Source organism: Agrilus planipennis, unplaced genomic scaffold (assembly GCF_000699045.2).
Source record: "Agrilus planipennis isolate EAB-ADULT unplaced genomic scaffold, Apla_2.0 scaffold5, whole genome shotgun sequence".
NCBI lineage: Eukaryota > Metazoa > Arthropoda > Insecta > Coleoptera > Buprestidae > Agrilus > Agrilus planipennis.
This window is the reverse complement of record NW_020442468.1, coordinates 3,075,806-3,128,857: the sequence shown is the minus strand read 5'-3', so window position 1 is coordinate 3,128,857 and position 53,052 is coordinate 3,075,806. Positions and strand designations below refer to the sequence as shown.

The following is a 53,052-nucleotide window of genomic DNA, read 5'->3' as shown; positions in this document are numbered from 1 at the left end:
AAGTATACATAGGGGGACTCCCACTATTTTCTTAAATATTCGAATTTTTAAATCCTGAATCCCAATGTGAAGACATCTATTGGTTATTGCTTCTACTACAATCCTTGTTTTAATATCATAAAGTACACATAGGGGACTCCCGCAGTCTTCGAAGTACAATAATTTCATTTAAAAATGAGAAATACATGTTTTAATTACACGAAAATAAAATACAATGATAATACAGTAAAAGTTCCTTATTCACGGTTTCCTTATTTGTGTTTTGATTATTTGTGGGTGAAAAAATTCCAACTCAGTTCCTGTATTCGCGGTTAAAAATTTCATTATTCTCGGTAGCAATCAGTTAACAGAAAAGGATTCGGTGTCATTTATTTAGGGGATTGACCGCAATAGACCGCTCGTGCCTAGTGTGAATTTTTCCGAAAACATGGGTTCCTACTCTAAACATTGCAATTTAACGCTGCGAGATAAATATCTAATTTTTTGTATGGTAATAGACAAAGGTTCACACTAACTCGGTATGTTTTTGGTTTTCAATAATATGGTCATTAAAAGCTTTTACAAGTGCTTAAAGTTGATGCTTTCTGTAGGATACGTATTTTTAATAGAAATTAAAAAATTAAAAAATGCCCTTCGACAAGCTTTAGAACAAAGCTTTATCTATCTTACTACAAAATTTCAAACCTCTTTTCCAAATACTAAACTCATGATATCTACAACCGATAGGCATGTTTTACTCTACGGCGTGTGTACTACTGAATCCCCTTGATGTATCGCCATCTTTTGAATATTTACAGTTGATGCGTGCCGAGTAGAAGAGGATTCGGTGTTATTTTTCAACGTATCAGCATCTTTTGATTAAACTCTTGCCTAAAGCTGATTATAACGATTAATTTTAATTGCGAATTTATCAATACATTGATTTTGTTTTGATACATATTGGTTTTATTTTAGAACCTTAGAACGTATCCCCTACCATTCCATACTAATTACCATTTTATATCCACGGTTTCTGTATTCGCGGCATATTTATGGAACGTATACCCCGCGAATAAAGAGCTTTTACTGTAATAAACGCATAGAAAGCCTTCTAGAAATTTTTGAGCAACAATTATGTGAAAATAATATAGTTAGTAATTAATAAAAGTTTTTCGGAAATGCACAATATTTATACGGAAAAACGTAATGTTTGCTTAAGTTGTACCATGTACCATATATTACCGACATTCTAGGTTCATTAAAAATGTGTGTGGTACAAATGGTCATACGGCTGACGTAAGCATGATTAAAACGTATTTTCGTAAATAACTCCTTATTTTGAAACGGGTAATTCATAATCCATTTCCTAAGAATTACCTTTAGGAATTGCACAAGTGTCTTAACATTAAGGTATTGGGAAACTTTTGGTGGCTTGAAGTTTGAAGTCCATCTCGGGTCGAAAAAATTTCAAACTGTTAGAAAAATTGCAGGTCATTTATTAATTAGGTGGGACCACGTATAAACACGTCGTAAATAACTTTCGTGAAGACGAACGGGACGAAGAAACCGAAGAAGAGGAAGGTGCCACGGACGGCCGAGTCCTTAAAAGATTTCGGGTTTGCCATTGACCACCTCTCTGACATCTGTATAATAAGTGTAATAAATGGCTAACATACATCACAGCGCCAAACGTTTATTTATACTTTTATGCCTTTACTTCGCTGATGAGCAGGCATCAGAAGCGATTCTGAAGGAAAAAAAAACAACTAAAAAACGATTATATTTAAGAACACGGTGTACTTTTTTATTTCAACCCCCCCTCCACCAAATTTCGTTTTGTTAATATTTTAATAAAATTGTGAGGAATCGAAAATTTAGGAATAACGAATTTCAAATCTTTAGAACCAGGTATTGAAGTAGTTACTAGTAATGGTGTAAATAGTTTTTTACTTTAATTACTGACAGCAGTCCTCTTGACCGATGAATATGTTTGAAAATAAAGCAATAATAGATTTTAGGGAATGATTCTCTGGAACGTATGAATATTGGAAACTTGGACAGTGCAGCAGAAGACTGCACTTATATTTTTCTTGTGCTTTTGTTTTGTTTATTATGAAGATTATATAATTTAGCATATTAGAAACAAAAACAGGATAGGAAAGGGGGGGTAGTGCGTGTCCAGTCAGCACTAACGACCCCTATGACTATGATGATGAGGAGATAAATACAGTTAAGTGGATGTTTGGAGCATGGCTCCAACTAGAAATGAAATGTGGGCAGTGGACGCAGCGGAAAAGAAAATGTTAGAAGTGTTTGAGATGAGGTGTTATAGAAAGATGTTCAAAATACTGTAGATAGAATAGACTTTCTAGACTTTAATTATAAAGACAAATCGTTGCTAAGGTCTGCATCCTGAAAACTGGTTGGACATGCAACTCCACTTCTTCATGTCTTGAGCTAATCTTCACATTTCTCAAAACGAAGAAAGTAATCTGATCTAAGTCTTCCTTCGCCCCTAACTGCTATTTCTGCTTCTAATATATTTCCTCTAAGTAACCCTTCATGTAGAAGAAGGTGTCCTACAAAATTTTCTCGCCTGTTTCGTATTGATTTTCGTATAGACCTCTGATCTCCTATTCTTCCTCATATTTCCTCATTTTTAACCTATTCTATCCACTGTATTTTCAGACACGTCTAAAATTTTCTTTTTCGCAGCGCCCACTATCAATATTTCACTTCTATTCGGGGCCATACTCTAAACATACATTTAATCGTACTTATCTTCTCGTCATTATCATCATCATAGGGGTCGTCAGTACCGATTGGACACGCACCTCCCTTCTTTCCTACCTTGGCATATCCCTAACTATTTGTGCAAAGTAATGTAAGTCTAAAATGCCTCTAACTAGCTCTTCATGCCTGACAAAATATCCAACAACCCTATCTTTTATTGATTTCCATAGTGATCTCTGTTCTCCTACTCTAATACATTAATATTTCACATAAATATTTGACCTCTACAACGTTGATAAGAAGATATATACAGTTAAGTGTATGTTTGGAGAACGGCTCCAAATTATGTGAGCGTTGTGGAAAAGAATGTTCAAAAGTGTTTGAGATGTTACAGAAAGATGTTCAAAATACTGTGGATAGAATAGGTTAGATATGAGACGATATTAGAGTAGGAGAACAGAGGTCCCTATGGAAATCAATAAAAGATAGGTTTGTTGAATACTTTGTCACGCATGAAGAGCTAGTTAAAGGCATTTTAGACCTACATTTACTTTGCACAAATAGTTAGGGATATGCCAAGGTAGGAAAGAAGGGAGGTGCGTGTTCAATCAGTACTAACGACCCCTATGATTATGATGATGGTGACGATGAGAAAATAAGTACGATTAGTGGGCGCTGCGAAAAAGAAAATTTTATAGATGTCTGAAAATACAGTGGAAAGAATAGGTTAAAAATGAGGAAATATGAGGAAGAATAAGAGAACAGAGGTCTATACGAAAATAAATACGAAACAGGCGAGACAATTTTGTAGGACACCTTCTTCTACAAAAGGGTCAGTTAGAGGCAATATATTAGAAGCAGAAACAGCAGTTAGGGACAAAGGTCAGATTACTTTTCTAGTTTTGAGAAATGTGAAGATTAACTTAAGACGGAAAGAAGTGGAGTTGCATGTCCAACCAGTTTTCAGGATGCAGACCTTAGAAACCATTTGTCTGTATAATTGGAAGTCTACAATTTAAACATAAATTGTCTCAAAAGTGTGATCTACAAACGTTTCTGTGAATTTGGGAAATTTGGTTGAATATATGTTATATAAAAGCGCGGTAATAACATTTTAGTTCTATTCAACGGAATAACTTGTTAAAATACACAGTGAACACCCCGTTGTGAAACCACTTTAGGTTAATTTCATTCACAAAAGCGTTGCTTTCGTTGCTCTTCTGTTTACCATGTGTCATTTTCAACACGTGACAAGACTAATTTAACAAACTTTCCTTAATCCGGGTCTGGTGGTTGTGACACAGAGGATCTATTTATTTTAGTACAACGTTTTAATCTCCTCCAGTGAGTATTTCCCTTCAAAACTCAGGTAAATTACTGGTAAAGTTTGCTTATTTCTTGACAACTTCATCATAGTTGAAGAGTCAAGAATAGTTTTGTGTATTGGCAAAGAAAACATGTTCTCAATGACTGTCAAGTACACTTTTGTTGACAGAGCTGCTGGTGTTATGTTCAAATAACATTTGAAAAGCAACAATCGCGTTGGGGCCTAGATATGGTACCGTTTTCATAAAACTTAATTGAAGTGGTAAATTATAACCAAACAGGGAGAAATTGATGAAAATTGGGCTATATCGTCATGGATTAAAACCGAAATTTGGCAAACAATCGGAAGAAACGGTACTTTTCGTAATTCTTTTTAATAAGATTCAAAAACGAGGACCATCAAAGTTAAAGAAGGAAAAGAGAGATCTAGGAACCATGGATACCTACCTATGAATTGGGTTAGACAATTTTAATGATATTTTAACAAATAATCGAATAAGAATGAGAAATATTTTAGAGCTCTTACTTCCGGTTTAAATCATTTAATTTAAAACTAGAAACAATTGACTTTAGGCAACATGTTACTTGATTAGTCATTTATCGCGGGGTAACAATGAGCCACATTAATGAACAAAGTTTCTGTTAACAATTAATACGTGGAAATTTGCATATTTGTGTATCTATAACGGGTCCGGTGGTGCAACAAAACAAAAACGTACGCAAGTCTTGTACTTAATAATAATGGAGAAAAATGAAGAGTGCAGGAACAACGTCGGCAGCGCGGCGTCCCGGTCGGCCGTGCAATCATTTTAGGAATCGCTGCGTGAGCTCGCACTCTTCACGCCCATCAACTCTGGCTTTGCATTGCCGACGAAACAAAATATAAATCGTTTCCATTGTTTTGTAAATTTTTATTGTTATGGGAATGCGAGCCATTCGCAAATTGCAACTGAAAGTAGCACGAACGAATTTATATTATATTAGATGAACCCTAGAGTCCAGACTACAAATACAGAGTTTCAGCATATTTTACTCAAGCAGGTCTTTGCCTTTGAGGTTTGCTGGGTGAATAGAGATTGCAATATTATGATCAAGAAGAACATTATTGGGTGTAAATTAATGTGGACGTCGGGTTTTGACCAATTATTTATTGATTCTTTCAAACAATTATTAAGTCCTAATCATACCGTAAAGACAATTTTCATTTACATGAAAAAAAGCTACCTTCCATGAGGACTACTGAATCGGAACTGCGGGAGCGACAGTGCACTTTTCCTCACAGCTTCGCCCCGCAGTTTCCTATCTGCACATGCGCATATCAGGCACTCACCACGCTTCTAGAGCTGCGGAGCGCACAGTTCCACTCAAAGAATTTATTTTTGCATCTTTGTCATAAACCGGGAGATGGGTGCTGACGTTAAACTTCTTAGGATTTTTGAGCGAGTCGAAGTCAACGACCTACCTAGATGAATTACATAAATACTCATCTGTGTGTGAAGTGAGGGGGTACAATGAATAAGGCCAGGCTGAACCCTTAAACCCTTAATGATATATACAATCATAATCTAGCATCTATGAGTGAACTCCAGTCCACGACGTGAAATAGTTAGAAGCATTTTAGAAGCAGAAAAAGGAGTTTAGATGGGTAGAGGTAGCCTCGATTACTTCGTACAGGGATTGAGGATGTTCTAACTTTAGGGGAATGCCAAGATTGGCTCAGGATAGGAAAGGGGCGAAGTGCGTGTCCAACCAGTCTTAGGACTAAAGACCCCTATGACGATGATGAAAAGATAAATACAGTTAAGTGTATGTTTGGAGAATGGCTCCAACTTGGGCAGTGGACGCAGCGGAAAAGAAAATGTCAGAAGTGTTTGAGATGTGGTGGGATGTTCAGAATATTGTGGATAGAATAGGTTAGAAATGAGGATGTATTAGAGTAGGATAACAGAGGGCATTATGGAAATCTATAAAAGATTGGTTTGTCGGACACTTTGTCAGGCATGAAGAGCTTGTTAAAGGCGTATTAAGATGGGCATAGGTAGACCTACATTACTTTGCATAAATAGTTAGGGAAATGCCAAGACAGGAAAGAGGGGAGATGTGTGTCCAGTCAGTACTAACGATCCCTATGATGATGATAATCATGATAAGATAAATATGATTAAGTGTAAGTTTGCATGGTTTCGAATAGAAATGAAATATGGACAGTGGACGCTGAGGAAAATAAAATCTTTGGCGTATCTAAAAATACCGTGGATAGAATAGGTTAGAAATGAGAAGGTATTAGAAAGAGTAGGAGGACAGAGGGGTCTATGAAAATCAATATGAAACAAGCCAGAAAATTTTGTAGGACTTTCTTAGACATGAAGGGTTGGTTAGAGACAATATATTATAAGCACAAACAGCAGTTAGAGGCAGAGGTAGACCTAGATCAGCTTAGTTCCCTAGATTTGAGAAGTGTGAAGATTAGCTCAAAACAGGAAGAAGTGGAGTTGCATGTCCAACTAATCTTCAGGATGAAGACCTTTATAATTGGAAGTCTACGATCCAGATATAACTTAAAAGATTGTCTCAAAAGCGTGATCTACGAATGTTTCTGTGAAATTGAAAAATTTAGTTGAATATATGTTACAAAGGCATGGTAATAACATTTTACTTCTACTTAGGGTAGAGGTAGACCTAGATCAGATTACTTCCCTGCTTTTGAGACAGGAAGATGTAGAGTTGCATGCCCAACCGGTCTTCATAATCATATATAGAATCATAATCTAGCGTCTATGAGTGAACTCAAGTCCACGAGATCAATTAGTTATCTCGGAATGTACTTACTTCCAAATCATCCCTGCTAAATTGAACGTGGCAATTTTTTTTCGGATAGGCTGTGACATACAGATAAACCGTTCAATATGACCAGCCGACTTTGGCCTTTTTGCACATTTGGTTGCAATTGCTTTATTTATTAAATAAGAAAGAGAAAAAAAAAAAGGAAAACGAAATCAGTTCTTTGTCTATGGGTAGATAATGTCGTCATCAACAGTAAGTTGGCGCCAACTAAATGTATTATATATTTCTTTCGGGCTGTGTCCTTTGTTCGTTCCGCGAAAGAAGTTTTTAGTGAGCACTTTTGCGTCGGCCAATAATTTATTCTGCTTCACAATGCCTGTTGCTTAATGAGCCCTATTCGTTTATCATTTCGAGTTTTACTATAACTCTTTACACGTTGCGCTTTTATGCATACGTACATACGTACATAATAAATTCTTATATCTCGGCAAGTAAAACGCGTCGAGAAGTTCTAGAAAGCGGGTCGTAAAGTGGAACTTTTCATTGGACGGCGGGTATGTCAGACAATAATGTCCATCTGTTTCAATTTGAACCGAAATTTACGGCATATTCACCGCTATGGAAGAAAATCATTTTTGTCCGCGAACTCTCTTTCGCTAATTTGATAATAGAAAATGACCATACGCATAACTAATTCTACCCGATGGTCCTTTAAGTTTGAATAGAAAATTCAATTGCAAACGCTTTTCTTCGGTCATGCTCATCGCAGAAGATAATACGTTTAAAAAAGTTCTAATTAAAGTAACGGTACGGTTTGCAATCATACCTCTATGTCGTGTATGGGAAGAGAAACGTTGAACTGCGTCAATGCTGAGATATATTACGAATAAAAATGTAATTTAAATACATTAACACCTCTAGCGGTTGCAAGCCCAACTAAAGGCGTTGGTTGTTACGACAGATCGGAAGAAAACTGTAATGTGTAGCAATTATTGATTCTTGCGTTCGGTTATAAAGAATTCAACTAACTGTTTCACTCATCATCATCAGAAGCCACGTCATGTATGACAAGAATAACGTTAAACTGAGCAAATGTTATATGCATATTATGAATAAAACTGTAGTTTAAATACTTGAGTACATCTAGCGGCTGGAAACTGACTTAAAGGCTTTGGTTGTTACGGCAGACCTGAAGAAAACTGCATCTGTAGGAATAATTTTTTCCTGCGTTCGGTTACAAAGAAATCAACTAATTCATTCACTCATCATCATCAGAAGCTACGTTATACATGGCACGAATAACTTTAAATTGAGTAAATGTTTAGATATATTACGAACAAAACTGTAGTTTAAGTACTTGAGTACATCTAGCTGTTGGAAGCTGAACTAAAGGCATTGGTTGTTACGGCAGATCCAAAGAACACTGTAATCTGTAGCAATCATTCATTTCTGCGTTCGGTTAGAAGGAATTCAAGTAATTGTTTCAATCATCATCAGAAACTACGTCATGTATGGCAAGAATAACGTTGAACTGAGACAATGTTTAGATATATTACGAATAAAACTCTGTAGTTTAAATACTTGAGTACATCTAGTGGTTGAAAACTGACCTACCTAAAGCTATTCGTTGTTACGGCATACCTGAATAAAACTGTATCTGTAGCAATAATTTTAAATTCAGTTCAATTACTTAATTGTGTCACTCATCGCCATCAGAAGATACGTCATGTATGGCAAGAATAACGTTAAACTGAGCCAATGTTTAGATATATTACGAATAAAACTAATCTAATTCGTGAGTACATCTAGCGGTTGAAAGCTGACCTAAAGGCGCTGGTTGTTACGACAGACCCGAAGAAAACTATCTGTAGCAATCATCAATCAATTATCAATTGTGAACGTTGGCTTAAACCAGGTCTTCCTCTGTCACTGCTTCTGAAATGTCTCTAACTGTTACCCCTTCATGTCTCAGAAGGTGCCTTATATCTCTCCTTTTTTTCATTGATTTCCATAGCGCCCTCTGTCTTCCCACTTTTCCTAATACCTCCTTTTTATTCACGGTATTTTCATCATTCTCCTATAATATAACATCTCGAACTCTTATGTCTTTTCCGTTGTCTGACCTAAATCCTAGATATCCAAAATCTAGACCTGGTTTTCGCCTAAATCATTTCACTGAAGATTTTGAGAAAATTTAATTTACTGTAATGCCCCATATTGTTCTTATTCTTAAAAATACCCAAGGATCATTCCATTCAAACGGTACTAGTTATAACAATTAACCATTTAATAAGCGATTTTCTAATACATCGACACTTGGGGCAGGTATCAGGTATTCGCGTAGTTTGCAGAGAAATGATAATGCATTAAATGCGATTATTTGACGTACTAAAAAGGTATGTCTGACGCAATTACCACACTTAAGACAACTGTGGCTAAACCTCCCTCGAGGCGAGCCACGACTCGAAATACGTCCGACCAATTCTCTGTTAACAGTTAACGGGGACGTTCTCACACGTCGACGTGACACTCTAGTCGTATTTTAAAACGTGTATCGCAAACTTGGTCGTTACAAAAAGCTCACCCATATCGTATGAAAATTTTCATCCGTATTTTGCACGCAGTGTCAACGGAAAGTAACAACCATTAGTCCCCATTTAAGCGTTTCACGCGGTCCTGTATCATGGGGACACATAACCCTCCACAGAACCGGACTCGGCAAGTATTTCCATCCATTCCAAATTCAGCCTATAATAATATTTTAGGTGGAAGCTGTAGATCTAAGTTAAGCCTTACCTACTCTTTCATTTTAAACTTGGGGAACTTTTGGGTTTCTGGATTTCGAATAAGAAACACAAACTGAGATACTTCGTTAGACATAATAAACTGTTGCTTTTTTTTGTAAAATTTTAGTCAGAATAGTAGTAATTTTTGTGAAATAAGCATCAAAAGAAAACGATATTTGATAAAAGGCCTCAATCCAATTGTACTCTTGTAGCATTCAAAATTTAAGAATGAAACTGCAAGAACAATCAGAATATCAACCACATTTCCTTAACCTAACCTCACTCAATCATTTTAAATGTAGAAAATACCACAAATAGCGCGGTAAACGCCATCTGTAGTACGATGCTACATTTTAGGATTACGTATGCTCCAACAAGGTCCATTTAAATGTATGGATATCTACTTGCTGAAACGAATCCCGGCGTAGCTCACGTCAACGTGATAGGCACGTTACCATAATCGAATAATCGACGCGCTGATGAGATCCAGAAAGATCGAAATCGCGATCCGCGTCTGGCAGTTTCGACAGAATACAGACCACTTCGAATTATTTTATTCGATTAAGCTAACGTGCCTATCACGTTGAGGTTGGCTACGCCGGGATTCGTTTTCAGCAAGTAGATATCCACACAAGTGGACCTTGTTGGAGCATACGTAATCCTAAAATGTAGCATCGTGCTACAGATGGCGTTTACTGCGCCATTTGTAGTATTTTCTAAAACGCACTGTTAAGACAGCAGATAAAAGTTGGTCTGTGTTCTGTCGGAGCTGCCTGCGACGCGCTGATGAGATCCAAAAAGATCGAAATCGCGATCCGCGTCTGACAGACCACTTAGAATTATTTTATTCCATTTTAAACGTGTTTAGTGCCTTTACTGAATTATGTCACAAGGAAACAGGCAAAATACATTGACAGACCTTTTAGGAAACCTCGATGATGTGAATTTGGCTCATGCCGGATCTGCTATCGTAACAAAATACAGGAAAAAAAAGAACAATTGCGGCAGTTTTTCTGGTGGAAAAGAGAGAGATGTTAGAGACAATGTAATACAGAAACGGATGGCAGTAGTCAGCTGCCCCTTTTTTCCACGCTTCACGGCCAATTTTGATTCGAAATTTCGTATTCGTATTTTCTTTTCAATGTTGATTAGCACGGGTGTCAAGGGCCACCCTGATCCGTTTTGTGCGCATGAAAAATAGGCAGCCACCCCATAAGCCTGAGCTGTGTGGCAATTGGGCACACGTAGTTTGCTGCTTACGATAATCGTCTGAGGGGTGTTGCAGGGAAGAGGGCGAATAAATAAATATTCCTCTGACACAGTCAACTATTGTCGTAATGGATCTTTTCCGGGTTTAATTATTGTTATTGTTCTTTTTTAATTTTTAGCTGATTAAGGACGCACTTCACTTTTACACAAGCTGGCAATGTAATCGTATAGGTTTTAAAATAAAAAATCGGGGGCTAATTTTCTATGTGCAAAAGCCGCATAGATATAAAAACCAAATGAAACAGCCCTGATCGATATTCAATTAAAAGTGTAGATCAGTTGAATTGGAAACATGTCCCTATTCCATAAATTTAATTTCGAACATCGGCTAAGTAATGACCATGTAGCTCAATGATGTGTAAAGTGATTGCTCCATTTGGGAGATGCAGTCAGTGTTTACTGGAATATCCTAAATTTTCTTTCAGTTCCATTTAATAAACAAATACAGACCTTTTTATAAACTATACCTACTATCACGCACAGTTTTCCGAAAGGAATATTGGAAGAAACAAACGTATATAATTAAATTAAGAATGGAACATGTCCAGGAAAGTTTTTATGTAGAACAGTAATCGCTTAGGTGTTAAATCTACTAATCTCCAATCGAATTATGATAGAATTCTTTGTTGCGTCCAGCAATGGCTACCTACCATCACCAGTATATTATAATTAGACACTGTGAGTGACAAAAATTCACTTAGAACGAGAAAGAGGAAGAGGGAGGGAATGATGCGGGACGGCAAAGAAGGCGTTTAAACGCGTTAAAAGCGTAACGTTCCAAATCAAAAGTTGCGACTTCTATTGAGATATACGATGACCGAAGCGGAGTTGCAATGGGCGTCTGTGGGACGTGATTGCGCTTTGTGCGGCCGGCCGCACTAGAAACAGACAATATTTTGACACTAAGTTATCTTTAGTAAATTGAACCCGGCGAGGAGTGTGAATGTTAACATTTAAGATGCGCGAAAATTAGATAATTCTTGCACAAAAATTAGTCTGTAAGATTTTTAACAAAAAGGTGAAGAAACACTTTGACTTCACAAGGTCACCAGACCGAAGACTTGGACACCCTACCTGTCCTTAGAGATTTTTTGTAGGATGCTTTCTTCTGCCTGTGTAAACGTTATATCTGAGACTGTTTGCTTTTCCCTTTTGTGCTCTAGATCACCTGGTCACTTGATAACGATTGTAAATTTGGGGAGCAATCGAAACGTCAGGTGTAGTAATTAGTCAATAAAGGTGGAAAACCTACCTACCCCATTCAAAGAAAAGTTGGAGAACTGGTACCGACCCAGAATCGACAAACTAATCGAAAAGATGACCAAGGAAGAAACACACCTGAGATTTCTTGAGAAGGCCAGGAACAGTCAAATCATTCCAGTGGGATTCAAAATCAAATGCGCCATCCCAGGAAATATTAGAGCTGAGAGAATCATGGAAAACACCAACAAGACCCTCATCAGATCGGACATCAGCTACCAGAATCGACAAACTAATCGAAAAGACGAAAAGATCACCAAGGAAGAAGAAGACCTAAGATTTCTTGAGAAGGTTAGGAACAGTCAAATCATTCCAGTGGGATTCAAAATCAAATGCGTCATCCCAGGAAATATTAGAGCTGAGAGAATCATGGAAAACACCAACAAGACCCTCATTCGATCGCACTTGAGCTACCACCGATGGATGAAATTCGTATGCCTCATTCACTCAGGGCTATGGGGAGATCAAGGAACACCTTTTCAACGAGGACCAATCGGTCGATAGAATGTCTTCAATGCTTAAAGTACTAGAAGAGAACTAAATTCTAATGAGTACCATTTGGTGATTTTGTGATGTGGGTATGCTGGTACTAGGGAGCAGTAATATGATCCAGATCTTCTTCTACCTCTTTCTTTATTCCTGTTTCTGCTTCCAGTATCCTGGTTTCCATAACGTCTTCTGCATCTGTTCTTTTAATATTTTCTCCAAGACCTCTACATGTTTAGCCTTTCCTGTCAATGGTATTTTTACCATCCGTCTGCGAAAGTACCTCTCAGAGCTCGTACTTTTCGCCACGTCCACCGTTCAAGATTCGTACGCGAAATAAGTCCTCCTCCAAACATAAGTACAAGTCCCTCTAGAATTTACAAATTAAACGTTCGTGAGTATAGGACTGAAGGTTCCTTTTTGTCGAGAGCTGCTGAACCCACAATATTCTTTGATTTTTGTCTGTACCTACAGTTTCTTCCATCTTGAATTATCTGACTCCCTAAGTGATCTAAAATCTGCAAAGTCTTCTGGTTATTCGTGTTCACGTTTTACGTTATTTCTAACCTTACTTTCATCTCTCTGACGTACCAATGTCTTTCATTTGTTTTCATTTCAATGAAGGTTGTTTCTGACTAGATCCTAATAATGCTACATTATCCACTATTTAAGTATACGGTTTTTTTGAAGCATGCTTCAGTTGAAATTATGAAACTGATGAAGCATCTATCCAAGTCTGAGAATAAGATGCATATTGTCTACTTTATTTAAAGCCCAAAAAAAAAGGAACCCCAAAACCAAAACTTTTCCTTAACTATACATCTTTTCAGATTATTCCATCTACCATCAAGAGATGGTCCACATTCAGAGTTCTTTCTGGCCATGGTGATTGTTGTTTTGCAATTGTTTTATTATAACATTGTTCATTCACTCACGCGACCTGAACATGAAGAAGAACTTCAGTTAATTTCAACTTTTGTAACCTTCGACATTTCCCTTGATAATAGTCGATCGCCGCCGCGTCAAAACCAATCAAGAACGAGTGAGAAGTGCTCTTTGTCCGAAACGTTCAAGAATACAACAAACAAAGTACGCACTATCTTCGAAAGCGCGGACCTCTCATCATCAATCGTGTCAAATGATGGTCGTCTAATAACATACATATATGTTACACGTATCATTCATTAGTCGAGAGAGTTTGTAGTTGAATATGTCGGAAGTATTGCATTCGAATAATGAATGCAAGAATGGGAGATATTATGCAAAATGAATTATTGGGAATCTTCTCTGCTGTTATATAAGAATGAAGATCAGTCACTATAGATAAGGTTGAGGAGAACTGTAAGTTGAAATTGGTTAGGAAAAGTTCTTTAGAGAAAAAGGATTCAGCATCATCTCCATCCTGAGTCAATTAGAACATTTCTAACTATGTATTTGAAAACAGTAGTCTAAACGACGCCTTCTACCTCTCTTTACTCGTTCATCTGCTTTAACTAGCCCCCCATGTTCCATCAGAAGGAGTCCTACCTTCTCGTCTCTCCATTGCCTTATCTTTTCTCCTAATATTTTTACCAACACAACCTCATTTCTAACCTTTTCCATGATATTTCAAAATAATATTTTCAGTAGGTAAACATTTATTAACAACGATGTGACTACTTTTAACTCCATCCTGAGTCAACCAGAACATCTCACACTTCTAACTATGTATTTGAAAGCAGTAGTTTAAACGACGCCTTCTACCTCTCTTTACTCGTTCATCTGCTTTAACTAGCCCCCCCGTGTTCCATAAGAAGGAGTCCTACCTTCTTGTCTTTTTTTTGGTTTCTATCTATTGCTATCTATTCGATGTGACTACTTTTAAAGTATCAATGGAGATCACATACGAAATTTAACTTCACCCTTATTTGCCCATTCGTCATTGGCAAAACTCATACATGGACGATTACGTATTATGTTAGAATAAGCCATGTTGAATGAACAAATATATTGCTTTTAGGTGCGTACCGTGTAGCTATACAAAATTTCAACATCGATAAATAATTTCAATTAACGTTATATACTACCTAGTATTCGCGACAGTCAAATAAAATTTGTACATCCTGTTTCTGCACATAATGCTTTGCATCAGCACCTAAACCCATAACGCCAATGACAAATGGCTATCGTCAACAACTATCATGGACTGCGTAAAGCCATCTTGGATTAATGCGAAAATATATGATACCTACACGTAAATACAATACACGCTGGGAACAATTGATGACGACTAAGCAATAGGGCGACTTTGATTCTTGTATCCGATTGGTAAATAGTTGTCGCAGGGTTTCGCCATTGTTACCAATTTCTCATACGAAGCCAGCTGCGATTTTTATTTAACTAACTAAGTAAGCATTTCGGTCGCCTTTTGTGGGGGGGCCCCCGACTAGCAAATGGGGCAAAGAGCCATGCAAATTCACCGTAACATGGTTGAACCAAACTTAATAGCGGCGGAGCAGATAATTTTTGAACGAAGGAGACAGACGATACAATAATGACGAAATTTATCATTTCTATATCATTTTATCCTTTTTCCTTTGTCTGTTCGTAAAGTGTATATATCAGATGATGATTACAATATTGAAATAAATCGTAATGGTCTTTAACAATTGAACTGTTGGAGTCTTTGAACGTTTATATGATACGCCACTGGTGATCTTTCTACGATCAGAAGGAAGAAAAGATCAAACTCGGAGCGTATGTGTTAGAAAAAAAAAGAAAAGAAATGCGTTCCAGGTGCTAAGGTCTAAAGGAATTTTCATGGGTGATTATGGCGGGGTCGGCTGTGCGAAAATTTAGCACGAAACCAGGCGTTTCGTTAGGAAATGTAATCGATCTTTCTGGTTTGTTTTCCATGACCGTTCTCGCCAATCGATCGATTCCGATGGTCAATTTACAAACTTCTGCACACTTAGTAAGATGTGGACAAATAAATTTAATCCTATTAAACATTAAGTGTATATAGAGAGAGAAAAGTCATTAATTATAAACACTTGTACATATATATGTTATATATATAAATACAACACGTTTCTATAATCGCATTAATTTTGTTTAAATCTACAATTTGTTGATCTCTTAAATGCATCTATGCGTGAAGAGATCTAACAAGTAGCTTTAAAAAAGACATTAATTAATAATAATTAGGTACTCCAATATCTTTAATCGAGTAAAGTAAGTAATAAAATAGTGGGAAAATGTGGTATTTTATCAATAATTTTAGTTTTTGAGCCAATACTTTCTCACAAATTTTATAACGGTAGCGTTACCTAACTACCTTGGTAGCTAGCAGTTAATTTTTTCTTTTTTTAATCAAAGAACCCTTATAATATCGTTTTATTGTCAGTATTTAAGCGAAAAGTTCAAAAATGATCAAAACTAGTAATTCTTGGCAATATTTATGCCAAAACATTTTGGAACTGCCATTGCCAAATACGAATCTTTTCACTGTTTCGATTTCTGCATTCAATTTTTTTTAACAATTGATAAATGCGCAAAAACGATAAAAATTGTCAAAACATATGATATAATCACTCACCGATTGATGTCGGCAGTATCTCTAGGTATTTGAAGTTTCGTCCACCATGAGACGTCCAGGATTTTGTTCGTCGTCATCCACTTTTGTTTCGATCACTAAAGCATTATAGTAAATGCAATTCACGAAATTTTGCGACCTGATTAAAGAAAAACACTTGAATTTTGAGTTGTGCTACACAAATTTATTGTACAAACAACATTTCCCAATAAAAAACACATTTTCACTTGACTAAAACAATCACCAAGCTCACAACAACAGTACTCACGGCCTGCTCACTGCTCAAGTAAAGGAAATTCATGAAACATTTGACAGAACTAGCAGGTTAGATTCCATAAACCAAATTAGTTGTTAATATACATAAAACAATTAATACATAAAGTTTAATGAACAAAAGGGCTGTTATTTCTTTAATTTAACCCAATATTGATGTAGCTATCAGTAATAACCCATACTAGACAAGCAGTAAATGGCTAGGAAATAAAACTAATCAATCTTATATTCCAATAATTTAGGACTTGAGGGTTTTTAGTACATAAATTTATTTATCCTCATTTTATAGAAGGCTATTATTATGCGTAAAACAAAATAATACGTATAATTCTACTCATATAGCTAAAAGTTTTTCGTCACAATTTTTAACCATTACATGTTGTTAGAGTTATTTGCTTGACCATCAAGTCAACCTTTATAAATGTATTTTGATACTTTTAATTACACAAAAACCTCTTAAAGTCATTAAAACAAAAGAAAATTACTCACCGATTCTGATGTTTTATGCCAAGTCATCCTGGCGATGATTTTGTTACGTCCAAGGCGGCCAGAATTATGCTCGCTGACACTCGCTTTTGTTTATCACCCGAAATTGTGCGATATAATTTTGCAAAACACTAAAATGTTGATGTACACTACACAAATTCACTTCAGAAACAAATTTTCCCGATAGAAAACGAATTTTGACCCGATTAATAAAACGTAAGCGAGTGCAGCTTTCCGAGAATAATGACCACGGCTTGCCGGATTGAACATGTTCACGAAAAAGCTTGACAGAACCTTCTCGAATTCCATACTACAAAATAAGTTGTTAATATCCATAAAACAATTATTACATAAATAATAATTAATAAAATGCTTCTATTTCTTTAATTTTAAGTAGATACTGCTGAATTATGATGAATACGCGTTACTCTCACTCTCTATACCTATTTAAAAGCTTTTGATGAAATAAATATATTAATTAAAATTTAAAAACAAATAAAAAAAAGGAAATCAATCTAATAAACGTTTAATAATAAACTAATTTTTTGAGTTACTTAATTAAAAAGTCAAAGAAAAGAAAGGTAATTAATAGGTAATTTACCTGATAATTATATATCTTCATTAGGGAAAATTGTATTTTTTGACATTCATAACTTATACGATAAACAATAGATTGTGAATAATATTGATCCACAGATGAACATTTTAACCTAAGCTGATGTTCTGGAAAATTCTTTAACTTATTGTAACAGTTTTCCATCTATGGATTTAGATTCGCGTTCTTGATCGGTGAAAGCGGTCGATTAAAAGCGTCGGGTACAGTATCGATCGTCGCGTTCGCGATTTTTCCGTACAAAAAGACACTGTGAACATAGTGTTTTGTGTTAATTAGTGTTGAACATTAAACATTTCCTCAGTTTTGAGTATTTTTTGTCAGCAGATGACCAGGATGGGTTCCGATTCCATCAGTTCCTTTACATCCTCTCCAATAAGGTAAAGCTCTTTCGATTTTCAAATTTTTTATTGCTTTATCTCATCTGTAGAAGTTGACCAATTTTTTGATACACTTTATTTGATATTACAAGTATTAAAAAATGGTATAGCGTCAGTACCATTATCCTTATCATAATTAGGCCATGTTTGCATCGTGGGTCCCTCTATATCTAAACAACCATTTTAATGATGTCAAAAAAGTGATTTATTTCACGGATTGTTTAGGAGAATAATGTGCAGATGGCGGATAGAAGTCAAAATTTAAGAATATGAATTAATGAATAAGAATCAGAGTGATAAAATTATATTTTATTGGATAGTCTACATATCAGAAACAGTTGTAATTATACAAATGCATAGTTAATACTTAATTATGATTAGTATTTGATAACAACAGTTGTATAGATTGAGTTGAAGAAAATCTTAAATCAGGATGAGCAACTCCACATGATACTTGATATTTATACATCCAATTTGACTGCAGTATATGTTCATGGGTTCATCTTCTTTTAACATAAAGTAAAAATTAGTTTTTTGATGCTTGAAGCCACATGTAAATAAGTAGTTGTTTCGTCAATATATTTTGGCATCCTTGTCAATTTGTAATTAGATTCTTCAGATCATCTGTTTCTGACCTAAAGAATCTAAAGATAAGTTATTGATGAGGAAGTTAAAATTTACTAACAAAACGTTCAACATTTACGAAAAGGTGATGGATCTTCAATTTCAACGGTGTCGTTGTCCAATTACCTACGATCAACTTCCAAATTGTAAAATTTAATATGATTAAATTACCTATCAAAAGTTTCTTACAGTTCTGGGTTAGGTATGTTATAGATGCATGTATTTCGAATTTTGTTTTGTAAATACCACCAAATTGCCTTTATGTTTAATGGTTTCTTCTTGCATCATCATCGTCAGTTCTAAAACTGGTTGGACAAACTAGAACATCCCACATCCTTAACTATTTGTGAACAGAAGTCTAATCTAGGACTACATCTACTCTTCTTAACTCCTATTTCTGCCTCTAACGTGTTTCTGACTACCCCTTTGTGCCTGAGAAGGTGCCCTACCAATCTATCTAGCCTATTTATTATTTAGTGACTTCCATAGTGATATCTGATCTCCTATTCTTTCTAATACTTCCTCATTTATAACCTTCTTTATCTTGTTACATCACATTTCGAATGCTTCTAATCTTTTCTTTTTCACCGCGTCCATCCTCCATCTTTCGCACCCATACAGCGTCGCACTTCTTTAACAATTTCCTTCGAATTTCTAAAGAACCGTCCATGGGTACAGAAGTGACTTCTTCTTGTTGAAGACGACTCTGCTCTGTACTATCCGCTGTTACTCCTACTGGTTTCTTCTTACGTACTTAATTAATTATTGTGACATTACTTCTAAGATTTCAACAAAATTGTTGAACCGACAATCTTTGTTGGTTCCCAATTAAAAATAATGAGGAAATTCGTTTTTGAGAAGGATTTGGGTAGATACAGGACCAATTTTTGGTGCGATTTTATGTTGTTCAGGATTTTTTTTACATAAGTGTTCTATTTTGGCAACACAAAGTGTTTTTCTGTTTCAATAGCTGTTGGGTATGGGTAACTACGTAAATTCTTGGGATTTTTTCAGATGCTTTTAGCTTGTTCCGTTTCCGCAGTAGGTAAAATTTCACGGTTTTTAAACGGACACTTTCCCGAATAACAGAGTGACAAATTTATGACGTTCGAGTTTAACGCGTTCTGAAAAAGTGTACAGATGATACAGTAGCAAAAAGTAACCAAAACTGGTACCCGGTATAAAGTAATTAGAGAGACCTGATGGATGGTAGCCGATCAATTGTTCAAATGCATTGTGCGCCATCCGTCAAGGCAGTAAAGTTCCGTTTGGTTCATGATGGCTTTGCGAAGCCCTAAATCTTTGTAAATATTAGGCATTTATGACTCCACAGTGCCGAAATTATTACCCAGTAGTAAAATGATAACTCACTTCACAGAACACCTATTATAAACTACGCTAAGCAGAAATTTTGACTCGCTTATAATGATTTATATCGGACCTTTACCGAGAAGTTTCACGTGCTAACATGGGTTAAGTGGCGGATTTTGTAGTCTTTTTAAAGTGTTTCTTGAGAACGAATATTCTTTGAACGATATGCTACTAATAATTCTTTAGAATTACACAAGAAGACACAGTTACTTAGTTAAAATAACTCAGTTAGTTATGAATTAACTTTAATAAATATCAACCAACGTCTATCGTATAACTTTTATCATTTTTGTACTGGGTTTTGAGTGGATAATGAGCACAACCGTTAGATTAAGTTAGAACAGAAATTCAGATCTTTTTCGCTTGTTTATTGTTTCTTAATCATTAATACTGGTTTAAAATATATTCCCTCAAAACTTTTCTTCAAAATCCCACCATCAGGATCGTTGAGACCTAAAAATTACCTACTCCATGATCAATGTCCAGTAAATTATTTCATTTCTCTAAAGATCGGAAAGAGTATTTTTGTGTAGTGCCTACCATATTTTTTTTTTTTCGAAAATTAATCTACATCAGATGAATTTGAAATTGTTTGGTTTATTGTATTACTTTTTCATCTGTGGACATAGATGCGCGTATTATATGATCTAGCGATACTAGCGGTTTTGAGTTGATTACTGTGGAGCATCAAACGTTTTGTGACTTTTGAGTTGTTATTGTCAACAAATGATCCTAATATCTTCCGTATTCTATCATCAGTTTCTTCTGATTTTTCCTAGTGAGGTAAAGTCCTTTTTCGATTCTTAATTAAGTGCTTTGTTGCCTTGTCATTATGCGTTGGTACTTAATTATTGAGAGGGTCAATTTTTGGTGTATTTCATCTGATATTAGTAAGTGCTGCATTATCATAATCTGTTTAGAGAAAGGCTAATTTAGATAATATGCAAATTAAATTGACAGAATTCTCTGGGGCTTTTAATAATTATTTTTGTGAGCAAAAAAACGTTCGAGATTTTGATTGCCTTACAGGGGTTTCTCCAATACTAAGCCAGTACAGCTTTAATATTGCTCTCAAACTCTTATCCATGGGTTTTTCTTCTTTTTGGGAATTGTTTAACTCGCTCTCGAGTTCTCGTCCAAACATTTTCTTTTCCTGGGATTGTTCAGGTCGTTAATTCCTTCATTAGCTTTAGAGACATATGAGAAGACAAATCGCAAAAAGAACATTTGAGATTTTGATTTCCCAACAGGCGTTTTAACAGGATTAATTCAGCATAGCTTCAATATTGCTCTCAAATTCTTATCCATGGTTTTTCTTCTTCTTGGGAATGTTTATGTCTTCCTGTTTTCCCTTCGGTAGTATTAGAAACATGTGAGAGAATAAATCGTGAAAATAACGTTGGAGATTTTGATTGCCCATCAGGAACTTCCTCAAGACTAATCCAGCACAGCCTAAAACTTGCTCTTAAGTTCTTGTCCAAACGGTTTTCTTTTTCTGGGATTGTTCAAGTCTTTCATTCCTTCATTAGCTTTAGAAATATTTGAGAAGATAAATTGCAAAAAGAACATTTAAGATTTTGATTGCCCAACAGGGGTTTCCCCAGAACTAATCCGGCATAGCTTGAAACTAGCTCTCAAACTGTTATGTCCCCCTTTTCCCTTTTATTAGTATTACAAACATATGAGGAGGTAAACTGCGAAAATAACGTTCGAGATTTTGATTGCCCAACAGGGGCTTCCCCAGGACTAATCCAGCATAACTTCAACCTTGCTCTCAAACTCTTATCCATGGATTTTTCTTCTTCTTGGGAAGGTTAATGTCTTCCTGTTTTCCCTTCGGTAGTATTAGAAACATATGAGAGAGTAAATTGTGAAAAGAACGTTGGAGATTTTGTTTGACCATCAGGGGCATCCTCAGGACTAATACAACACAGCCTGAAACTTGCTCTTAAGTTCTCGTCCAAAGGGTTTTCTTTTTCTGGGATTGTTCAGGTCTTTCACTCCTTCAATAGCTTTAGAAACATATGAGAAAATAAATTGCAAAAAGAACATTTAAGATTTTGATTGCTCAACAAGGGTTTCCCCAGAACTAATCCGGCATAGCTTGAAACTTGCTCTCAAACGCTCATTTATGGGTTTTTCGTTTCCTTGGCATTGTTTATGTCCCTCTTTTCTCTTTTATCATTGTTACTGAGGAGCTAAACTGCGAAAAGAAAGTTCGAAATTTTGATTGCTTAACAGGGGCTTCCTTAAAACTAATCCGGCACAGATCAAATCTTGATGTCGAACTCTCATCCACAGGTTTCTTTTTCGTGGGATTGTTCATGTCTTCCTGTTTCCCTTTCGTTAGCTTTAGAAACATATTAGAAGATCAACTCCGATGGGAATGTTCCAGGTTTTTAATTTTTAACATGGACTTCCCCCGGGGCAAATCCAGCATAGCTTGAATCCTGCTTCCAAACTCTCACCGTAGGTTCTTCTTTTGTTTATGTCTCCTTGTTTAAATCGGGAAGAAAACATTCGAGATTTTGATTGGCTAATACTAGGGGCTTCCCCTCGAGATTATTCATGTCTCCCTGTTTTCCCTTCATTTTCATCTACTAAGAAGTAGTACGTACAACAGTGTGCTTGATATATTTTAATTTTTCGCCGAAACGGCTTCAAAAATAGTTCCAAGAAGAGCAGTTACTACCTATACGTATGGTAGCCGCCGTCCGCACGTAACTGAAGCTCACTCCTCTCGTCTTTCCTTTTCCATTTTCCTTTTTTATTCCTCTCGCTCCTTCTCGTTGCTTTTCGACGCCTTCGGTGATTGTTTTTCGTTCCCGGAGTGCATATAAAGGCAGTTATATATACTGTTCTGGTTCCGCGGCCGCCTCGATGTCCGTAACGAATCCACGAGCGCAAATAATTGTCAAAGAATGTTGTACACAGGTGTCCTTTATTGGGTTTACGTCTTACCATTCCTCGATTTTGCTCTTAATAACGCTCCTTCTTCTGTTCCACAACACGCATGACGAAACGGTTCAAAAACATTTCATAATAAGCCGCCATCTCATCTGTTGAATAGGTCTATACGTAATTGTGTGTATGTGTGTGTATTATTTTTCTTGAGCGCATACATTTGCTTCTGGTTAAGATAAACGAACGGAGACACTTTCAAAGTTCAAGTATTGCAGATTTCTGGGATATGCCAATATAAGTCGTAACAGAACCATGTCACGTTTCGTCTAGCCGTCAAAAGATGGCTTAGCACAAGCGACGCTGCCACCATAGCGTTCCTAACCTAAAATATTACAATTATGCGGAACTCCATCATAAGTACGTAGCAGTTATTAGTATAGGATCGCGATTTCGACTTTATTGGATCTCAATTCGACAAGTCGATATCCTTATGGACCGTTGTTAAACATTTTTGAATTCCACTAAATGTAACTATATACTACAGATGGCGTTTAGCACGCTGTTTGTAGTAATTCATTAGTTTGGATATTACAATTACAATTAGTAGTAATTAAGTTTCAATATTCTTCCCCAGGTCTGAGTCAACGTGAATTTTAAACTGTTTTCTTTTAAACGTTTAGTGAATCTAAGACTTTTCTGAATGTGATCAATCCATTGCGATCAATGTAAAATGGTAATTAAACTGTTTTAATTTTGTTTGAATTTAAGCAACATAATGAGGAGCAAGTATGTTCACGTCGCGTATCGATTGTAGATTTATTAAGGTGGTGTCACTGTTAAAAACAGTTTTCGCAGATTATTTAACAAGCCGTTATGCTTTTACGAAATATTTTATGAAATGCATGTTATCAAGACCACGCGTGTTGTTACCGTTGATAATTGAAAATCGAACTAATAAATTAGCAACAGTATAAAATGGATCTTTTCTGATTGTCGTAATCGTCGGATTGTTAATGGAATTAAATGAAACTTGTCGTCGTTGTCGTGAATGACACTGGAGAGGCGTTTAATTAAAATTTCGCTAAAATGTAGGCGCATTGTGGATTGTGAAAGATATCGATTTTACGATGGTCCGATAACAAAAATCCAATTTTGACATTCCTAGACGTTTCAAAAATTTCTCATTGTCTTCTAATTGGTAGCGTAAAAGGCGGTTCATATCAAAGTAGACCGATTTCGAAAACAATTGCTTTCTATTAGCCCTTGTCTCATTGCATTTCTCTATAATTTGTAACAGACCATAGTTTACCGGTTTTCATTGTTTTTCGCGTAGGTACCATATAGTTATAGTTGGAACATTCAAAATTGACATAATCCGCTATAAAACTATCGCATTTACTTTCTTCTTTCAACTTACTAACTAGACTAGAGCGGTTGCTGACAGAACGCCTACTTTTACTCACGACAGACGTTGTAGTGTAAGGAATATCGTAAACACAGAAAAGAGATGTCAGGTACGAATTGCAGCGGACAGTAATAACGAAAAAGGAATAACATTACACCAATTAATGTGTAACAGAAATAGATGCAGACTGAGATACTATGTCCATTCTTACAGATAATTTATTGTCGACTTTGATAATTTTGATTGTCCCAACTGTAGGCACCTCTACTTGCTTTTGCTTTCTTTATTATTAACTTAAAGTGGCCGTAAAAAATTTTTATTTCGTATAAACGTTCAAATAAGAAACGCTTTACGTAAACTGTCCGGATAATCCTGACAAGATTGTTGGTAAGCCTGTTACGCGTAGGAGGGTTAATTTAGCCGTGGCTCATTGAGTCACTGCTACCTGTTTACCTGAAGTCCGTAAATTAAGGAAAGATGAGCTAACGGCAGCCAGCAGCCCCATGCAGATGATCGGTAGCCCCCCCACGAAGCTCCCCCGGGGAGTACGATCTCCTTTGTCATCCCGAAAATGTAACTTCACAGGTCGCCACTTTATTGTTATCATTGTACTGACTTCTTTGTCGTTGAATTGTCAACGACACTGGTGGCTATTGTGTTCAGTATATGTCCCAGATCCTGTTGACATCCACGGAAATATATCTTCGAGGGCGTGTTTTTAAAGTGTGGAAGTTGAAAGGTATGCGATTCACTCTTATTTTTATTGTCTGACGATTGTTTCTCCAGCGAAACGAAACTCAGCTTGCAACCTTAATAATTAGAAGTAGAATTAAAATTATTACCTTTGAAAATACATTATCTTATGCCCAAAACAATATAAAATAATATAGCTTATTACACACCCTATAAAGGTAAACAATTGACTTTGATACGCAATATCACAACGGTGGCTTACTTTAGGTATTAAAGGCTAGATGACCTCATTTGCAATTATCATCATCATAAGGTCGTCAGTCCTAAGTATATTTAACATCTTGTCCCATTTAACATTGTCAAAAGCTTTTTCTAAATCTACAAATTCTATGTACGCACTCTCTCTTTTTTTATCGTTTTCTCTATTGTTACCCGTAAAGCTAGAATACTCTCCCGCGTTCCTCTATTTCTTCTAAACCTAAATTGATCTTCCCGTAATAGTTCTTCCGCCCTTTTGCAATTGATTTGCAATAATTATAAACTAAAGAGTCCTTAACATTTGATGCAATTGAATCAATAAATTTTTGACTACAATCAGTAAATGTTTTGAATATTTTCCCGGAGAGGTTTTATTTTTTGCATTGATGATTGCATTGTTAATACTTACGCTAGGTAAGGAACCTTTTTATGGAAAAACTGACCCGTATCGAAACCGCTTTCCGGTATACATGAACGTGAAGATGACTACGAAGGATGCTGGGTGCATAATTTTCTTAATGCTCGGTACCGTCCCGACTCATTAATTTACGATGAAAGTGACGGTTGCCGGTATGACCGAATCTATATTTAATTTCTTTCGATGAGATTAATTAGTTAATGTTCGACTTTATATAGCATTTAATGAATGGGCTTATTCGAGACGTTGCTACATCCCCAATATTCTACTTGCCTACATTTGCCATTTAAAATGTCACTGCACGAAAATTAGATAATGTAATAGTATTTAGGTTTGGGCGATTATTAAATTTAACAATCGATTATTTATCGATTGCAAGTAGATAATCGATTATTGTGATTAATCGAATTAGCCGGCTCCATTGAATATTGTTTATTTTAAAATTGAAAATCGATTAGATAATCGATTATTAATCATCTTAGTCTACATATTACCATATGTAGAAGTCTGTGAATATAAGGATGATATTTGTGTGTTTATATAGGTAAATTATGACTGATAGATTAGATCAATTGATCTATTTAGAATTATCGATTGTCCGATCAATCAATAACCCAGATGCAGAAATGATCGGGAATCTCTAGTAGGTAGTTTTAAAAAGTTTGTGTTATGTTTGATATCGTTGTTTATTTCCCTTTTTGGCTTTGCTTACTACTTTACTTATCTATTACTATTATTGTTAGTTTTTTAAATAGATAATTATTTGAGATTTGAAGGAAACACTAAAGAGTCATTTGTTTACGCTGAAAACGACTTTGCCAATTTTTATTACGATGCTATTGCCTCCATGTTCGATATTTAAGTCACGCAAAATGAAACATTTGTGAGCCATTATTTCGTCATGCACACAGTAGAGATTGTCTGAAATGAAACACGTTTTCTGACAAATCGGGCAGCCATTTGCAAGCAAAATTGTTTTTGGTTACCCAACACGTTGGATATTGAATTATTTATGAAAATTCAGGTGTCTGACTACCAGTTATTTGCAACATTTAATATTGGTAGTGAACAAAGTAAGATCATTTCACAACACCTTGGTTGCTTGTGCTGTTCAACGGTAAAGTTAGCAGATCGAATGGTTGACAGCTGTATCTTCTACCGTTCTTTCTCTTTACCCTTTTGTCTCTCTGTCTATTCAAACGTCAAATGTTAGACATCAAAAAATGGATTATTTAAATCTCTGTACGATTATATCCAACTTAGCCAATAGATATTTCGTTGTCAAGTATTGGATGTAGCTTGACGAAACGTTTATATGTACATATATTTACATTTAAATTTTGAAATTTGATCGAACTTAGTCCATGGTCCAGTATTGTCAAACCCATACATGGCTGCCCAATATCATGTCAAACTTAATGAAACGTTAGTAAACCTAGCCTTGGCACTTGACAATTAACAGAACTTTGGTCTAGTATTGGCATGTCAATGCTTGGCTGCCCCAGTATTGGACCAAACATGACGAAATTGTATTGTACCTAGCTTCGGTATTTAAAGATTAACCAAACTTTGGACCAATAATGTCAAACCCTTACGTATCTGTCCAGTATTGGACCAAACTTAGCGAAATATTAATAAACCTACCCTTGACACCTGACAAATAATCGAACTTTGGACTAGTATTGGCATGCTAATGCTTAGCTACCCGGAATTGGACCAAACTTGGCAAAACGATAATGTACCTAACCATTGGCACTTGAAGATTCTCCGAACCTTGGACCAGTATTAGCAAACCAATGATTGGCTGCCCCAGTTTTTGACCAAACTTGGGCAAACGTTAATGTGCCTAATTTTGACCAATATTGACAAAGAAATCCTTAGTTTTCCACTACTGGTCCAGGTTTGGACCTGTCGTCAAGACTGGCATTTTCCTACATGGGTTTTAGTCCTTTACTGGAGCTGTTTACGTAATAAGTGGCACTAAAAGTTAGCCAGGGCTGTCGACGTTACGTGACCACATTCAGTCGTAAATTTTCGCTTTTGAACGTCTGCTGTTAACAGCGAACTATGTGCGTGTGTTTTTCTTTGAGGTCTCGTGTTGCAATTGGAGACCGGACAAGTGTATAGCCCACGCAGTAAAGTTTGGAACGTTTATTTTAGTATTCAACCTTCCGTGGTTGTTTGGATTTTTGTTGGAATTTGGGGACGAACCGTTATTGTATTTGATTAGTGCTTCCTTCAACAACGTATTTATAGTTTATAAAATATCTGACTTCCATACCATTGGTTATAGGATTTCTGGTATTTTATTTTCAACAAACAAGCAATATACAATGTTTATAACAATTGTTCCACGATTTGTGTTTGATGGTAGACACGCGAATGCCCCCTGACGCGATCACCGCTGTCGTCCCCCATTGTCCTCGGGAACTACCAAAATTTCCCGATACGGATAACGTCGTAGATCTTGGGCGGCTTCGAATGGCGCTGACAATTCTTTTTTCCTGTTTTAACTAAAATTACTAATAAATGTTAACGGTTTTTATTTAAATTTCTTTCTTAATTATACGCCAGAGTTGAGAAACTTTTACGCCTAGCGGATTTATAGTGGGAGGATCGATATTTTTAGGTTTTACAAAATATACCGCCCTTATCTGTAGATTCCGGATGATTAGTCTTTAGTTAGCGATATTGTGTGGATAGAGTGGCTGAGTTGGAGGACGATATGAATTATCGATCATCCTATTTGAAGTTTTATCTGTTAAATTAAGTAACAATCATTCTATATCTAAAGACATAATTCAGCATCTGTACTAACCTATCGATAGACTCATCTGTAAACTTTAAACCACCCATAAAGTTCGATCTTCCATGATACCTACCCTGTTATTCTTACTCTTTTTCCTGCATATTTTATTCATTGAGCACTAGATGTTTAGCATAAATAAAAATAAACAAAAGAAACAATACATTGAAGCAATTTATTACTATTAAAGATATAAATACATGTTGTAAATTTTATTATTCACANGAAGATAAAAATTAGCACACTTCTAATTACTTTTGAACGATGCTTTTTGTTATATTTACAAATTTTAAATGCTTTCACAGTAATTCTTTCCTTTTTTCTAATTATAACTTTGGTAGAAACTGATTTTGTAGTGAAATTTTATCAGCAAGTCCTTATACTTTTTAGAGAATTTCACAGAATTAATTTTGTACCTGAAGAGAACGACATCAATAAAGGTAAAATGGGACTTTTTCGGTGCAAAAGAGATTTGAATTTTTCGGGTTATATTGGAACGGTTAATTCATAAAATGTGGCTACTTTTTTAAAATTCGCGTGAATTACATACATAACTATATGTAGGCATAGTTGAAGGCACGATATTTTAAACAAAATTAAGGCTTCTAGGAACACAGATATAGTAGATTAATAACAAGGAACTTATTTATTATGTTCTTTAAGAATCGAGTCTAATGGTTAATGGACTCGGCTGGCGCACATTTCCATACTACCGAAGTAGGGATAGCCCGACTTGGCTTCACTGGGAGAGTGGGAACTGTAGTGACCGCTACTGAATAAACTGAAACAAAAAGAAATCGTTATTTAACAGAGTGTTTTCCCATAAATAGTAAGCAAAGTTGGCTTGACGTGCGAGTGACAAAAGAATATAATTGAGGAGGTATTAGAAAGAGTAGGAGAACAGAGGGCGCTTTGCAATTCAATAAGAAATAGGCGAGATTTGGTGGTAAAGGACATCTTCTCAGACACGAGGGGATAGTTAGAGATCGATTAGAAATAGAGAAAAGATTATAGAAGCATTTAGGATGTGGTTTTACAGCTGGATGATGGAAATGTCGTGGTTAGAATTGAGGAGGTATTAGAAAGAGTAGGAGAACAGAGGGCGCTTTGCAAGTCAATAAGAAATAGGCGAGATTTGGTGGTAAAGGACACCTTCTCAAACACAAGGGGATAGTTAGAGATCGATTAGAAGCAGAGAAAAGATTATAGAAACATTTAGGATGTGGTTTTACAGATGGATGATTCAAATGACATGGATAGAAAAAGGTATAGAAATGAACAGGTATTGGAAAACGTAGGAGAACAGACGGAGCTATGGAAGCCAATAAAGAACAGGAGAAAGAGGACGGTAGAACACTTTCTGAAACATGAAGGGCCATGGGTAAAGACATATTAGAAGCAGGTATGGGTGTTTGCGAATAAAAGTGTGAGATTATTTACGTAATTTTCTGGAAATGTGAAGAATGGTTTAAGGAAGAAGATAAGGAGATCCTTGTCCAGTCAACCTTCTTTTGACGATTAAGATAAGATTACATTTAATCTATTAATATCCTCCAAGCCCCAAGTGGTGGTAACATTAACAGTTCATTAGTATCATTAACATCTACTCTTTCTAATCCTAAGCTAATCTATGCGGTTCCCCAAAACTGCAACATCCCACATCCTTAACTATTTGTGAACAAACTTCCAGAGAGTCCTCTGTTCTCCTACACTTTCTAATATTTCCTCAGTTTTAACCTTCCGTATCCACGGTATCCTCATCATCGTCTGTAACACCACACTTCGAACGCTTCTAATCTTTTCTTTTCTGCTGAACCCACCGTCCACGTTTGACCCTCTTAAAGAGGTGTGCTCCAAACATACACCTTTAAAAATCTTTTTCGAATTTCTAAATGAACCACTTGCGAGCATAGAAGTGACTTCTTTTTGTTAAAAACGACTCGACCCTACGCTATCCCCGTTGTTTTATATCTTTACTGCTCCTTCAATTCTAAATTATCTGACTTCCTAGATACCTAAAGTCAGCATCTACTTCTAACTTTTCGTCTCCTATTTTTGTATTTACTCTTTTCTGTACTGTTTGGTCAAATCTCAACATATTAATATTTTGCCCTTCTACATCTATCCCTAAAGATGTCCTGTCTTTAATGATGTTTGTCGCGTTTTCGATCTACAGATTAGAAAGTAGCTGCTCAAGCTCAGCATCATCAATAAACCAGTGTGATCTATTATTACAGTTTTCTACAATTATCTATATCTGACATAAAATCAATGATCTCCACTTCATCCTCATGCACCCGCTAATACAATAATAGATCAGTGAATATTATGAAACGAGAAAACAAATCAGAAAGTTCAAAGGATGACAACTAATGTGAAATGGTAGCCGAATATTGAATGCCAATCGGGTCTTCAGTTTCAGTTTAATTAGAAACGATCACGTGACAGTTGAAAATACGACGCTGGATACAATAACAGTCGCATTACGATTTTAATTCGCTATTGCAAAAGCTGTTATGACATAAATACAATCAGTAACATGCACACACGTAAGGCGAAAACAAAACATGTCACGGTCACGCCGGGTAACTAGACAGGCCGTTTTGTTGATGAAATTCTGGGATAACTTCGAGTTAAAGTACCGTATAGGGTGATTATAGTTTCGGCACTCATATAACGTACCTAGAGGATATTCCTAGAAGGGGACGTGAGGTAATCGAAAGTTATAGTAAGTGTATGTATTCATGGGTACTTTCCAAATTCCTAGTAAACTAGTAAGAAAATAAAAACTGTAGTTATGAAAAATATGACGTGATATTGGAATATCCAGAGAATCAGTTCAGACAACAGCGTTATTATTAGATTCACTGTATCGACGTTATTCAATCATCGAATGGTTGTCCTATACGTGTTTATGACCTGGAGTAAGAGGCTTATAGTTGGGATGATCAAAATTGGCGAAGTCCACATTAAATTATCTGTGAGAACAGACGTATCTTCTTTCTTGTTTACACTTGGGACTGTAGTCATATGGTGCGTTTTGAACATTCCCTTGTTAGGTTAGGAAATGCTTCATGAGGAGTACAAAGTGAAAAGAGATAACCGAGTAATAGTAAGCGATGCAGCGGTTAGAGGTTGGTTAGGTACTCAAAAGATAACGGTCGGCTCAATAACTGCCTGGTTAAAAAAACTTTTGGATGTTTCATTCCCACCAGCCACTAATGCTGGTGGGCGGGCAGTCCCTCCGGACTACGACGGAAAGTAGGGCGGAAGGCCCTCTTCAGCCTCCTTTCAGGAATCGTGGGAATGGGTAGGTGATGGTTTGGGTGACGAATATGAGACGAAGTAAATGAAGACAGAAGAGANAAAACTTTTGGATGTTTCATTCCCACCAGCCACTAATGCTGGTGGGCGGGCAGTCCCTCCGGACTACGACGGAAAGTAGGGCGGAAGGCCCTCTTCAGCCTCCTTTCAGGAATCGTGGGAATGGGTAGGTGATGGTTTGGGTGACGAATATGAGACGAAGTAAATGAAGACAGAAGAGAATGAAAGATTAATGCCCTGGCATTTGCCTAAGTGAACCAAGGAAACCACAGAAGAACTTGGACCAAGGCAGACGGACCCGGAATCGGACTGACGTCCTCTCGAATGCTTGCCAATGATCTAAACCTCTAAGCCATGCCGCTCGGTGGAATTATATCTTTAACAAGTGTATTTGCTTTCCTAAATCCCTGAGAATGTTGAACTTTCTTTAAAGTCCGATGCTGGCATCATGCTCAAATTCTACTTGTCTGCATCTATGCATATTATTCCTTTTTTATATTAGTGCCCGCTGCAATTCCTATCTGACATCTCTTTTCTATATTTACGATATTCTCTACGTCTGTCGCCGAGTAAAAGTAGGTGTTCTTCCAACAACCACTCTAGTCTAGTTCAATAAGTTGAATGAAGAAAGTAAATGCGACAGTTGTATTGAGGACTATGCCAATTTTGAACTTCCCAACGATAAAAGATCTTTGACCATCAACCCCGATCGATCGTCAGATCTGTTGCTCACCGATTGTATCAGGAATCTTGTATATACATGACTCCATCAGTACCTAAGTGTTTTCGATATTAAAAAATGAAAGAAAATGTTGCTCTTGCCATAAGATAGAAGGTACATATCAAGATCTATTGTAGAAACACGAATATTATGCACTAAAGAGATTAAATTGAGGTGGACGGTATGAGAAGTGTTACCTGGGCAGACGCCTCTGGCTGGAGACCAAAGCACTTCTGGCGGATCTCCGCGCGATATCAATGGCCACTTCGATCATGATGCGCACAGCAATAATATCGAACGCGGCCGTTTAAGAGGAAATATCATTCAGATGCCTTTCGTTCATGCATAATTGATAGGTGGCCAGTATCTGAAATAACAACCAGCACGGTAGCAAGGCAACGGCAATTAATCGGAGCCGGTGAGACTAATGAAAGATCGTCGGCCGTTCGCATGGTTAAATATGGTTTTGGATTATTTATTAAAAGGTACAATTAATTTAATGGTTAAGTTGCGCGAGCGGTCTTGCCTCATACACTACTTCTTCGAAAGGTACCCAGCCAGGCAGGCAACCTTTACGTTTATTTTTAGCGAATAACCGCCACTAAAGGAATACCAGAGCCGTCGTACCCAATAAGAATCCGCACATTAAGGAAACAATTATGACGATCCATGATTCTCAAGTTAAAAATTTCTCAATTCTTCACAATCGTGGAATTGAATTAATTATGCCCGTTTCTTACAAAAATCCCTTTCGTTTCAGTTTAATTCTGTAATATCCTCTTTTACGACTAAATATTGCTTATAACATTAACAGAAAGTTTTGAAGCTAATGTTCCTTACATTTTTATACGAATTTTGAAAGAAAATCAAAACCAACTCGTTTGGACTTAAGTTAATTATAAACCTAACCTAACTTAACCTGTTCTGCGATATACTGAAGTAAATAATAATTTTAAAAATATTAGTGTGCATCCCTTAACGGCATATTGATGGTGTTGAATAAACAACATGTACCAATCTGCAGAATTCACATAAAATTCTGTAAAAGGGGTTTCTAAAACCATTTGTGGAGCGCCACTGCTCTGTACAGTAGTACCTATCATACACACGTCACGCAAATACCTAATTACTGTCATTTCTGATCGAGATCGACTCCTCCATGATGATGGTGTACCACAGCATTCGCATATCCACATGCATACGTTGTAGTAGATCATGGAGTATTATATCAATTTGGTAATTTGTAACCATTATCTGGAAGTCATCGATTACGCGTACAAGCTTGTAATAAACCACTTTCTGGTTTAATCCCTCGCATCCACTAATAATAATTGAAACGTATGTATTCTGGTATAAAATAATAGAAATTGATTGCAAAACACAAGGAAGCCTCTGATGGTACATGGGCTTAAATATAACACCATCAGTACCTTGTAGTAATGGCGATTCGTCTCACGAAAACAAAAAAATGATACAAAATAATTACGAGAAACGCTATTTCTATAGGCTTATGTTTGAAGAAGCAGAACCACCTAATGTTAAAAGAAGAAGATTAAATCAAATGATCAACTTTTTATGTTTGAAATGACATTTCGACTTCAGTCTTCTTCACGTTGCTAATAATACAATAAAAAGTAAATGACTCACTGGACCAATGGATTCGGATCGAGGAGAAAAAACAACTGGAATCTGTTCCAAATTAAAGTTACGTGATGCCATTACATACAAAAGAAGTTATAAATAACGTCTTCTCAGGTAGATATATTTGATTTATCCCAGGATCGGTTTTAGGACCACAAGAGTACTGTTAGAACAAATTATTTCGGAGCAAAAAAGAATAATTAAAATTAAAAGAAGAAGTAAACAAAAGCAAAAATATTGATCCTATATCGTTCGGAAATGTATAAATTTACATTCTGGAACTCCGAAAAGCAGGAGTAGAACCTCCAATAAACAAAAACAACTTCTTAATGTTTTTTGATCTGTGTATACGTAAATATTTTGAATCTCTAAAAACTTACCTATAGTTTTCCGGCCATCCTGTGAGATTTTCGGGCATCTTCCCATTCTGCGCGTGCCTCGACCAAACGCTGGACTGTTGGGCTGCTACTCCATGTTGACTTGGAGAAATTTGGGCCATGTTATAACCAAACTGGTTGGCAGAGTTCAAAGCGTTCGTTTGTTCGATGCTACTAGAGTTGTAAGAATTATAAAGGGATGATTGAGCAGAGCTGGTGGGCGAGGAAGTTGTAGAAGTCGAACTGCCAAGTGTTGTCGCTCCAATTGTCGTGCCTCCAATAGCACTTGAAGAAAGGGCGGAATGGGACAAGGAACTGGCTAAGGGGGAAGTACCTAAAGCTGCAGAAGCGTAGGTTTGTTGAGCCCAAGAGGCTTGATTAAAAGCTGCCGGATCGGGATATTGGTGCTGTACCGGAAAAGCGGATTGCAAGGACATTGTGTTGAATGCGTTCAACTGTTGGGAATTCAGTTGTTTTCGTAATCGCGCTCTCCGATTGGAGAACCAAACCTGAACTCGAGCTTCTGTTAGTTTTGTTTTTTGTGCGAGTTCTTCGCGAGTGTAGACGTCGGGGTATTGGGTTCGGCCGAAAGCTCGTTCTAACGCTTCTAATTGCTCGCCGGTAAACGTTGTTCTAGAACGACGTTGTTTACGTTTGAGGGGAATCCCAGGTTCAGATTCAGTTTCGCTCTCTTCACAGGAAGAGTTAGGTCCTGAAACAAAAGATTAAATTTGAATATTTCGTTCATATAAGTATCCCGAAATGCTATGAAAAAACTGATGAATTCTTATATCTGAAGTCTAGGGTTTAGGCTTGTGTAATTCACGAACGAACTAGTTCGAGATAGCGATCGTATGTGTGAACTACAAGAACTAGTTCGTAGCCAAACTAGGAATCAGTTCGTTAGTTCAATTATCTGCCCCTCAATGAAGATGGCGGAAGAGACTCATGATATACCTCCTAACCTAAAGCAACGGAAACTATCGGCAGTATTGGTTGTTTTACCGATAGTCTATTGTTTTTGAAACGTATTTAGTTGGTTTGGAAGTCCTGGATCAGCAATAAGTTTTTTTCTGAAAATTTGATGTGATGTAAATCAATATTATTAATTAAAGGATCTCTATCTCCTTCGAATCTAAAGTGCCTTAACAGTGAACTAACTAGTGAACTAGTTTGCGGAAGAATAATGAACTAAGTTGAGCGCTCTTTTTACTGAACTAAGATGCCCAAGTCTACTAAATTTATATAGCAATAATGAGGCATGAACATTAATACAAACGGACAAGGAAAGGCTAAAAGTGTATGACGTTTGAGATATGGTGTTGGAGGAGAAGAGGGGAATGAAGACAAGAGATTCCTGCTGTCAAAACAGAAGAGGATGGATGTTAGGGCATTTTTTGTGACAAGACACAAAAGTGGGAAAGATTGAAAAAGTGAAAGGGAAAGGTTTAGACGAAATTATTTTCGACAAGTGAAAGAAAAAGTGGATGTTGGGTTGTACCAGCAGATCAAATCAAAGGCGAAAAATAGAATAAGAAATTCAAATCGAAGATTGTGGGATATCGTCTCATTGGCAAAAGCAGTTTCACATACATATCGACACGTATCGATGCTGGGCGCAATATTCAGATGATGTTTTGTTTTTTGTTGTACGGTTTTTTCTTGTGGTAGAATATTTCGTTCGTTTTATTTTCGAAATGTACTCGAAGGGGACGGGTGTTGCCATAAAGGCAGTTTACTCTTCAAGAGATTAACCAGGCGCGAATACTGACTAATAAAACAGGTTTAGAGGCCGACAAAGGGGCCGCTGATATAAAATAACAATTGGAAAATTAAACTTGTAATTATAAATGCGAGCGGCGCAGGAAGCTGTTTTCTGCCATTCGAGGGAAGGCGAAATCGACTCGTTCTGCCGTGTAATTTTTCATTTCTTTTTCATCACAACAACTCTTTGAAAATGTACCGAGCTGCTAACATATAATTACACTCGAAGGGTAATTAGAATATTGGAAAGAAAGAATATTAACACTTGTTGTGCATAAGGGACAAAACTTTTGTTTCTTTGAAAGATAAATTCGTAATAAAATAATTAAAGATCTACAATGATTAACCTCTAATGTTTTTCTTTTCCAAATTAATTAGGAAATAATTACACTGAAGGAAGGTACTCAACATAATCTCTCATCAGTTTGCAACCCTTCCTTTTGCTGTCTAAATTAATCAGACAATCTCATCTGGAAGAAATTATTATTAAGCATATTAATTTTCTTGTTTAATGATTTAGAATTGTGATAAAACAGCTGTCCATTTTCAACTTTTATTAATTTTCATATACTTGATGGCCGCTCTCTAGATATTTAACGCTAACTGTAGTATTTCATAGTGTTTGATAAGGCTGTCTACTTGTTAAATTTTATCTACTACTAGGTATACTTATTGGTTCTCATGGGTGTATCATAGGTAGTTTCCATCGTTAGCGTAAATCAGGGACCAAATCCAATTTGCATCATTTAACCAAGTTGGATGATATCGAGAAACTGGCGATGTATCGCTATCTATAGGTATTTACTGTCAACACTGAGAAATACTCAGTTAACTGTAAGTATTCATAGATGGCGATATACTGCTAGTTGCATCATATTAATCAACCCGCTTGTATATAGCAACTTCGGTTTTGTCGGTGATGTAATGAAACTATCTATGGCGTACTTAAGAGTACAAATAAGTTACAAATTACGGTAAATAGATGAAATTAATGCAAATAAAACTTAAAAAAGGCACTTGTTAATTAACGTGGGTATATTACTAGGTTTACTTTTTGTACAGCAACATTTTGGTTCGGTTGAACCTTTTTAAGCTTTGTTTCTAGATTAGTGAAGTAGTAGTTGTTGGTCAATAAATTGATGAATGATAATAACAATTTGAGAACGGACGTATAAACCGTATCGTCCCGTTAATAGTTATACCACCCAAAATGTTGTTGGTTAAATAAATTGTTTCCCAATGTGCTGTAAAATCAGTCGTATTCTGTCGTAATAAAAAATAGACACGGTCAATTTACCGGCTATTGAGAGGACCGATTCATTAACCGCAACGTGATACTTCTAAGCCGACAAAAAAAGGCGTCGACCAAACACTTTCTCACACTACTGAATTTTCACTGCTAATTTTTCAGCTATTAAAATACCTTTCGTTAATTTCAGAAACAAATTATCCTGGAATACGTTTCGACAGATTTATACTAAAAACGTGTGCTCTTTGTTTTTCTTCTTGAATTAATACGTTAGATACAATTTAAGACATTCAATCCACGAAGAAGCTGTCTTGCTTCATAGACCTGCTTTTGTTCTTGCTTTTCCACGTTTTTCATGTAATATTTTTAAAAGAACTACCGAATTTTATCAAATATACGGGCGTAAGTCAGGTGTTAAATGGTCTGAATTCTTTTTACTTCCACCAAGTACTATAAGTGGTTTTCTTAAAAAATAGATAATCTCCTTCCCTCTAAGATATTATATCTGACAACTTTTTAAATAATATTTTGCGATAATGATATATTCAAAATGCTTCGAATGCAATTGGTTATGGAAAAAAAATTAAATGATTTTAAGATCATGCAGTTTGCAACCGCAATAATAAAACGGGCAGCTAAGGTCGTAAACTATTAGCTGCTAGTTGTTTTCAACCACATATGGCGCGACAGGATCATAAAATCTGTATAAATAACTAAAATACAAATTAGAAATCTTTAATTGGTTCCTGCACCATCGAACGTTTGCTACCGCTGTATCTAGTGAATAAATCGCACGGTTTTTGATACCTTTTTGTTATTTACGACACAATTTCATTGACACAAAAACATCACGATACGAGGATTGACACCTGTCTAGTAATTATTCATCCTACCATCTGGCTGCATTAATTATTTTATATTATTATAAATTATCTACGTGGTACAGAGTAGTGTTGGTAGATGACAGGAAGATGATATTATTCAATAATATAGAAGTTCAACAGCAATTTACAATCCGAAGCCGGTCCTGTGCGTGAATTGACAACATAGATGTCTGCCGAAAAGCATAGTAAACATTGCACATTATCGAACGTCTAGGTAGTGTACAAACGCAAAAGAAAGAAAAAATGTAAATTACCTAAACATTAGACGGTAAATGAGTATCATCTGGATAAATGTAATTTCCACACTTCAATTGAGGTATTGCCAAGGTTCTTTACCTTTTTGCGGGTGATTGTTCACGCCATACATTTACCGAGAACAATTCTTGAAATCACGAACCATGTACGACATCTAGTATGCGAATTCGTATTTTACTAATAGTTACGAATCCACAGACAAAAGCTAGCCCGCGGCTGAAAATCGGTTTCAAGTAGGGATCGCTGCAAATGATAAGGATGCAGCAACTGTTCATTTAAAGCAAACTGTAGTATGATGTGGCTAACTCCCAACAGATTGAATGCGACGTTGCGTTGTCGTGTTGATATACCAGGGCCGGAATTTACCTGTACTTTCAACTGCGCTTTACTTCAAAAGGGATATAAACATTTACTTAATTTTTATGTTCTGTTACACCCTGTTTCATTGTTATTAAATTAATTTTTCATGTTCTGCGTTATAACACGTTTGTTGTATTTATTACGTTGAAAATTAAAAAGCGTCAATATCGTCGAATGTAAATAATTTTAAATCATGCTTATCAGCCAGTGTAACCATTGCGGGCAGTAGTAGGCAGGCGCAATGCGATTGGTCAAGGAGGTGTGTCAATAAATTAAACAATAACGACACACAATACGGTATATTTACAATATCGTTTGATCGGTCGAAGACAAACGAAGTTTTTAAAAAGCGGATCGTGTGGTGTAAAAATCGGCATCAAAATATCTTTGCCCACGCCGCAATCCGTCGCCACCTAGGACCTCACAAGTCGATGAAGCCGCAGAGTAAAATGACGCAACACATTGAAAAATACAATTTGTCTCTTTCCCTCACTTTCTCTTTCTCTATCTATCTTCTCTAATATTCATTCAAAACAGCGACCTGTAATGATGGACGATCATAACTTCCATACGTTAAGATTATTGAACGCTATCAGAATCGAGTAGGTACTGATTGATTTTTAATCGTCAGTCACCGACGTTCTCGCTCGACTTTGGGCTTTTTGTTCCTCTATTAAGTCCTGTCATCATTAAATTGTATCCGTGCGGTAGCCACACACTAGCAATTTACGAAGGGGCTAAATTCTGGATTAACTCGTTCTGAATCAAATTACACATGTGCAGTTAATAGCATAGACCCCAAACTCGCTAACGGTGAAATTAAACGCTCACAAATTCAGAAATGATCTCTGTTAAACGCGGAAATGCGCAAATTATAGGGCAAATGTTAATTTTTAGTACATATTTGAAGAGGTGCGCCGATAAAATGTAACAACATTGAATATAATGTTAAAATTTAGGAATTATAATTACGTCATGACTTCTTACCGATTTTAGTTTGATATACATATCTCTTTGTAAACATATTTAAAGACGAGAGATAATTAAATACCGTTAAATAATGATTTTGATATGGGCGTAAATCAGTAGATGGCGCGTCAACAATTGTCTAAACGTGTTACGTAAACTGTTAAGTACGAAAGGATCTAAATTATTTTTTTCGAAGAGGGAATCAGAAATGCTTTTCTTGAACATGTTCCAGATATAAATGATCAACAATATGTTCTTTGTATATAGTTCAATCACGCTTACGTTTTAGAAATATGTATATAAAAATGTGTTTGTTTATTGAATGCAAATATATTAATTATTATGTATTAGAAAAAATCAATTATCATAGGCTTGGTGTGATTTGGATACCTTGCGGAAATAGACAACTATTTGATCGATTTCCTTCAGTTAACCGTATCGAAATAAGGTTGGGCAATTGTTTCTATTCCTTTAAATTCTACGACAACCAAATTCTTGCGTAAGGCAATAAAAAAAAAGAAAATCATTGCACTTCCTGTACCGTTGCCGGTGTTTTGTCTGACATCATCAGTTCAACAAGGAATTTACTAATACGTTTAGGTTTTCTCAAAAGACGAATCAGTTGCATAATGTCGATCAAATTGCTAAATTTATATTATTGTAAGTAATTCAACGAAAAAACTTTCACATTAGAAATTATGTAAAGATGATTGGGGTAGGAGACAGTGTGCTGGTGAGGAGTATAATATTTTATGGGGTGGTAATATGAGGATGGAAGGAAAAAAAGCAGACTGAGGATTTATATAAAAGATGTATCAAGTGGGTATTTCAATTAGAGAGAAGTACGCCAGATTATGTAAAAAGAGGGAGGCCAAATGTGGTACTATGTAGGAAAAATCGATAAAAAGGATAGTAAAATTTAAGAAGAGATTATTGAGGAGGCTAGATCCCCTTCTTCAGCAAGGAAATATGCAGGAAGATGGTACTGGAAGTAGAAACGAAAAGTATATATGTTAGAAAGGGATTTGAGGAGATCAAAAATCAATCAGGAGCAGGTGAAGGAAGAAGAAGAAGATGCTGGGAAATGGTAAAGGGAGATGATCTCAAAAAAATGGAGGAGTCAAGATGTCTGGTGAAACTGAGAGAGATTTTGTGGAGGGACTGGCAAATGGATTGGGAGTCTAGGTGTTTACAATAAGGGAGGGAAATAAACGTGCTAGCAAAATCGTTTCTGGTGGGGATTGCTGTCTTTGATTAGGACGCCGTATTCACTAAATAAAAATGATAATACGTATATAACAATTAATTCATTCATACAAACTATTACAACGCCATTAACCTACGTGTTTAAGCATCGCATTACAATCGACATGATAAAAGTTAGTTACCCTGTCATCATCATAAGGTCATCAGTCCTAAGACTGGTTGGACACGTACCTCCACTCTTTCCTATCCTGAGCTAAACTAGAACAACCCACATCCTTAACTATTTGCGAACAGNCCGGTCGTGATTAGGACCAAATTATAAGTTAACGGTTTACCAACAAATAGGGCAACTTTAAAATATTCTAGAATTGCATCCATCACAAATTTGAAGTTCAGTTTGGAATAAATATAATTCCCATATGTCAAACAAATAACTATGAATAAATGATTTATTCTAAATAATAATTATAAAAAAAAGGTCATCATCATCATCATAAGGTCGTCCTAAGACTGGTTGGACATGTACCTCCACTCTTTCCTATCCTGAGCTAAACTTCGCATTTCCCCAAAACTAGAACAACTCACATCCTTAACTATTTGCAAACAGTAATCTAATCTAGGTCTACCTCTACCCCTCCTAACTCCTGTTTCTGCCTCTAATATGTCTCTGACTAGACCTTCATACCTGAGAAAGTGTCCTACCAACCTATCTCGCCTATTTCTTATCGACTTCCATAGAGTCCTCTGTTCTCCTATCCTTTCCAATACCTCTTCATTTCTAACCTTTTCTACCCATGATATCCTCATCATCCGCCTATAACACCACATTTCGAACGCTTCTAACCTCTTCTTTTCCGCCGCTCCCACTGTCCATGTTTCGCTGTTACCCTGTAGCGATGTATCAAAAACGTAAAGAATTTGAAGAATATTATCTTACGAAGTTAACAGGAAACAAAATAGAAATGAAGTGAAATCAAGCAGTTGCATATGCATACGTTTTATGATACGCGATATAAAATTGGAACAAGAAAAACGCTTTCACTGATTAAAACTCAAGTTGTCGCCTACGAATAATTGGACCATACGCTTTTATAAGTACATTAACACTCTACCAATTATACTTATCTTACTAAGTAATTATGTGTGCGCATATCTGTTGTTAATTGTTATTGTTTCGGCAATTGCAATTTTAAATAAACGTTGACCTCATACGCTTAACTTATTACTTGCCACCAAACCCGATTTTTACCACTTTAATTTCGACCCCATAAAAATGTGTCAGATAACATTATTATTATTATTACTAAATCAACAATTGCATTACTTAATGTTGAGTTCTTTTAATTATTTAATCTGTTTCGGCCTCTGCAAATCAATAATTCTGTCGTATATGTAAGAAAACCGATTTAATTGAAATGATAATCAATTTTAATTAAATTTAACACCACCGAAAGTGTTACGTACTACCCACACAAAGTAACTAAAAGATACTCCATCTAGCGGCCCGTAGATTAAGTGAAACAAGGACGTGTTACGACAAATACAAGGAAACTGTACTGCGGTTGTTTTATTTTTAATTACTATGTCATATCGAACTTTATGAATTATGGTGGGTAAAGGAAGTGATAGCTTACCTAGAATTCCATCGATAGAGTGGTTTTTCTTGTCAGAATCGTCTTTTTTCCCACCTCTTAGCAACCGGCTTATGGAGCTGACAGAAGGGGCGTTGTTTTTGTCACAGATTCCTTCCTGAAACAACAGCCACAGTTTATCCCTCTTTTTCGTTACGACAAATGTACCTATTATAGGCTCAAGCATTTGTCTTTAATTAAAACAGTATTTAATTGATAATTACAAACTAGGCATTTCAAATGGACGATTGTCTGCGGTTCTTAACTTTCTATTTTTCTTCCTCTTGTTCATAACACTCTTAACCAGGTGGTTAATTATTTAGCTAAAGTACGTCGTAGAGTGAAAGGTAGAGGTATACAGTATAACCACACAAAATTATTTAAACCAAAACCAAAAACTACCCGGAAATGAAATCGATTCTGAGAAATGAAGTTACAACGAAACGATTTTTCGATTTCAAACTCCTTAATTCACATAAGCACGCTCCAACACAGAACATTGCTTAACCTACACAAGAAAAAACTTTTGGGTGTTTCATTCCCACCAGTCACTAATGCTGGTGGGCGGGCAATCCCTCGGAAGGTAGGGCGGAAGGCCCCTTCAGCCTTCTTTCAGGAATCGTGGGAATGGGTGGGTGGTGGTTCGGGTGAGAAAGATGAGACGGACGAAATGAAGACAGAAGAGAATGAAAGATTATCTTTGGAATATTACTGCCCCGGAATTTGCCTAAGTGATCCAAGGAAATCACAGAAAAACTTTGACCAAGGCAAACGGACCCGGAATCGAACCGGCGTCCTCCCGATTGCTAAGCAATGATTTAAACCTCTAGGCAATGCTGCTCGGTCGCTTAACCTACCAGTGTTCAATGAACATATACTGACAGCATAAGGAACGCCATCTGCAGGAATTTACTACTATCTATCTGATAGCTGATATCGAATCAAATAGAACAAAAAGCTCAGTAGTTTGTCCAACATTTCGACAAAAACTTCTCAGGGAAATTTCTTAGATAGTTGCATTCGCTTTGCTGCAGATATACATAATCCCAAAAAACGTACAGTTCATAGCTAACCTTCACGGTTTATTCTGCCTTTATTTTTTTCAATGGTGTTGCACTATTATAAAAAATAGAAAGGAAAAACAAAGACGAATTGAAATGCATAGGAAACGAACAATTACCATTTAAAAAACTATATCGTAAATGCAGATTCATTTAAATACAGCAGGCAATAAAAATACTGCCCATTTACAACTCCACAAAACTGCGTTCTGTGTTGACCTTCTTCAACACAACCACAATTAATTACTTGTTAGTAGTATGGTGTAGAGGTGGCTATGAAAAAAATAAACGATGCTATCACACGGAAATTGTTAATTAGTTAATTAGATATTACATACCTTGATTAGTTTGTCCCGTATTTCCCATGAGAATATTCCGGGATTTTCGCGTTTCAATTGTTCTATTCTTGTTTCGACTTCTGCTGTCGCAACGCGGGGCTTCGATCCTCCAATAACGCCGGGACGTATGCTACCCGTTTCCTGATACCGATTCAGGATTTTCGACACGCACCCGTGCGACACTCGCAGCTGACGGGATATCACGCAGGGACGGACTCCTGCTGCCGCCATTTCCACTATTTTCAGACGGATGTGATTCGGCAGCGGACGACCGTTTATAAAAACGCCACCGAGCTGATTGACACGTCCTTGTCCTGAAACAATTAAAACGAATGATGTATTTAAAACATAGAAGAATCGTCAGTAGTCCAAAATTTCAATTCTCTTTCGTTTTAGGCCCGTCGTCAGGGAGTCAAGATGCAATCGGCGCCAAAGACGCTATAAACTACCTTTCTGAAAATATCTCCTTAACCACTATCTATAGGTAGTCTAAAATAGTTATTATCAATAATATTCACAATAAATGTCTTAAACACATCTTCTATAGAATGAACTCTTGATGAGTTATGGTAGGAAGAATTTTGGGATTTGGCCCCATTTCAATTACCTTCTTCTTCAATTATTTTGCGTTTTTCCACGTTTGGAGATTGAAGGCTGGTTGGGGTCTTCTTGGTTATCAAGTTCTGGATATATTCGTCTTTTGGTAGAATTGTTTCTAGTTTCTTCAGTAATGAACAATTTAACAATTTCTTCGTCATCATATTCGTACAAGACGGTACTAGCAAATAATTGAGCATCGAAGTCCACCCTCCTTGAAGGAGCATGAAAAAAAAACTTTTGGGTGTTTCATACCCACCAGCCACTAATGCTGGTGGGCGGGCAGTCCCTCCAGACTACGCCGGAAGGTAAGGTGGAAGGCCCTCTCCAGTCTCCTTTCAGGAATCGTGGGAATGAGTAGGTGGTGATTCGGGTAGGAACGATGTGACGAACGAAATGAAGACACAAGAGAATGAAATATTATCTGTGGAATATTACTGCCCCAGCATTTGTCTACACGATCCAAGGAAACCACAGAAAAACTTGGACCAACACAGACGGACCCGGAATCGAACCGGCGTCCTTCCGAATGCTAAGCAACGATTTAAACCTCTAGGTCATGCCTCGCGGTGAAGGAGTATGCCGTTTTGCACCCTTTTGTGTACATTTACAGGGTATGATTTCAAGAAATGCTTGTGAAGCTGCATCTTGGGGTGAAATTAGGAGAAGCAACAGACCGTGTTTCTTCAATGCTCAGATATTAATTGTTATTGCCGCGGATAATCTTACATAATTGTCAAAGACAAACTGACAAGGAAATTGTTGCACAGTTAGGTGCCTCCATTAGCGAAGAAAAGAAACTAATGGAACACATCCAGCAGTTCGGAAATTGTTAGTCAAGAAGCCCCCAACCAGCTTTCAACGAAGAAAGTTAAATTTGATCCATGTTTCTGTAGGTTAGGCCTCCAGAACGGAAACCACATAACAAAAAAGTGCGTCGCCTACTCTATACTTCATGCTGGCGTAGAAAAGAGATCCTGTTTTGACGTATGTAAAATAATTGAGAAATAAAGGGTTTGAAATGGGGGCATTTGTATCTAAAAAGCCTAAATGTTCTCCCAGCTATACCTTAGCAATGCTTCATTACAATTTTTGTTGTTGATTTCGATGTCTTCTACGCAAGATGAAGCCGTAGACAGAACCCGCCGAAAGGGGAAAGTCAGGTTTTTCATTTGGAAGTGAAAACGAAACGATTGAAGCAATTTTCAGATTTCTCGATAAAATTTCCGATTTCGATTCCCTAAGGACCGATCTATCTATTATTCTTGATATTAAGAATCCGATGAGTATTATATACTCATAAACGTAGCCTGTCTTGGTGTCTTGGAGGGTTGATCTTTCTTACGATGAAAAGTAACACCTATAGTAAAACTATTATATCAGAGTCCCAAAAAGGCTTGGGTTTAAGTTTAGTTTACAAAAACCAGACAAAAATGAGATCAATGGTGATGAACAAAATACTTCACTTACTTTTGCTACTTAAAAGAAAGTTCAATTTTGTTAATTCAGCAAATGGCTATCAATTTACTCATACTGTTCATCATCAGTTAAGGAATTCCTCGAGCTGGTTTTGAAAAGATTTTAGCTATCAATTCTTTTCTGCATTAAAAATTAGGTAAGACCATAAGACCGTAAAAGGAATTAAAGACAGAACAACTTTAGGGATAGATATAGAGAATAGGAAAGAGTGGAAGTGTGTGTCCAACCAGTCTTAGGACTGACGACCTTATGATCACGATGAGAACACCATGAAGGTAGACTAAGTGAGGTTTTCATTTTATATTGACATATGGTACTGACATTTGTTCTTACGATTCTTAATATTCAATTGAAGTACAAGCCACAGACTAAATTTTGTACCTAAAACAAATCCCGCATTTTTATCGATCCTTTGAATATATATTTGTCTTCAACAATTTGTAATAGAAAAGTCCATTAATAAATACGATTTTAAACCAACATCCAATCGCACACAAAAAGCACAATTATTATTGTGATTCAGTTGTCTGAAATCCTGTTGCACACTCTGCCAGCCTTCTTCACAATAATGAATAGATACTTTATTAGAACAGTTTCATTCCACAAGAACGTTCTTCTATGGGCTCTTTTATATCTTCAAACAGCGGTCGACAAAGAGAGCGAACAATTTAATTCAATAGCGTTATAGAAAGATGTTAGTCAAAGTGACCAACAAGATTTTCCGACCAACTAAGCACAATCCTCGAAGCAATTCGTTTATAATCTCATTTTGTAAACATAGTGGGGTGGTCTTTGTCGATTGTTGACACACCATTGAGCAATTCTTAGTTACCTACTGTCCATGCGAGATTAGAATGATTTCGCATTTATTCGAGCAGAATTTCGAAGAATTTCCATACGGTTGTAACATATAATACGAGGGTGGATCGATAAGTTTCCGGCCTAACCAAGAGATGACGCCACTAGGCCTACCTTGAGGTGACATTCTATAGTACCATCCTTGGATAGCTTGTAGCTATAGTTTCAGCCCGATCTCCTTGCTAGTGTAGGTTTGACAGCACGCTGAACAAGACGCCTCTGTGGTTTTCGTAAAAATGGAAAAGCAGGAAAATCGTGCTGTCATCAAATACTTTTATTTGAAGGGGTTAACGCCGAAGGAAATTAAAAAAGAGATGGACTCAACACTGGGGACATCCTCCCCGTCATATTCAACCGTTAAGCAGTGGGTTTCCGAGTTTAAAAAGGGTCGTGTGAGCACCTCTGATGGGCCTCGCTCAGGACGCCCCGTTGAGGTCACAACTCCAGATATGATCGAAAAAATTCATCAAATAGTGCTGGGAGACCGCAGATTGAAAGTGCGTGAGATAGCTGAGACCTGTAAGATGTCATATGAACGTGTGCAACATATTTTGCACCAACATTTGCATATGGAAAAGCTCTGTGCAAGATGGGTGCCGCGTTTGCTAACAGTCGACCAAAAATTGATTCGAAAAAACATTTCTACCGCAAATTTGTCATTGTATAAGCGTAATCCAAGCGAATTTTTGCGTCGATTCGTAACCGTTGACGAAACGTGGGTCCACCACTACACTCCTGAAACCAAAGAACAGTCTAAACAGTGGATTGGACCAGGGGAACCAACTCCAAAGAAGGCAAAAACAATTTTTTCGGCGAACAAGGTTATGGCTACTGTTTTTTGGGATGCAAGAGGTATTATATACATTGATTACCTTGCAAAGGGTAATACTATCACTGGTCAATACTACGCAGACTTATTGCAACGTTTGAGCCACGAGGTGAAAATTAAACGACCTCATCTGGCGAAGAAAAAAATCTTGTTTCATCACGATAACGCACCAGCGCACACGTCAATCGTTGCGACGGCTAAAATCAACGATCTAAAGTTTGAATTGATGCCGCACCCTCCTTACTCTCCAGACCTAGCCCCGAGTGACTATTTTCTGTTCCCTAATCTCAAAAAATGGCTTGGCGGTAAGAGATTTGCGGACAATGAAGAAGTAATCGAAGCTGTAAATGGTTATTTTGAGGAGCTTGACGAATCAGTCTATAGAGATGGCATTAATAGACTGGAACACCGCTATGAGAAATGTATCAGCCTTGGAGGAGATTATGTTGAGAAATAAAAAAAAAAAATTTTTAAAAACCTTGTTTTTCTTGGTCAGGCCGGAAACTTATCAATCCACCCTCGTATAATATCAAGCACAGAAGATCAAGTGATGCATGGAAAGCTTTAAAGTTATTTTTTCCGTTTAATCCAGAAGGAACAGTATTACATTTCTTCCAAGATTTTTCCATGTCACAGATTTTATGCTTTTTGATTGTGCTATTATAGTAAGATCATTACTGAGCATCCAGTAGAATTCAGAACCATACAGAAAGACATAACCTTTGACTCATTATAAAAAAATTATTATTCAAATAATGCTACAATTTCGCTAAATTGGCAATATTGTACCTATGGGATCTTACCGTACTAATTATCTTTCCTGGAAGATCATTCCAAAGCCTCTGTTAAAATTCACTTTCTTACAAAAAGACTTGACTTTTGACTTTAGACATTTCATTGCCATTTAAGAAGCTATCCAATTGATGGTATAATGTCTGGTGGTAGATATCTTGATGTGGTTATGGGTATGTACCAGTTGTCTTTATCACTTAACGCTACTTCTAAATATTTAGGAGGTATTCCATTAATTTTCTTCGTCATTTTGATCTTCTTTACCAAAAATCGTCCCATAATATCTAGGTGACAACCTTCGATTGGATTTTCCTGTACTAATTGTCTTTTTAGATAGATAGTTACAGAGTCTCCATTAAAGTCACTTTATTACTGAAATATTTGACTTTTGGCTTATTAGTTTCCTCGAAGATTTCATTCTCATTTAAGGCGTTATCCATTTGGTAATGGTACAATTTTGCTATTCTAACATTTTCTATTGGCATATAACTTATTGCAGTTGTGAGTACCATGTCTTTTCATCATTTAGCGTTGCTTTTAAATATATGAGTAGATCTCACTAATTTTCTTCGTCATTTTGATCTTCTTTACCAAAAATCGTCCCATAATATCTAGGTGACAACCTTCGATTGGATTTTCCTGTACTGATGATTGTCTTTTTAGGTAGACAGTTACAAAGTCTCTATTAAAATTCACTTTCTTACTCAAATATTTGACTTTTGGCTTAGTTTCCTTGAAGATTTCATTGTCATTTAAGGCGTTATCCATTTGGCAATGGTACAATTTTGCTGCCTAACATTTTCTATTGGCAGAAAACTTACTGTGGTTGTGAATACCTTGTCTTTCCATCATTTAGCGTTGCTTTTAAACATTTCAATTGATCTCATTAATTTTCTTCGTCATCTTGATCTTCTTTACCAAAGATCGTCCCATAATATCTAGCTGACAAACTTCGATTGGATTTTCCTGTACTACTTGTCCTTTTAGGTAGCTAGTTACAGAATCTCTATTAAAATTCACTTTCTTTACCAAAAATCGTCCCATGATGTCTAAGTGACATTCCTTTTGAGGCGGACAGTCTTTGTGAATACAAGATTCGTTTTGGCTACAATTCCAAAAGTTTAATACAGTTTGAAATTATCTGTGGGTAGGCATGTTAAAAAATTGGTCACTCGAATGTCGCTCGGGTTTTTATTATTTGAAAGACATGGGTCTACCTGATCCATACACAGAGAGAACGTTCGTAACCGAAGTGTCTACGGTGTGCTGTTGCCCAGTGTGATGTGAATGTGGGCGTGTGGACGTTTAACGAAAATGAAAAGTCGGCCCCGGCCAGCGGCCGCTTTGATCTCTAATGCCTGTTTTCATCGGTCAGATCATACACCTGATACGGGCCGATATTTTTCGGGAGCGGCAAACCGCGTCCGGTCTCATTTGACCAGATGAGGCGTGACTGTTTTACATATATGCATAATACACGTGTGGTTCATATATGCACGCATGTATGTATATGGATGCACCATCAAAGTCTAGATGTATACAAATCTAAACTTGGGTCTACCGAAAGATAATTATAATCGCCTTTTGCAAACAAACGACCAAATAACGATTCCTCTTCAATTCCTTGACGTCTCTCTGCATATTTAATTGAATAATGTGCTTAATCAACATGGAAAAATATAATAAGAGTTATGAACAAGAACGTTCTCATTATGCGACGGTATATCTTCAGTTTTGGACTCTGTTATTAGGTATGCAATATCTTATACCCATACTCCAATAACATGGAAGTGCTATATCTGGTTAGAAGAGTAATTCCCTTCATCGTCAATTTGGACCTTTGCCCACCAGAATCTTCTTAATCGTCTTTTGCCAATTTTGAGGCATGCCAATACTAGATTATTAGATTACTGATTACATCAAATTTATTGGCAAAGATTAATTGAGTATTTCAATCCACTCTCTATTTGAATTGATCCCAACAAGACCCAGTTCAAATAGGTCTTCAGGATTTTATCTTCCTGGGGATGATCTATACACGATCTTCCAAAATTGGAGAATTTGGTGGAATTTTTTCGAAGTGTCCTATTTATTCTCTTAGATTAAATTTGTATATAATGTGACCCCCAGATTTTTGGGACAAAAGTGATGAATTGTGGACAAAATAAGTATGGACAGGCATTAACCCATGCATAGTTTGGATCTGTACAGCGGATTTTAATAAAGTTAGCTTCTCCGTCTTCTTTTCCTTTTGAGAAGTGTATGAAAGGACGGCTGAGCCAATTTTAATTTTAATTAATGCATCTTATTGAATATCCCGTTTTTATTAATAAAACGACGGCTATAGGTAGATATATATATCTAGATGGTCTTATTAACAAAAAAAAGTAGTCTGAACGTCATTTTAAAGCGCTTAATTTTATGCTGTCGATGTCCAGATGTGAAGATAAGGTAATAATGCTGATTTACCTCAAGTTTTACATGCATTAAAGGTATTAATATCACAGACTGGTTGCTTTGAATCACCGCCAACAAACTTAAGTCGATGTTTATCACAAGCTTTGACACAAAGTCTACTTGACAACAATATTATATTCAACGTCCGAGGTGAAAAAGAAGAACCACGTTCCTACATCCATCACTGAAAAGAGATGAATTTCGCTCACTAAATCCATTTAAATTTAACTCTCACAAATAACAATTTTAAAACCTAAGTGCATTCTTCCAAAATATAAGTGTTACCTTTTTCTACTTTAGAAGATACAAAACTAAATAATGATTTGGATGAATGAACCAAGCACCACATACGTATAAAGGAACCCGACGGGGACAGACGGTAGTTTCAATATTTGTTTATTTGGTGCCAAGTAGTAAGTAAATTAAATTTNTTAAAAAATTATACAAATACTGCAAATACCTATTCCCTTTTAACTTAACATTATTATTATTATAATTTTTAAAGCTAATATGGTGATCTATATGGTAAATGTAGAGTCTGGAGAAGGAATAAAAAAATCAAATTTCATGATAGATGATATGCATCATGTTCTATTCATTTTGGATTTTTATTTCTAACAAATTATTTATATTAGATTCATACGTAGTATCAGCTACGCATAAAATGATTTATCTTTGTCTCATGGAGTAAACCACTTGAGACCAAATTATATCACAGAGTCACTCCTTGAAAAAATTCACTGCAACGACTTATCAGATTTTATTTACGCGTCGCATGGGTGCTATTCCTTCACGTAATTGATAACTAGGGTTGGGGTTCTATATTCATGTTGAAAGATGAATATTCCAGTGTGTTATGTTTCTTCTGTAGTAGATACTTAATAAGCAAGCCGATATTTCTGTTATGTCGAGAATTCATAAAGCCACTAGCGACAATCAAAAGATAAATCCAAAATTACTCAATTGCCAAAAATTCAAAATGCACCCTATCAATTAAAGTCTAACAGCATTTGTGGATTGAAAATGGTAAAAATAAGTACTTTTGGAATGATGTGCATAGTATGATCTTGTGGTTTTTTACCCAGAGTCGTAAAACTCGATCGGAGATTGAAGATCATCTATGATTTATGGTTGAAGAAAGAAGGATTCAAAATCTTACCTTGAAATGGATAGCCAGTGAAGTAGGGAGCCATATTAAGAGTAGAAACTGCCATTAAGTAACCAAGCACACAGTTTTTCCTCAAAATTTTCCCGATGAAAATACTATCGCGCAAAATCACAAAGTCAGTGAGTCACTTTATTAATCAGATAGATAGTAGATGCTTAGGTTTCTACGCGAATTAAGTCAAAACTTCACAAAACACCAACAGTGCAACAGACCCTTCTGGAGAACGATAGGAATATGGGGTTGCAGTTAATTATTGTCAGAGTGAGGAGGTAGCGTACGGACAAAGGACGTTCCGGCACTTTTAACACTTGGCGTACTTCTTGAGATGTTGATGAACACTGGTCTGCTTGATTACTCTTGTTTCCAACACCTCGGAGGTGTCGTGAGGCCCCTCCTCGTACCACGGCGGCTTCTTTATTACATTTATGGTGGTCATTGTTGATTGGTGGGTTCCATTATGGGAGGAGCGATGGTAAAAGAACCGTATCCTGTGGCACCCATAGGTGCCTGGGCTGTTTGTGTTTCATTCATTTGGACCACCCTAAGCGATAGTCTGGTCTAGGACAATAACGCTTTTTGTTTTAAAAACTCAATGACTCGACGAAATCCAGATAATTAAAATTTTTGATATCTTGTGACGGTGACTTACCGGCTTATGCAGGTA

The 53,052-nt window shown here is 36.4% G+C and overlaps 1 protein-coding gene across 2 annotated transcripts; it reads right to left on the bottom strand.

Annotated features, from left to right (window-relative positions):
• Positions 1-28,676: 28,676 nt before the first annotated feature.
• LOC108736764 (protein gooseberry) lies at positions 28,677-52,712 on the bottom strand. Of its 2 annotated transcripts, none has more exons than XM_018469327.2 (5): positions 52,380-52,712; positions 44,209-44,522; positions 42,813-42,927; positions 34,495-35,203; positions 28,677-29,209 (listed from the first exon to the last, which is right to left on the bottom strand). In XM_018469327.2, the coding sequence occupies exons 1-5, from the start codon at positions 52,432-52,434 to the stop codon at positions 29,107-29,109; spliced, it is 1,296 nt and encodes a 431-aa protein (XP_018324829.1). In that variant the 5' UTR covers positions 52,435-52,712; the 3' UTR covers positions 28,677-29,106. The 2 variants fall into 2 exon arrangements, with proteins under 2 accessions (XP_018324829.1, XP_018324837.1); XM_018469335.2 differs by lacking the exon at positions 52,380-52,712 and adding an exon at positions 48,775-48,837.
• Between the last annotated feature and the right edge of the window lie 340 nt (positions 52,713-53,052).

Excerpts from the sequence above, each read along its gene's own strand:
- LOC108736764 (XM_018469327.2), bottom strand. The coding sequence starts at position 52,434 with ATGGCAGTTTCTACTCTTAATATGGCTCCCTACTTCACTGGCTATCCA. Across the intron at positions 44,523-52,379 it reads CACTGGCTATCCATTTCAAG|GACAAGGACGTGTCAATCAG; the intron begins GTAAGATTTTGA and ends TAATTGTTTCAG. Across the intron at positions 42,928-44,208 it reads TACGGGACAAACTAATCAAG|GAAGGAATCTGTGACAAAAA; the intron begins GTATGTAATATC and ends CTGTTGTTTCAG.